The sequence below is a fragment of the Triturus cristatus genome, chromosome 3_2 (genome assembly GCF_964204655.1).
Source record: "Triturus cristatus chromosome 3_2, aTriCri1.1, whole genome shotgun sequence".
NCBI lineage: Eukaryota > Metazoa > Chordata > Amphibia > Caudata > Salamandridae > Triturus > Triturus cristatus.
Window position 1 is genome coordinate 137,288,865 of NC_140584.1, and position 72,089 is coordinate 137,360,953.

The following is a 72,089-nucleotide window of genomic DNA, read 5'->3' on the forward strand; positions in this document are numbered from 1 at the left end:
TACATACAGCATGACTAAAGTATTTCACTTAGTATAGCTTTAAAAAATATGGTCTTATTTTGTTTGAGTATTTACCTTTTTTCCACATGACTGATATCCACACTAGGTCACTTCAACTATGCCATGGATGAATAAAAGTCGTGTGATATCCATTCCAGTGATGTCACTTCTTGTGATGTCACATTACATGCAAATAGGAGGGGCCTCACATCTTCCCATTTCTCAGTGCCCCCAAAGCCCAAGGAGTGGCCCTGCTCCAGAGTCCATCCCAAGAACCTCCTGACAGCGAGATTAGCACCAGGGCTCATCACATCACTGATTCTGAACACAAAGAGAAACCCATTGGCAAAATTAAAGCATTGAGAACAATATTGTAAGAATGCAGAACAATTAACTTGGAGATTGTGAACCACCTGGGAATTTTCCATTTTTAGCGGCACCATTATGAGCAAAAGAAAGATATGTCAGGTGACAGTCTGTGCTAAACGCCAATGCAACATTTGGGTGCAACTAACCTGAACTCTAGTGGCCCACAAAGAAGGCATTGTGTCCTGGACCCTTTGGGGCATCATTCTACTCAGTTCATTTTTTAGATGAATTTATTTTTGTGCATTTAACAATAATAAATTCTGTTCACAAAAGTGAATCAATGTCCTGTACTGCAATCCTGCAAAGCAAGTTGTCTGTATAATTGAGAACCAAGCATTAACTATTCAACGCCATGTGATGGCTCTTTGTCCCAAAACCACTAAAATGAAATGCCTGTATGTTGGGTGCAGCATGGTATCCACTATTAAGGCCTTTGAATTCTTGGGCATTACTTCCGGCATGTGGTTTAAGCTGGGATATTTTACTTTCTACTAAAAGACAACAATGTGTTCGATCATAGGGAACCGTGTTTGGTCTGACTTGCAAAGCAATCTGTGGTACAGGAATTTGCGGATATGCACAACCTGAATATGCCCAGTGTCACTTTGCCTTGTGCAGCATGCACATCACGTACACAAGTATATCATAAACAGGTTCTGCTTCATCATCAGTATGTATCACATGCCTTGCAATTTACATGTGGCCATACTCAACAGAGCTACCCTCATGCCCATCTGCTTCCTAACTCTTTCTGCTTTCCAATGCCTCTTTCCGGCCCCTTTGGTCACTATTCCTCCTGTCCCTTGGTCTCTCATTTTCCGTGACATACGATCCAACTGGTGTGGTAATTGTCCCGTTCCCCAGGCCTTACTGTCTTTATCTTTCTGTTCCTATTAGACAACCCCCTTCCATTTATTGAAAGTACTTGTTCATCCCCACCACCCTTTTCTTCGCTTTTACATTCAGTCGCATTTCCTCAATGAGTCGGCATAACTCGTGAAAACACTTGTTTCTTGGCTCCCCTCTTGTTGTCCTCTTGTAACTTCGTCTCTTCCTTCTGCACTTTGTCTCTGAGGTGAAGTTGCTAATCTTCCAAAGAAGGGATCCCTATAAGAATCCTAATTTGGAACTTTCGTCTGAACACTAAACCTACTAGGCACTCCCTGGTTGTGCTATGAGGAGTGGTACGGTATCTCCTCAATACCTGAGATGTGAAGACATCCACTGCTGCTTTTTGTGCTGACACCAGCCATATGTGGCCTTGTTTAATGGGCCGATGAATCGCTACACCATGCCGTTGGACTGAGGTTGGAGCAGGGCTGTCGTCCGGTTAAATGGTGAAATTTGGCACAAATTTAGCAAAATCATGGCTGCTGAATAGAGACCCATCCTTTGGTTTGAAAATGGAGGGGAGAAGATGTTTTCCAACATTGGGATTACCTTGTCTGTGCTTGTGAAGGTGACTTTCTCAAGCAAGGAGTGGAAACCAACATTACTTGTGGATGATTACTAGGAGATATTTCCTTGGTGATAATTGTGCAAAGAAGCTAAATGCAACCAGTCCCCTAAAATACTTTGGGATTTCAGGCATATGCAGTAGAGCAGGGTTGTCCTCTTTTCTCGTGCACCGGAAGAGCAAGTATTCCTTCAGAGTTTCTTCAACCACCATGCCTATATATCAGAGAACATCACTCTTTATTGTGGGGCCTTTTCTGTTGCTACCTCAACTCTGTGACCTTTATTTGCCAGGTTCATCAGTTGTTGCCTTACCATCTTTGCAATGACTACATTGTTGCCTCTCAGTATGACAACATTCATGGTGAGTTCATCCTGTTTATGTTGAAATGCAGTGATCTTTTCAAGATTAGCTTCACCCTTTAGTCAACTAAGATCTGTGACGTGCCTCCAGCGGTGGCATCGCCTTTGGGGCATTGGGGGATGGCACCCCACCTGTAAATATCATACCCCCTTGTGCCCCACCACCAGTGAAAGCCGCAGTCAGCTAAAACAAACACTGCCTTGTCAGCCGGTGATAAACAATGTTGTTCCTGTTCATATTTCACATTTTACCTAATCTTGCATCCCTAATAGCAGTTGCTTCTTACAGGCTAATGTTTTTCTGTAGTTTTTCATAAATGTGTTTCTGTAGTTTTTCAGGCAACATGTTCTACTCATTTATAGGGCTTCTATATAGCTGTACGAGTTTGGATTTTGGGTGAGACACGACTTAAAGCTGTGGAGTTCCAGCCATTGCTAATTTCTTACAGTGTCGGTTAGAGAGTAAGAAAGGGGTTTGGAATACCCGTCCACACAATCCTTAGCCTCTCTGTAGAGCACATAGAGCAAGCATCAGCTCTGCCAATTGTAATTGTGATTATTTATGAAAGTCTGTGAAGGAGGTATGCAGCTGCCATAATATTGGCAGGGTGAAAGTTATAGAAAATGTATTGCGTACATGTGTGTGGGTGTGCTGTGTGTAGGAGTGTCATTGAAGGGAAGGAGATGTAATGAAATACATGTAAGAGAAAGTGAAAAGAGTGTTCTGAAAAGTAAAGCGGAGACGAGACATGTCCAGTTTCAGAGAGATATAATGAGACAAAGAAGACAGTGCTGTGAAGAGGAGAGCTGGAGTGATTGAGAAACTCTGAGGTATATATAAATATATAACCAATTGGAGAAATCAAAACTAATTACTGAACATAGATCCAATGCCATTTTAAAGTTTTATAATCAAACAAACTCGAGTGATATTTCCCCTGCTGTGGAAGTTTACCAAGCAACGGCTCAGGATGGCGCTCTTTATGGGGCAGAGATATGGGGTTATGGTAATTTACAGTTGTTAACCATTGCAGAGAACAGCTTTTTTAGAAGGCTATTAGGATTACCATCTAGTACCCCATTAATCCCTATGTATCTTGATGTTGGAATAAAACGAGTTGCTCACCGGGCCATTTTGAAAACTTTAATATATTGGATCCGACTATGGCCTACACCAGAACTTATAGTCTTTAAAGACTCTCTGGTAGAGGTAATGAACCTTCAAGGAGCCAGGGAAATTCCTGGGGTTAAATCTGTTTCTGGATGGTTTTCCAAACTCGGTATGCAGAACTTGTGGGATGAGCCCAACTCTATTTTAAAATCTGATATTAAACTACTTAAATATAGGTATTGGGCTTATATAAATTACCAATCTGTTCTGAATACCCACAATGGCCAAGCAAATATTATGTTCTTGGCTCATAAGCACTCTCCACTATTTGAAGAATTTTTAGATTTAATTTCCCATCTCAAACCAGAAACTTGTATATAAGATTTGGAATTTTACCACTGAACATCCTTACAAGCAAATGGTCGGCATACCAAGAAACTGAAATCTGCCCTATTTGTGACCTGGCTCCTGAAGACGAAAAGCATGTACTGTTTTTTTGCAAGGAGTACTTTTACATACGCCGTAAATGGCTAGTTCCCATTTGTCGTAGCATGGCCACAGGCAGTCATCTAGAAGCCTTTAGGATCCTAAAAAGTTATACATCACAAAAAAAGTATTTGCTGTAAGTACATTTTTAGAAGCAAAATGGTATAGGAGAGCAAACATCCTAAAGGCTCTGGAATAATGAGTTTCGTTGGTTCATTATTTCCATTAAGTATTGCAGTTAATTACATGCATTTTACGCACTATGCACAGTCACTTTTTTATATTTGCACAGCCCTTATATGATATATGAAGATAGATTTGTATATGCACAGGAGAGAAATTGTTGTTGGTTCAAACAAAAGACTGTAAAGTGAACCTGATGGTCAGAGTGGTCGATACTTGAAGTAATATATATATTTTAGTTTGTTGTACTTTTTATGGGATGTTTTATTGTGTTTTTATAATGTATTTAAACTGCCTAGAGGGAAATGTTAAAATTATGTACATTATTGCTATTATGAATATTTTAATGAACTGATTGAAATGTTTTTGATAATTGTAGTGAGGCTGTATTGGTGTATATAGGACCCAGTATTTTTTTACCCGTGAATTGATTGTCTGTTTGAGATGGTTTTAATTTGTTGTGTGTACTTTGATGGTTATTTAACCAAATAAAGTTATTCACTCACTATCTATATATATATATATTTAAAAATGCTTTATATTCAATTAGGCATTGTCAAGAATAATGGTGCAATCCTGTACAGGGATTAAGCTTGTGATGATTTGAATGTATTATTTGCAATGTTAAGATGGCCGCCGCCATAACATTGTCACTGTGTACTCACTGTCCGTTTTTTATGCTGTCAGTGCATTTAAAAATATGTGTAAAAACGCCTGTCACTGAGCGTGATCAAGGCATAAACTGAAACGCGTTGCTGTGCAGCCTGAATAAACTTATTGCTGCAACTACCGATGTGTCCGTGGTACTTCTGGAAATTAGAAGTTGTTTGATTCACATATGACAGGGGTTCCGGTACCCTGAACGCGGACGCCCAAGTGACAGCCTCCACCCCGACCGGATTCTTTTTTGGTATATATATATATATATATATATATATATATATATATATATATATATATATGTATTCACTGAAAAAAACATAGGTTTCAGGCACGTTATAGCTAGGAATTAGCATTTTTAGAAACCTTAGAAATTCACTGAAAAACCATAGGTTTCAGGGGCGTTATAGTTAGCTGGACTTTTCACTCGTACAAAACCATTGAAATTCCCCCGTTATAGTTAGTTCAGCTAACTATAACTCGCGCGCCTGCAATGCACTGCTGATGACGTCACATATTACATCACTCATGACATGGTCAGTGACATCACTGATGACATCACTGATGACATCTCAAATGACATCACCGATGACATCACTGATGACATCATCCAGTGAATGTGTGTTTTTCTGAAAATTAAATATGTTTTATATATGTATATCTCAAGGTCGATGGAAGAATAAATGGGTATATATGTGTCTAAATGGATGATTTGTTTTTGAAAATTTGATTGTATAACTGACTGATTAAGTGTATCTTAGTGAATACATGGCTTAGAGAGTAATGTTTAAATATGTAAATATCTGTATCAGTCTCTCACTTTGTGTATAAGTGGCTGCATGGGTTGGTGAGTAGCTACATGAGTGTCGATATATACTTTATTAGTTGGTTTTTTGATTATCAGTATGAGTGTCTGAGTGTCTGTATGGTTCGGTGGGGGTATTACGTAGTGCATAGTTGCATGAATGAGTGACTCACTCCTTGTATTTGTTCTAGACAGCATGTGTGCAGGACTTTATGGGTGGATGAGTGTGTGCATGGGTGTGTTAGTGAGTGAATGACTGTCTCAATAGTGTCTATGAGTAACTACATATGTTTTAAACTAGTATATATGACTATTGGTGTATATAAGTGAGTATATGTGAGAGTGAGAGATTGGAAGAGTTCCTGTATGAATAACTATGTGTTTCTCTAAGTGATTGTGTAAAAGGCTGAGTATGTGTAAGTTTCTGTAGAAGTAAGTGTGGTGGTGTGTGTATAACTGTATATGCAAGTAAATGGATGATTGTTTCTTTATTAGCATGAGTGACTATGTGTGTGAGTAACTCTATGGATGAGTGTCATTGTGTAACAGGATGTATAGGTGTATGAGTACATATGATTATTGAGTACATATATGAGTGACTGTATAGGACTGTTGGTGAATGAGTGGATGTGTATGTGGATCTTAGAATTACTGAATAGGTTGTTGTAACTGGTATTGGTCCATTGTTTTGAAATTTTTAGTTTCTATTTTTGAATGTGTGTATCAAAGTATATAATAGGGTGAGAGAAGGTCTGCCACTCTATCACAAGGATGATGTCATCAGTGATGTCATTTGAGATGTCATCAGTGATGTCATGAGTGATGTCACTGCCCATGTCACCATGTCATGAGTGATGTAATATGTGATGTCATCAGCAGTGCATTGCTGGCGCGCGAGTTATAATTAGCTGAACTAACTATAACGGGAGAATTTCAATGGTTTTGTACGAGTGAAAAATCCAGCTAACTATAACGCCCCTGAAACCTATGGTTTTTTCAGTGAATTTCTAAGGTTTTTTAAATGCTAATTCCTAACTATAACATGCCTGAAACCTATGGTTTTTTCAGTGAATTTCAAAGGTTTTTTAAATGCTAATTTCTAACTATGCCTACAGAGATAGGACATGTGAAGAAAGAAGAAAAAACTCACAGAAAGAAAAAAAAGAAATGCAGAAAGAAGCAACAGAAGTCCTCAAAGATGAAGAAAAGTGCAGGAAGAAGGATAACCTGCAGAAAGAACAAACAGAAGAGCAGAAAGAAGCCTTGTTGCAAAATCATCCTGTACCCTCAACTTTTTCAGACGGATACTGGTGGTAACGGAATCTGACTAACCAGTCCTAGAGCCAGTGCTATGTTAAAAGACATTCAGAATACAGTGAAAACACCTCTATACACTAGGGAACTATGCTTTGGGGTCCCCCTGTGATTAGCATGACCTCCTCTGTAAGCCCCTAGTATACAATAGGGCAGGGGGATTAAAACTACCTCTTAAAACACGCCACAGGGCGTGTATGCACACGTCACATCAGGTCCCGTCCCCTCCCATCCCCACTGTGTAAACACGCCCTGTGGGCGTTTTAAGTTGGGAGATTAAGTCCCCTTGAATCCTGAGGGTCCCTAGGGTCCAACTAGACCACTAGGTACCTCCAGTAAGCGCCACAGAGCTGCATTGCAGAGAGGTGTAAAAAGTGGCACGGCCTGGACCACCTCTCTGCAACGCAGCTCAGTGGCGCTTATTGGAAGCACCTGGTGGGCTAGTGTGCCCCCAGGGGCCCTCAGGATTGAAGGGGAATTATTTCCCCAACTTAAAACGCGCCATAAGGCGTGTTTGCACACGTCACCTCAGGCCCCGTCCCCTCCATTCACCACTGTGTTGACACGCCCTGTGGCCGTTTTTAGTTGGTAGATTAAGTTCATTTGAAGCCTTAGGGTCCCTAGGGTCTAACTAGCCCACTAGGTACCTCCAGTAAGCGCCACAGAGCTGCGTTGCAGAGAGGTGTAAAAAGTGGCACGGCCTGGACCACCTCTCTGCAACGCAGCTCAGTGGCGCTTATTGGAAGCACCTGGTGGGCTAGTTTGCCCCCAGGGGCCCTCAGGATTGAAGGGGAATTATTTCCCCAACTTAAAACGCGCCATAAGGCGTGTTTGCACACGTCACCTCAGGCCCCGTCCCCTCCCTTCCCCAATGTGTAAACACGCCCTATGGCCGTTTTAAGTTGGGAGATTAAGTCCCCGTGAATCCTGAGGGTCCCTAGGGTCAAAATAGCCCACTAGGTATGTCCAGTAAGCGCCATTGCAGAGAGGTGTAAAAAGGGGCACGGCCTGCATCACCTCTCTGCAACGCAGAGCAGTGGCTCTTACTGGAAGCACCTGGTGGGCTAGTTGGCCCCCAGGGTCCCTCAGGATTGAAAGGGAATTATTCCCCCAAATTAAAACACGCCACAGGACGTGTTTGCACACGTCACCTCAGGCCCCGTCCCCTCCCTTAACCACTGTGTAAACGCGCCCTGTGGGCGTTTTAAGTTGGGAGATTAAGTCCCCTTGAATCCTGAGGGTCCCTAGGGTCCAACTAGACCACTAGGTACCTCCAGCAAGCGCCACAGATCTGCGTTGCAGAGAGATGTAAAAAGGGGCACGGCCTAGACCACCTCTCTGCAACGCAGCGCAGTGGCACTCACTGGAAGCACCTGGTGGGCTAGATGGCCCACAGGGTCCCCCAGGGTCCCTCTGGATTGAAGGTGAATTATTTCCCCAACTTAAAACACTCCACAAAGCATGTTTGCACACGTTAACTCAGGCCCCGTCCCCTCCATTCACCACTGTGTTGACACGCCCTGTGGCCGTTTTTAGTTGGTAGATTAAGTTCATTTGAAGCCTTAGGGTCCCTAGGGTCCAACTAGCCCACTAGGTACCTCCAGTAAGCGCCACAGAGCTGCGTTGCAGAGAGGTGTAAAAAGTGGCACGGCCTGGACCACCTCTCTGCAACGCAGCTCAGTGGCGCTTATTGGAAGCACCTGGTGGGCTAGTTTGCCCCCAGGAGCCCTCAGGATTGAAGGGGAATTATTTCCCCAACTTAAAACGCGCCATAAGGCGTGTTTGCACACGTCACCTCAGGCCCCGTCCCCTCCCTTCCCCAATGTGTAAACACGCCCTATGGCCGTTTTAAGTTGGGAGATTAAGTCCCCTTGAATCCTGAGGGTCCCTAGGGTCAAAATAGCCCACTAGGTATGTCCAGTAAGCGCCATTGCAGAGAGGTGTAAAAAGGAGCACGGCCTGCACCACCTCTCTGCAACGCAGAGCAGTGGCTCTTACTGGAAGCACCTGGTGGGCTAGTTGGCCCCCAGGGTCCCTCAGGATTGAAAGGGAATTATTCCCCCAAATTAAAACACGCCACAGGACGTGTTTGCACACGTCACCTCAGGCCCCGTCCCCTCTCTTAACCACTGTGTAAACGCGCCCTCTGGCCGTTCTAAGTTGAGAGATTAAGTGCCCTTGAATCCTATGGGTCACTAGGGTCAAACTAACCCTCTAGGTACCTCCAGTAAGCGCCACAGAGCTGCATTGCAGAGAGGTGTAAAAAGGGGCATGCCTCAGAGCACCTGTCTGCAATGCAGCTCCCTGGCGCATACTGGAGATACCTGTTGGGCTAGCTGGCCCTCAGGGACCCTCAGTATTGAAGGGGAATTAATTCCCCAACTTACAACTGGCCAGGGGGCGTGTTTGCAGAGTGCTGCAAGGAGGGGGCGTGGCCTCCGGTGCGATGCCGGTCTTTTATTTATTTTATTTTTTTAAGAAGGAGGGCTGTGTGGCCCCCTTCTTTTTCTAATTGATTGGCCCTGGGAACCCCATCCCCGCGTGGCCCCCCTCCCAAGGCCTTAATCGGTCCCGGGGACCCTAAACCCCGGGGCATGGCCTTTGTTTTTTATTATTATTTTTTAAAATATATTTATAGAAACACCTAGGACATGCTGGACAAACCGTATGTACCCATCACCATGACGATTTGTGTGATATTCATTAAAAGGCAACTATGCATATAATGAATCCACTTAGAATGTATTTACACCGCTAGTGAAGCTCTGACGTGTCTGAAGCCCTACCGTGCCTAATCCCGGCGCCCCTCTCCAAGTAGACACCCTTGTCATTTATTTATACAAACATGGGTAGCTATTGACGGGCACATTTAATACACACGCACACCAAGCCATTCAAAGGGGATTCGACAAAAATTCGACCAAAACTATACAAGAAACCCCCCTCACGGTTAATAAAACACACATCCACCGACGGATGTGTAATAATTCGTATTTTACTCTCTGGAAAGGAGACGAACCTCACTTGAGAGTCACAGCGCGCTCCTGGCTAAGCCCAATGCTGAGTTACACCCACCAGTGCCCGCCGAGTGCCACACACCTCTGTGTTGTATTCCACCAGCTAGTGCGAATGCTATGACACTCTCTAGCCCATGTGCACTGTAACACCACCCCGTGAATATGTCATGTCACACTTGCCTTCGTACGGGTTATATTGCCCCATCGAACGTGCTTTCCTCGATGCCTATGTTATAACGCACAGCGCTATGCCATACATATTACAATCTGGGATCCAGATCTTTGTCACAGTGCATATGCAATGTTACACTCCCTAGCACATATTTTACATTACAACTTTAGAGACTAGTTAGGTTACACAACACTGCCCTGTGCATATTACACTCCAAGGCGCATATCGCATAGCACGCGCTAGTGCCTGAGCTATCTCGCGCTCTCCAATGAATCTGTCATTGCGCACAATGTATTGCATATTAAATTTCACGCCCGGTTCTTATATCACACTTTTTGGTGCATAGTTTATACTATACACTATATCTAGTTTTCATTTTCAATCGTGCTCTCAGGACTATGATCTATATAACACTGCGTTCACCTACCCTTTTCACGGGCATTACATTTTGCGATGGGGGTGGAGGGTCAGGGGGTGTTTCTGCCAAGTGAGCCCGGAGTCACAGTCACAAACGTCCTCTTCTTCCTGAATAAATGTGAGATTATGCTGCATACTTGTTCATATTTTAAGTAGTTCGCACAGACACACATTTTAAAAACAATAAAGTTCCTAATACCCACCTTCTCTGAACAGTTAGCTTGCTGCCCCATCCACCTCCTCCCTATACTCTTTTGTCTGATTCCATGGACTAGCCTCCTCCCTGCTGCCATGCATGGTCTGATGTGCTACCACTGCCCTCCATTTAGCATGATGTACCAGTCAACTCCTCCTTCCCTCCATTGCCCAATTCTATGCCCCATCATTGACCTCCTGCTTAGCCTCTGTGCTTAGCTTGCTGCCCCTATTCTCCTCCCCCCTGCCCTCCGATGTCTTTGTGCATGCCCCTACTCCATCCTTTTTGCCCACCATATTCCATGGACCTGCCACTCCTATCTACTCTGGGTGTTCTGTTGAGCTGCCACTCCCCTTCCACCTGCCTAGCATTGTCAGATGACTGTAACCTGTCCCTGCCACCTCCACCCTGCCTGTCCACATGCCATACCACTATCCCCTTCCTCCTGTTCTCCATGTTCCATTTTACTGCCACACCCTTCTGCCCTCCCTGGTCTGTTGTGCTGCAACTGCTTCTCCTGCCTGCCCAGCGCGGTCTGTTGTGAGGCCCCTTACCCTGAACTCTCTTGTCTGTGCCCAGGTCCTGACCCTCCCTTCTATCCTCCATGGTCCTTTGTGCATGCCCCTGCACCCTCCTTCTTGCCCATCATAGCCATTGTGCTGTCACTAACCCTCCCGCTTGCCATGCATGGTCTTCTGTGCTGCCACAGCCCCTCCCACCTTCCCTGTGCGGTCAGCTAGCTGCCCCAGACCCCCTCCCACCTTCCCTCCATGGTCTGTGTGTATGCCATCATAGTTTTACTGTTGCTTTCCATGGTGTGTCTTGTTTCTAGTGCCCATCCTGCCTGACCTCCATGGTCATCTTGCTGCTCCTGCCCTGCCCCCTTGCCCCCAACCCTCTGTTTCCATCTGCAGACCCCTATATCCTCCCTCCTGGCTTGTCTGTTCCATTGTAATGCCCCTGATCCATCCCTCCTGCCCTTTATGGTCTGTTATGCTGCAGCTTTCTCTCCTGTCTGTCCATTATGGTCAGCTAGCTAACATTGCCTCTTTCCCCTCTGTTCTCTGTTGTCCATGTGCATGGTCCTGTCCCCTCCCTATTGCTTTCTATGGATTGTTGTGCTGCACTCCCGTCCCGCATGCCCTGTGTGGTGTATTGTGTTCTGCTGCAAACCCTGATGCCTGCCCTGTAGGGTCAGTTTGGTGCACCTCTCCATGTCCCTCCTGTCTTCTGTTATCCGAGTCCATGTCCCTACCCCAATTCCTCCTGCCTTCCATGATCCAATGTACCATACTTGCGAACATTTTGAACTTGGTAAGAGGACGATTTTGAAAAAAAACTGGGGTACTGATTTTCCCCTTTGAGTTACATTGAAAAAGAGCAGATTGTAGACAGGAGACAGATCAAATAAAGCCCATTTGAGCTTAAAACATTGAACGTTTCCTGGCTGAATCGGGTCTGTTTGCATGTATGGTTGTACTACAACTGCCTCTTCCTTCTGCCCACAATGGTCTATTATATTGCCACAGCCTCTCTTGCCAGTCCTGTATTGTTGGTTTGTTGCCCCTGCCCCCCTTTCCACTGCCCTCCATAGTCTGTTGTACTGCCACTGCCCTTCCTGCCTGCCCAGTGTGGTCAAATTGTTGCCTCTGTACCCTCCTACCTGCCTTTAATTTTCAGAGTCCGTGCCCCTGGCCTCTGCCTCTCAACAGTATCCTAATGAACAACTAGATTGCTAACATTCTATATTTATTACAAAAGTGTGGAACGCCTGACATCATCTTGATGCAATCAAAACTGTAATACCTAGAGCATTTACTTTAGAAATTACATATATGAGAGGGTCTTATTTGCATACAAATTATAGTTAGTGCTCTAAAAAACTAAAATGAGGACATATTTACTGAGTTTTCAAATAGCGACAAAGCACTTTATAATTATTTGTTATCTTTATGTTTTTTTATCCAGGTGACCACTTGATTAAATGTTGCACTTAGAGGAGAGGATGTGGTGTTACTTCCAGAGCTGCAGACTTTGCAACTGGGGAACCAGGTTGGAGTTTCTGCATCAGCTCAACATTCTGCGATTCTGGTCAAATCACTTACTCTCCCCATGTCTACAACCAAAATGAATTTGTTTTGTGTGATGTAACCAATGCTCATGTAAAGCACTCCAATACCTGACAAGTCTGCACTATATAAAACTGCAAAAACACAAAAAATAAGTGTTTTGCACACTTTTGTCATTGAGCTACATGTGGGCTACATCTGGGTGATATTTGTGCTGCATTTGGGCTCTTTTGTCTCTGATGCCATCTTGGGAAATTTATTTGTTATGGAGTTTCCTAATTTCCTCATTTACTGCAGTCTCCTCAGTAGGAAATGCTTTCAGTTTTTTACTTTGATTACATCAAGAAGGTATTCAGATATGTCACACATATGCCATAAATTCTGAATGTTAGCACTCTAGTTGCTCAGTAGATCACTGTAGTAAAGCTACTGCTCACCACGGAAGTCTGCTGCTGGTATTAAAAGTGCATGTTTCAGTCTGCATGTCAGAATGTTTAAATGAAATGGAAGAGGATTTGAGAAGTCACTCAAAATGTGCCCTACATTTTCTTTCTTCAGCACTAATCATAATTTCTATGGCAAAATGAACCCTTTCATTGTGCTGCTTTTTAAATTAAATGTTTTAAATGTTATCAGTTTATTCCAATCAAGATGGCTTCAGGTGTGCCATACTTTTGTCATAAGTAAGACAGTAAGCGCTCTAGTTGTTCTTAAGAACACTCTGGGACATTCTGTCATTGGGCTATACTTGGGCTACATCTGGGTGATATTTGTGCTACATTTGGGCTCTTTTGTCTCTGGTAGCCATCTTGGGAGACTTATTTGTTATGAAGTTTCCTAATTTCCTCATTTACTACAGTCTCCTCAGTAGGAAATACTTTCAGTTTTTTACTTTGGTTCGATCAAGAAGGCATTCAGATGCGTCACACATTTGCCATAAATTCTGAATGTTAGCACTCTAGTTGCTCATTAGATCACTGTAGCAAAGCTACTGCTCACCACGGAAGTTTGCTGCTGGTATTAAAAGTGCATGTTTCAGTCTGCATGTCAGAATGTTTTAATGAAATAGAAGAGGATTTGAGAAGTCAAAATGTGCCCTCATTTTTCTTTCTGCAGCACTAATCATACTTTCTATGGCAAAATGAACCCCTCATTGTGTTCCTTTTTAAATTAAATGTTTTAAGAGTTACCACTTTATTCCAATCAAGATGGCTTCAGGTGTGCCATACGTTTGTCATAAGTAGGACTGTTAGCGCTCTAGTTGTTCTTTAGAACACTCTGGGAAGCTGCAGTAGAACACAAAGGAATCAACTGACAGTTTCTTCCCTTGTTGGATGTACATGTTTCACTGAGAATGTCAGACTTCATTCTCACATGACTGAGAAAGATAATGTGAATTTACAGAAAATATGCTCTCAGTTTAGCTTATAGATTACCTTCCAAACCTCTGTGGAAAAAGCATGAGTAAATAGTTTTCTCTCAAACATTATTCATGATATCACAGCAGAGGGCTTTTTCACATAGTAAAATCACCTTAGAACATACCACAATTCCTAAAATGAGTAGGGTACCATCAACAAATGATTTATAATGTAACTAAAGTCTTAAAACCTTCTATTAACTGCAATGCTTTTTAACGAGGTGCTATCATGTATATTGGTCCCAAGATGGCTGCCAATACTTCTTGGATGAAGTACTGACAGTCAATCAGATCTCACGATGAGATGTGTGGTTAGGCTCCGCCCAGATATATATGTCATTTTGATTTTGATTTTCTCAGGAACTACTGAACAGATTTACACCATTTAAGCAAAAGGCCCAACTCTGAACCAAGGTCTACCTTTCTGCCAAATTTGGTGTAATTCCGTCCAGCAGTTCGGGCTGTAGCTGCGGCTAAATGTCCTATGAGAAATTGCATGGGGAAAACACGTTTTTTGACTCCCATTTTTTCTCAGCCCCCGCTACATGAATCATCCTGAGACTTTCATGATATGAGCGGACCAGAGCTGGCCAAAAGTTTTGAAAATTTCGCGAAGATTTGTCAAAGGGCGCCAAAGTTATTCCAAATAAAATGTTGCGGATTTCCTATCGAAAATAGGTCCTAACTATAACTACCTACTGGCGACCGCCAGTAGGTAATATATATATATATATATATTCACTAAAAAAAACATAGGTTTCAGGGGCATTATAGTTAGATGTACATTTCCCTCATACAAAACCCTAGAAATTCCCCCGTTATACTTAGTTCAGCTAACTATAACTCGCGCCCCTGCAATGCACTGCTGATGACGTCACATATTACATCACTCATGACATGGTCAGTGACATCACTGATGACATCACTGATGACATCTCAAATGACATCACTGATGACATCACTGATGACGTCATCTAGTGTTTTTTTGGGGTTTTTTGCAGAAAAAACCCCCAAAAATTAAAATTGTTCAGAAAACCCCAAAAAAATTATAAAAGAAGAAAAAAAAAACGTTTTTGTAAGAACTAACATTCCTGGTTTAAAAAAAGAGCTAAATTTCTTTGTTAGTGTTAGTTTAGATGAATGTATGTGTAGTATGTAATTGACTGAATGAATGCATTAGTAGCAAATGGTGAATGTTTAAGTGCAGAACTATGAGGAAGTGCTGCAGCATCACACAGTAACCTCTTTAACTGCAGTGTGCTGTAGTACTTCCGAAGCACAGGGATGCAACATATGTACATAAATATGTTGCAAATCTATGCTTCTCTCTGCACGGCTGCTTAAACTGCAGCCATGTGGTGACACAGGCACCCTTGCACCATAGTGCAAGGATATCTGTGTCATGTGCTGTTTGTTTTTCTGCAGGAAGACACACCTTCCTGCACAAAAACAATGAGAAAATGCATTTTTCTTCTTCAATGTATGCTGAACATTTCAGCATGCATTAAAGATATAAAAATGTGGAGAAATTAAAAAAATTTAGAATGGTGCAGCATTCACACACATATCGAGATTTATGAATCTAGACATGTGTCTTGTTCGATGAGTATTAAGTGCAATCATGCACAACAACACTTATAGATCACCCTTTCAACACAAAGTGGTGTGCATGATGAGGTTATATTTACATGGAGTATAAAAAGTGCACAGAGTGCCTTTTCCTCTCTTTGTAAATATAAAAGAGCATCTTGCACAATAACTATGTTACAAAAAGTGACATATTTCCGTTTTGAAATTTAATTGCGAATGATAGAAGGTAAGCACAGAGTTTTGTCTGCAAAGATGTTCAAAGAAGAATGATTGAAATTATTGCGGTCCTTCAACAGCTAAAAAGGTGAAATATTATGAACCCTTCATATCTCTTTTTTTGCAGGTCACATGATATCTGATTATGGTCTGATTTCAAAACTACATAAACAGAGTGTTTTTAGAAACGTGTTTCAACTTTGTAGCTTCTTGCAGGCCTCTTCATTCTACATATTGAGACTTAGTTAAACTTACCTTCACAGTAATAGGAATAAAAAATGGTATACATTTTTTTCTGTTTTTCATTCAAATATAAATTCATATAAATTGCTTATTTAAAAATTTGGATCTGTGAAAGAAAAGGAAAAAAAAATTATAACATGTAATAATACATTTTATACAACACAGCATAATTTCCACAATGTAATTTTTTTGCCTTTTTTGCTGTTCTCAGAATATATTAAATTTCACTAAAAATAGTGATTTCAATCGTACTCATCACTTAACAGCGGGCAAAAAAAACACAATCTCAAAGATTGTTAAAAAAAAACCACTACATGCCATTCTCAAAATACAAATCACAGAAATATAAAATGCACACAGCTAACAAAACTTTTTAACTTTAACCTTACAAAAACTGTAAATGATGTCGCTATAAAATATTCACCAAATCTAAAGTTGAATTTTTGGAGGATGCACCATGCCCACAACGTTTTCCTTCAGTGATGTGGAAATTTTCTACTTTTCTCGAGGGGCAAACAAAGACCAATACCACCTTTCTCATGCACAAGATTTTCAAAAGAGTTCAGTTACGAGGGGATCCTAACAAAAAATACTCATGCGGCACAGCAAGTATGATAAAACACCTAAGGACCCTTCATCCAAACAATCTTGCACGAGAAGAGTGCAAACAGATGATAAACACTCCTGTTCTGCATCTGTAAAAAAGAATCACAAATAAATGTATATTAATAACTTTCAAAATTATACTATTCCATTACTGTACAAACACATTTTATATAAATACTGACTAAGAAACTATGTTCCTGAACCACAAGGGTGACGATGGTTAAAACACTACATGCATAGTGCATACTACTTTGAAGCAGTTCATGCCCTAAAGCCTACCTCACTAAAACTCTACATGCTAACTGACTAAATGATTACAGTACTATATGGAGACACACTGGGTGAGTGACAGGGTGTTTGCTAGAAGAGTATGAATACTAACTAGGGAATTGAAGGTGTGAAACACAACTGTGTAGGTGATTAGAGGACTGCATCCATACTGCATAGGCATTTAAAGCAGTCCATGTGCTAAGGCCTGGCTCACTGCATGACTACTTGGGTACTGACTGAATGATTAGAGTACAGCAAGGAGAGTGCCTAGGTGAATTTATAAGTGCTGGGCTTTTCGCACAGGGAATGAATTAGTACTTGGTACTGAATGGGTCACTAGAGGAGTGCAAAGGCAGTGACAAGATGTTTGCTGGATGTTTGCTGGACTGTATGGATACTGACTAGGAAATTGAAAGGGTTTCAAGCAGTCCATGTGCTAAGGCCTGGCTCAGTGCATGAATACTTAGGCACTGACTGAATGATTACAGTACTGCAAAGATAATATCTTGGTGAATTTATAAGTGTTTGAGTTTTCGCACAGTGAATGGATTAGTACATGATGCTGAATGGGTCACTAGAAGACTGCAAAGGGAGTGACTGGGTGTTTCCTGGAAGTGTATGGATACTGACTAGGGAATTGAAGGTGTGAAAGACAATTGTGTAGGTGGTTAGAGGACTGCATGCATAGTGGATAGGGGTTTGAAGCAGTCCATATACTAAGGCCTGGGTCACTGGATGAGTACTTGGGTACTGACTGAATGATTAGAGTACTGCAAGGAGAGTGCCTGGGTGAATTTATTAGGGTTTGGCGCAGTGAATGGATTAGTACATGATGCTGAATGGGTCACTAGAGGAGTGCACCCGGAGTGACAGGGTGTTTGCTGGAAGTGAATGGATACTGACTGGGGAATTGAAGGTGTGAAAGACAAGTGTGTAGGTGGTTAGAGGACTGCATGCATAGTGGATAGGGGTTTGAAGAAGTCCATGTGCTAAGACCTGGCTCAGTACATGAATACTTAGGCAGTGACTGAATCATTAGAGTACTGGAAAGAGAGTGTCTCGGTGAATTTATACGTGTTTGGGTTTTGGCACAGTGAATGGATTAGTACATGCTGTTGAATGGGTCTCTAGAGGACTGCAAAGGGAGTGACAGGGTGTTTCCTGGAGGTGTATGGATACTGACTAGGGAATTGAATGTGTAAAAGACAAGTGTATAGTATGTTAGAACACTACATGCACACTGCATAGACATTTGAAGCAATCTATTTGGTACTTAGAAACTAACTAAATAATCAGACTACTTCTAGGACAGTGCATAGGTAAAACTTTTACATTTTCAGTTCTGCCACAGTGAACAGAATAGTACATCGTACTGCACCTTAGTGTCAAACCCTGACTCATTTTATCAATGCATAAGCAAAGACTAGCTTCTAATGCTACTAAAACTTGACAACATGACAGGTTTTAAAAGAGTTATCTGCTAAAAAATACACAATGTTACCAAATACTTCTCTCACAGTGGTTCCCAAATGCACACAGACTGAAGTGTGATTCTAGACAACAACCACTATACCTAGGAGTTTACCAAAAATCATTCACTACTGTGGAAGTGGTAAGGGAACTGCACACAATCTTCATATTTCAGGACTGCACTTTTGTGTCAAAGCCTGACTCATTTAATCAAAGCATAAGCAAAGACTGGCTTCTAATGCTACTAAAACTTGACAACATGACCGGTTTCAAAACAGTTATCTGTCAGCAAATACACGATGTTACCAAATGCTTCTCTCACAATCCTTACCCAAATGCACACAGACTCACAGTGTGATTTTAGACAATCAACACTATCCTAGGAGTCTACCAAAACTCATTCACTAGTCTAGAAGAATTAATGGTACTGAACACAATCTACATATTTAAGTACAGCACATCAGTGTCAAAGCATGACTCATTTAATCAATGCATAAGCAAAGACTGGATTCTAATGCTACTAAAACTTCACAACAGGTTTAAAAAAAGTTATCTGTCAGCAAATACATGATGTCACCAAATGCTTCTCTCACACTGATCCCAAATACACACTAACTCACACTGTGATTCTAGACAAGCACCACTATCCCTAGGAGTTTACCAAAACCCATTCACTACAGTGCAAGTGGTAAGGGAACTGCACACAATCTACATATTTCAGGACTGCACTTTTCTGTCAAAGCCTGACCCATTTAATCAAATCATAAGCCATAACTGTCTTCTAATGCTACTAAAACTTCACAACATGACAGGTTAAAACAGTTATCTGTCAGCAAATACACAGTGGTTCCCAAATGCACACAGACTCACTGTGTGATGCTAGACAAACAACACTATCCCTTGCACTATACCAAAACACATTTCTTCATCTAGAAGTAGTACTACATTTTAGTATAGAAACATAACATAACTCATTTCACAAATTCATAAACAATGACTGGTTTCTAATTCTACCAAAATATAAAAACAGCACCGTTATCTGTCTGCAAACACATGAAAAACACAAATGCTTATCACAGAATGGTTTCTACATGCACACACACTGTCAATAAGATTGTAGAGAAAATAAGTACTCCCTACACTTTAGCAGGAGAAATACATTAGTCTGATAAAAATCAAAATAGTCTACATACATCCCCTCACAATTAAATAACTCATCTTTCAAGTTCTTTTGTAGATTAAGAAGTACATCAGTCACTCACCATATTTTCTTTTACAGAATCTCTGCACTGTGCAACTCTCAGCAAAAACAAAGAATGGAAAGGTTTCCCTTTCATTTTCCACACATATACATGTAAACATCAAATCACAATCCTTCACACATAAACTCAAAAGCAAACACACATTTCTATTGGTTAAACAATTCAACCCTTTCCAACTGAAAGACATTTCAACCCTTCCCCCAATCTGCGTTCTGCCTGTTACCATAGAAACAGGTCATGCAACACTGCACTAAGCACACAGGTCAGAAGTTCAGCACACAATGTTCCTACACAAGAGAGGAAGTGTGCTTCACTTTTCAACATATCAGCTAATCATATATAATGTTCCTTACAATCTGTTTTTGTTAACCAATAAGAATCATACCTTTAAAAAACAGAAATATACACCCTACCTTTCAGTGTACAAAGTAGTCATACAACCAATGATTTCTTGTCTTTTTTTTAAAAAAAAATCCATGGTTCCGCGCGCCCAACGCGATACGATGCGCGCACTGTGCGCGCATTTCGCCGTTTAAAAAAAAAAAAGGGGGGCCCCAGGGGGTCCTTTTGGGACCCCCTAAGCACCTCTAGAGGATCAGAGTATTTCCACTCTGCCCCCTTTATATGTTTTACACACTTATTCCCCTTGCTTCTTCAGCCTCGCTTCTACCGAGGCAGAAAATGGCCGCCAACAGTTCCTGGTTTTGAATGTAGAGAGACACTCGACAGCCAATTAGCATTCAGCGTGCGGTCGGGAGGGTGCGCGCTCGGTTCGGGGAGGGTGCGCGTACAGTGCGTGTACGGTCCGCGGATCCTCCGCGGCCATAGATATTTTTGTACTTTTAACTCTAATTTTTCAGGAACTACTGAACGGATTCACACCATTTATGCAAAAGGCACGAGTCTGAACTGAGGACTACCTCTTTGCCAAATTTGGTGTCATTCCGTTCAGCGGTTCGGGCTGTAGCTGCGACAACAGATCCTATGGGAAATTGCATGGGGAAAATGCGTTTTGGGACCCCCTTATTTCTCGGCCCCCGCTTGACGACTCACCACAAAACTTTCAGGGTAGGAGCGGAGCGGAGCTGGCCAAAAGTTTGGAAAATTTCGTGAGGGTTCATCAACCGGCGCCAGACTTATTGGGAATAGAATGTTGCGGAGTTCCTATGGAAAATAGGTCCTAACTATAACTACCTACTGGCGACTGCCAGTAGACAATGTATATATATATATATATATATATATATATATATATATATATATATATATATATATATAATGTTTCTCCTGCAGCGCCAACCATGAAGGGAAGCTTCCCCTCAATTGGACCCTTCTGATGTTTTTGGGTGCTGCGTTTTTATATATATATATATATATATATATTCACTTAAAAAACCATAGGTTTCACACATGTTATAGTTAGGTGGATATTTCACTCGTAAAAAACCAATGAAATTCCCCCGTTATAGTTAGTTCAGATAACTATAACTCGCGCGCCCGCAATCCACTGCTCATGACGTCACATATTACATCACTCATGACATGGTCAGTGGCATCACTCATGACATCACTGATGACATCATCATTGTGATAGAGTGGCGGTCGCGAGAGTTATAGTTATCTGAACTAACTATAACGGGGGAATTTCATTGTTTTTTTACGAGTGAAATATCCACCTAACTATAACATGTGTGAAACCTATGGTTTTTTAAGTGAATTTGCAAGGTTTTTTAAATGCTAATTCCTAACTATAACGTGTGTGAAACCTATGGTTTTTTCAGTGAATTTGTACGTTTTTTTAAATGCTAATTTATTTATGTGTTATTATTTTTTTTATATGTTTATTTTACAATAAACTACGTATTAAAATGTTTTTTTTTTTTGGTTTTCACCGTGCACGCACGGTGCGCGCACCTCCGCGAATTAAAAAAAAAAAAAAAAAAATTCTGCCTTCGGGTTTCTTCAGGGACCCCCTGACAAAGGCTAGGGGGTCAGGAACTCTCTACCCTGCCCCCTTTTCACGTTCGCCACCTTCCTTTTTCACTCTCGCACTGAAAACAAACAAAATGGCGGCCGACACTTCCTGATTTCGACCGATTCGAACGTTGACTAACATGTAACCACCAATCAGAATTACGCTCGCGCGGTCGCCAGTAGATAGTTATAGTTAGGACCGTGTTTCCATAGAAAATCCGCAACATTCTATTTGAGATAACTTTGCCGCCGGTTGACGAATCCTCGCAAAATTTTCAAAATAGGTGGGGCGCTCCGCTCCGCTCCTACCCTGAAAGTCTCGGGGGGATTCGTCAAGCGGGGGCTGAGAAAAAAGGGGGGTCCCAAAACATGTTTTCCCCATGCAATTTTCCATAGGGACCTTTAGTCCAAGGTACAGCCCGAACGGCAGAACAGAATTACTTGAAATTTTCCAGAGAGGTAGTCCTCAGGTCAGGGATGTGCCTTTTGCAGGTCTGGTGTCAATCTGTTCAGTAATTCCTGAGAAAATCAAAAGTAAAATCATATATATATGTGGGCGGACCCTAACCACACATCTCATCCTGAGATCTGATTGGCTGTCAGCACTTCATCCAAGAAGTGTTGGCAGCCATCTTGGGACCAATATACATGATAGCACCTCATTAAAAAGCATTGCAGTTAATAGAAGGTTTTAAGACTTTAGTTACATTATAAATCATTTGTTGATGGTGCCATACTCATTTTAGGAATTGTGGTATGTTCTAAGGTGATTTCACCATGTGAAAAAGCCTTCTGCTGGGATATCATGATTGAGAGAAAAATATTTTCTCATGCTTTTCCCACAGAGGTTTGGAAGGTGATCTATAAGCTAAACTGAGAGCTTATTTTCTGTAAATTCACATTATCTTTCTCAGTCATGTGAGAATGAAGTCTGACATTCTCAGTAAAACATGTACATCCAACAAGGGCAGAGACTGTTAGTTGATTCCTTTGTGATCTACTGCAGCTTCCCAGAGTGTTCCAAAGAACAACTAGAGCGCTAACAGTCCTACTTATGATAAACGTATGGCACACCTGAAGCCATCTTGCTTGGATTAAAGTGGTAACTCTTAAAACATTTAATTTAAAAAGGAACAAAATGAGGGGGTTCATTTTTCCATAAAAAGTATGATTAGTGCTGCAGAAAGAAAAATTAGGGCACATTTTGAGTGACTTCTCAAATCCTCTTCTATTTCATTAAAACATTCTGACATGCAGACTGAAACATGCACTTTCAATACCAGCAGCAGTTTTCCCTGGTGAGCAGTAGCTTTACTACAGTGATCTAATGAGCAAAAAGAGTGCTAACATTCTGAATTTATGGCAAATGTGTGACACATCTGAATGCCTTTGGAATCAAAGTAAAAAACTGAAAGTATTTCCTACTGAGGAGACTGCAGTAAATGAGGAAATTAGGAAACTTCATAACAAATAAGTCTGCCAAGATGGCCACAAGAGACAAAAGAGCCCAAATGTAGCCCAAATATCACCCAGATGTAGCCCAAGTATAGCCCAATGACAGAATGTCCCAGAATGTTCTTAAAAACAACTAGAGCGCTTACTGTCTTCATTATGACAAAAGTATGGCACACCTGAAGCCATCTTGATTGGAATAAACTGGTAACACTTAAAACATTTAATTTAAAAAGGAACACAATGAGGGTGTTCATTTTGCCATAGAAATTATGATTAATGCTGAAGAAAGAAAATGAGGGCACATTTTGAGTGACTTCTCAAATCCTCTTCTATTTCATTAAAAAATTCTGACATGCAGACTGAAACATGCACTTTTAATACCAGGAGCAGACTTCCATGGTGAACAGTAGTTTTACTACAGTGATCTAATGAGCAACTAGAGTGCTAACATTCAGAATTCATGGCAAATGTGTGACATATCTGAATGCCTTCTTGATCGAACCAAAGTAAAAAACTGAAAGTATTTCCTACTGAGGAGACTGTAGTAAATGAGGAAATTAGGAAACTTCATAACAAATAAGTCTCCCAAGATGGCTACCAGAGACAAAAGAGCCCAAATGTAGCACAAATATCACCCAGATGTAGCCCAAATATAGCCCAATGACAGAAGTGTGCAAAACACTTATTATTTTGTGTTTTTGCAGTGTTATATAGTGCAGACTTGTCAGGTATTGGAGTGCTTTACATGAGCATTGGTTACATCACACAAGAACAAATTCATTTTGGTTGTAGACATGGGGAGACTAAGTGATTTGACCAGAATCACAGAATGTCGAGCTGAAGCAGAAACTCCAACCTGGTTCCCCAGTTGAAAAGTATGCAGTTCTGGAAGTAACACCATATCCTCACCCCTAAGTGCAACGTTTAATCAAGTGGTCAACTGGTTAAAAAAACATAAAGGTAACAAATAATTTAAAAGTGCTTTCTCGCTATTTGAAAACTCAGAAAATATGTCCTTATTTTAGTCTTTTAGAGCACTAACCATAATTTTGATGCCAATAAGACCCTCTCATATATGTAATTTCTAAAGGAAATGCTCTAGGTATTACAGTTTTGATTACATCAAGATGACGTCAGGCGTTCCACACTTTTATAATAAATATAGAATGTTAGCAATCTAGTTGTTCATTAGGATACTGTTGAGAGGCAGAGGCCAGGGGCACGGACTCTGAAAATTGAAGGCAGGTATGAGGGTGCAAAGGCAACAATTTAACCACACTGAGCAGGCAGGAAGGGCCGTGGCAGCACAACAGACTATGGAGGGCAGTGGAAAGGGGGGCAGGGGCAACAAACCAACAATACAGGACTTGCAAGAGAGGCTGTGGCAATGTAATAGACCATTGTGGGCAGAAGGAAGAGGCAATGGTAGTACAACCATACATGCCAACAGACCCGATTCAGCCAGGAAACGTCCAATGTTTTTAAGCTCAAATGGGCTTTATGTTATCTGTCTCCTGTCTACAATCTCCTCTTTTTCAATGTAACTCAAAGGGGAAAATCAATACCCCAGTTTTTTTCAATGTCTCCCTCTTACCAAGTTCAAAATGTTCGCAAGTATGGTACATTGGATCATGGAAGGAAATGGGGTAGGGACATGGACTTGGATAACAGAGGACAGGAGGGACATGGAGAGGTGCACCAAACTGACCCTGCAGGGCAGGCATCAGGGTTTGCAGCAGCACAATACACCACACAGGGCATGCGGGACGGGAGTGCAGCACAACAATCCATAGAAAGCAAGAGGGAGGGGACAGGACCATGCACATGGACAACAGAGAACAGAGGGGCAAAAGGCAGGACCATAATGGACAGACAGGAGAGAAAGCTGCAGCATAACAGACCATAAAGGGCAGGAGGGATGGATCAGGGGCATAACTGACCACACAGGGAAGGTGGGAGGGGCCATGGCAGCACAGAAGACCATGCATGGCAAGTGGGAGGGTTAGTGGTAGCACAATGGCTATGATGGGCAAGAAGGAGGGTGCAGGGGCATGCACAAAGGACGATGGAGGATAGAAGGGAGGGTCAGGACCTGTGCACAGACAAGAAAGTTCAGGGGAAGGGGCCTCACAACAGACCGCACGGGGCAGGCAGGAGGAGCAGTTGCAGCACAACAGACCAGGGAGGGCAGAAGGGTGTGGCAGTACAATGGACCATGTAGGACAGGAGGAAGAGGATAGGGGCATGGCATGTGGACAGGCAGGGTGGAGGTGGCAGGGACAGGTTACAGTCATCTGACAATGCTAGGCAGGTGGGAGGGGAGTGGCAGCTCAACAGAACACTCAGAGTAGATAGGAGTGGCAGGTCCATGGAACATGGTGGGCAAAAAGGATGGAGCAGGGGCATACACAAAGACATCGGAGGGCAGGGGGAAGGAGAATAGGGGCAGCAAGCTAAGCACAGAGTTTAAGCAGGAGGTCAATGATGGGGCATAGAATTGGGCAATGGAGGGCAGGAAGAGTGGACTGGTACATCATACTAAATTGAGGGCAGTGGCAGCACATCAGACCATGCATGGCAGGAGGGAGGAGGCCAGTCCATGGATTCACACAACAGAGGATAGGGAGGAGGGGGATGGGGCAGCAAGCTAACTGTTCAGAGAAGGCGGGTATTACGAACTTTATTGTTTTTAAAACGTGTGTCTGTGCGAACTACTTAAACTATGAACAAGTATGCAGCATAATCTCACTTTTATTCAGGAAGAAGAGGACGTTTGTGACTGTGACTCCGGGCTCACTTGGCAGAAACACCCCCTGACACTCCACCCCCTATCGCAAAATGTAATGCCCGTGAAAAGGGTAGGTGAACACAGTGTTATATAGAACATAGTCCTGAGAGCACGATTGAAAATGAAAACTAGATATAGTGTATGGTATAAACTATGCACCAAAAAGTGTGATAAAAGATGAACCGGGCGTGAAATATAATATGCAATACATTGTGCGCAATGACAGATTCATTGGAGAGCGCGAGATAGCACAGGCACTAGCGCGTGCTATGCGATATGCGCCTTGGAGTGTAATATGCACAGGGCAGTGTTGTGTAACCTAACTAGTCTCTAAAGTTGTAATATAAAATATGTGCTGGGGAGTGTAACGTTGCATATGCACTGTGACAAAGATATGGATCCCAGATTGTAATATGTATGGCATAGCACTGTGCGTTATAACTAGGGGTGGGCGGAATTTGCGGAATTAACCTTCGCAAATTATCGCGAGAATGTTTAAAATTATCGCAAACAAGCAGAAATATCGCGAAGATGCGGAAGTTTTTTTCCGGCATGTTCGCGAGATTTTCTGCATGGTTGCGGGTCGCCAACTTACCCATGTGGTTGCTTGCGGGCGCGGCCATCTTGTTTTGAGTTGTTCTCGCGGTGCATGATCGCGAGAAGAAAGACGTGATCGCGCGACGCATGACGTCACTGCGGGCGCGAACTGTCGCGAGACAGCGCAAATGGCTAAAAACAATACAACATCTCATGGAGAACGCGACCGGATCAAGAAAACTTGTCGGCGAACGCAGGGATTCAGGTAAGGCGATCGCGCGCGCGCGAGAATGTATCATTTTACAGCGCGAGCAAGAAATAAATTATCGCCAAGCTGCGGAAACCGGAATTTTTGACATTTTCGCGCTCTCCGCGGAACGCAAAAATGTCAAATTATCGCAATTTCCGCGAACGGAACGAAATTTTTGCCCAGGCCTAGTTATAACATAGGCATCGAGGAAGGCACGTTAGATGGGGCAATATAACCCGTGCGAAGACAAGTGTGGCATGACATATTCACGGGGTGGTGTTACAGTGCACATGGGCTAGAGAGTGTCATAGCATATGCACTAGCTAGTGGAATACAACACAGAGGTGTGTGGCACTCAGCATGCAATGGTGGGTGTAACACAGCAGTGGGCTCTGCCAGGAGCGCGCTGTGACTCTCAAGTGATGTTCGTCCCCTTTCCAGAGAGTAAAATAAAAAGTCTTACACATCCGGCAGTGGATGTGTGTTTTATTAACCGTGAGGGGGGTTTCTTGCATAGTTTTGGTCGAATTTTTGTCGAATCCCCTTTGAATGGCTTGGTGTGCATGTGTATTAAATGTGCCCGTCAATAGCTACCCATGTTTGTATAAATAAACGACAAGGGTGTCTACCGGGATTAGGCACGGTAGGGCATCAGACATGTCAGAGCTTCACTAGTGGTGTAAATACATTCCACGTGGATTCATTGTATGCATAGTCGCCTTTTAATGAATATCACGCAAATCGTCATGGTGATAGGTACGTACGGTTTGTCCAGCATGTTCTAGGTGTGTCTATAAATATATATTTTTTAAAAATAATATAAAACAGTGGCCGGCCCTGGGGATTGGGGTCAAAAAAATATAATTAGGAGACAGGCCCTGGGGGATGGGGTCATCAGGGCCAATAAATTAGAATAAGAAGGGAAACCACACAGCCCCCCTTCTTAAAAAATTAAATAAATAAAAGACTGGCATCGTGCCGGAGGCCACGTCCCCTCCTTGCAGCACTCTTCAAACGCGCCCCCTGGTGAGTTGTAAGTTGGGGAATTAATTCCTCTTCAATACTGAGGGTCCCCGAGGGCCAACTAGCCCAACAGGCATCTCCAGTATGCACCAGGGAGCTGCACTGCAGACAGGTGTTCCGAGGCCAAGCCCCTTTTTACACCTCTCTGCAACGCAGCTCTGTGGCGCTTACTGGAGGTACCTAGTGGTCTAGTTTGACCCTAGGGACCCTTAGGATTCAAGGGGACTTAATCTCTCAACTTAGAACAGCCACAGGGCGCGTTTACACAGTGGTGAAGGGAGGGGACGGAGCCTGAGGTGATGTGTGCAAACACGCACTATGGCACGTTTTAAATTGGGGATATAATTTTCCTTCAATACTGAGGGCCCCTGGGGGCTAACTAGCCCACCAAGTGCTTCCAGTAAGCGCCACTGAGCTGCATTGCAGAGAGGTGGTCCAGGCCGTGCCACTTTTTACATCTCTCTGCAACGCAGCTCTGTGGCACTTACTGGAGGTACCTAGTGGGCTAGTTGGACCCTAGGGACCCTCAGGATTCAAATGAACTTAATCTCCCAACTAAAAACGGACACAGGGCGTGTTTACACAGTGGTGAAGGGAGGGGACGGGGCCTGAGTTAACGTGTGCAAAAACGCCCTGTGGCCTATTTTAAGAGGTAGTTTTAATCCCCCTGCCCTATTATATACTAGGGGCTTACAGAGGAGGTCATGCTAATCACAGGGGGACCCCAATGCATAATGTTCCCTAGTGTATGTAGGTGTTTTCACTGTATTCTAAGTGTCTTTTAACATAGCACTGGCTCTAGGACTGGTTAGTCAGACTCAGTTACCACCAGTATCTGTCTGAAAAAGTTGAGGGTACAGGATGATTTTGCAACAAGGCTTCTTTCTGCTCTTCTTTTTGTTCTTTCTGCACGTTATCCTTCTTCCTGCACTTTTCTTCATCTTTGAGGACTTCTGTTGCTTCTTTCTGCACTTCTTTTTTTTTCTTTTTGTGCATTTTTTCTTCTTTCTTCACATGTCCTATCTCTGTAGGCATAGTTAGAAATTAGCATTTAAAAAACCTTTGAAATTCACAGAAAAAACCATAGGTTTCAGGCACGTTATAGTTAGGAATTACCATTTAAAAAACCTCAGAAATTCACTGAAAAAACCATAGGTTTCAGGGGTGTTATAGTTAGCTGGACTTTTCACTTGTACAAAACCATTGAAATTCCCCCGTTATAGTTAGTTCAGCTAACTATAACTCGCGCGCCCGCAATGCACTGCTGATGACGTCACATATTACATCACTCATGACATGGTCAGTGACATCACTCATGACATCACTGATGACATCTCAAATGACATCACTGATGACATCACTGATGACATCATCCTTGTGATAGAGTGGCAGACCTCCTCTCACCCTAATATAACCTTTGATACACACATTCAAAAATAGAGACTAAACTTTTCAAAACAATGGACATACCAATACCAGTTACAACAACCTCTTCAGTAATTCTAAGATCCACATACACATCCACTCATTCACCAACAGTCCTATACAGTCACTCATACATGTATTCACTCATCATATGTACTCATACACCTATACATCCTGTTACACAATGCCACTCATCCATAGAGTTACTCACACACATAGTCACTCATGCTAATAAAGAATCAAACATACATTTATTTGCATATACAGTTATACACACACCACCACACTTAATTCTACGGAAACTTACACATACTTAGTCTTTTAAACAATCACTTATAGAAACACATACTTATTCATACAGGAACTCTTTCAATCTCTCACTCTCACATATACTCATTTATATACACCAATAGTCACATATACTAGTTTAAAACATATGTAGTTACTCATAAAGACACTATTGAGACAGTCATTCACTCACTAACGCACCCATGCACACACTCATCCACCCATACAGTCCTGCACACATGCTGTCTTCAACACATACAAAGAGTGAGTCACTCATTCATGCACCTATGCACTACGTAATACCCCCCACCGAACCATGCAGACACTCAGACTGATACTCAAAAAACCAACTAATAACCTATATAGACACCCATGTAGCTACTCACCAACCCATGCAGCCACTTATACACAAAGTGAGAGACTGATACAGATATTTACATATTTAAACATTACTCACTAAGCCATGTATTCACTATGATACACTTAATCCGTCAGTTACACAATCAATTTTTCAAAAACAAATCATCCATTTAGGCACTTATATATCCATTTATTCTTCCATCGACCTTGAGATATACATATATAAAACATATTTAATTTTCAGAAAAACACACATTCACTGGATGATGTCATCAGTGATGTAATATGTGACGTCATCAGCAGTGCATTGCGGCACGCGAGTTATAGTTAGCTGAACTAACTATAACGGGGGAATTTCAATGGTTTTGTACAAGTGAAAAGTCCAGCTAACTATAACACCCCTGAAACCTATGTTTTTTTCAGTGAATTTATATATATATATATATATATTGCTCCTCCTCACTCGAGTAACTGCCGCCGCACGCCAAACCAGAGGGTGCGTCGTCTTAAGCGAACTACTCCAGCAAAGTCCGCAAACTATCCACCAGTCCTCTGCCAACAGCCAAGGATGACGACGTCAGATATTTCATCACTGATGACATATGTGTCTTTGTGAAAAAAAAATATTTGTAATATATGTATAGCTAAAAATTAATGGAAGAAGACATGGGTAAATAAGTGTCTAAATACAGTGATGTAATATCTGACGTCATCAGCAGAGGATTGCGGTCGCGTGAGTTATAGTTGCCTGCACTAACTATAACGGGGGAATTTCAATGGTTTTTCACGAGTGAAATGTCCAGCTAACTATAACATGTGTGAAACCTATGGTTTTTTAAGTGAATTTGCAAGGTTTTTTAAATGCTAATTCCTAACTATAACGTGTGTGAAACCTATGGTTTTTTCAGTGAATATATATATATATATAACTCGCGCCCCCTCAATGCACTGCTGATGACATCCTGATGTCACATATTACATCACTCATGACATGGTCAGTGACATCACTGATGACATCTCAAATGACATCACTGATGACATCACTCATGACATCATCCATGGACTGATTGTTTATAAACAGTTTAGGAATGTTATATATATGCCAAGGTGTATTGAAGGATGAGTGGGTGTATGAGTGTGTGAATGGATGACTTAGTGGGTGCGTGACTGACTGTATAAGTGAGTGATTAAACATGTCTTAGTGAATGCATGGGTGAATGATTTATCTGTGTGAATGTCTGTATCAGTCTGTCAGTTGGTGTGTAAGTTGGTGTGTAAGTGGCTGCATTGGTTAGTGAGTACCTACATCAGTGTCTATATGGATTAATGATTGGTTGTCTGAATACCTGTGTGGGTGCCTGAGTGTCTGTGTGGGTGTATGGGTTTAGGAGTGTGTTTGTTAAGGGCTGCATGAGTGAGTGAGTGTATGTATAGCTGTGTTGGTGAGTGAATGGATGTCTTAGTGTTATATGTGTAAGTAACTACATATGTGAAAGGCAATATATGTTGGAGTATACAAGTGAGTATATGTGACAGTGAGTGATTGTTACAGTGGCTGCATGGATAAGTGTGTGCTTATGTCAGTAATTGTTGAAGAGAGTACATATATGGTACTGTCTGTATGAATAAGTGAGGTGGTATGTGTGTATAACTGTAGAGGTGAGTAAATGGCAGTGTAATTAATTCTTTGGGTGACTGACTAGGTGTTTGAGTAACTCTTTGGGTGAGTGGCAGTGTGTGAGTGTCTACATGGGTGTATGAGTGGATATATCAGTGGCTGTATTGATGAATGACTGCGTGTATGAGTGACTGTATAGGGCAGTGAGTGGATGTGTGTGTAGACATATGAATCACTGAGCGGGTATGTACTAACTGCTATTAGTCTGTCTATGGTTTCGATATTGGTAGTCTGTATTTTAGAGTGGGTGTATCAATGGTTTTATTAGGGTGTGAGAAGGTGCATCAGATGATCACATGGATGATGTCATCAGTGATGTAATCAGTAATGTAATTTGAGATATCATCAGTTATGTCACTGACCATGTCATGAGTGATGTAATATGCGACGTCATCAGCAGTGCATTGCAGGAGCCCGAGAATTAGCTCTACTAACTGTAACGGCCAAATTTCTCTGGTTTTATACACATGAAATGTCCAATTAACTATAACGCCCCTGAAACCTGTGATTTTTTCAGTGAATTTCTAAGTTTTTTTAAATACTAATCCTAACTAAAACATCCCTGAAACCTGTGTTTTTTTCAGTGAAATTCTAAGGTTTTTTAAATGCTAATTTCTAACTATGCCTACATAGGTAGGACATGTGCAGAAAGAGGAAGAAAGATGCAGAAAGAAGCAAGAGAAGTGCAGAAAGAGGCCAGAGAGGTGAGGAAAGAGGAAGAAATGTGTAGAAAGAAGAAAGAGAAATACAGAAAGAGGCAAGAGAAGTCCAGAAAGAAGAAGAAAGGTGCAGAAAAAATCAAGAGATGTGCAGAAAAACCAACAGAGGAGCAGAAAGAGGCCTACTTTGACTGTACCTTACAACAGACTCATACAAAGTACCCTAATCACTAATCCTTCTCCAAAGATCTCTTAAACCACACTTTTCTCTTGAAAGTTCACTATTAATCGACTGCTCAGAATGTTAGGCCTACCAAATATAAAACAGCAATCCTAAACATATCACTGTTGTAAGTCTGACCAATTGTGTGAAGGTATGCATGCATGTCTATGCTTTTACCTAGTGACATGTTAAATGAAAATAAACATACAAACACTTGAATACCTGTGTTTCAAACAGCAAACGCTATAAATGTGTGTTAAAAAAAAAGGTGTATGCATTTCTTTCTGCGCACAATACAGGGCACATGGGTATTCAATAATATATTTGAGGGGCTCTATAACACATATATATATATAAGACATGTATGCCTGTGCAACCGAATGAAAATTTGACCACCTATAGGAGAATTTACCCGCTTTTTAAGCTACCATCTTCAGAAGCATAACACATGTAAGAATACATCTACAAGTAGATATATATATCAGTCACAAGAGCACGCAGGCCTTTAAACTTGACAGCTTGCTCTTCCCATTTGAGTACAGAAAGAGGCAAGAGAAGTTCAGAAAGAAGCAAAAGAGTTGCAGGAACAGGCAAAAGAGGTGCAGAAAGAGGAAACTGGTGCAGACAGTGGCAAGAGAGGTGTAGAAAGAGAGAGGAAGGGTGTTTAAAGAGGCAAGAGCGGTACAGAAATTTGCAACAGAGGTGCAGAAAGAAGCAAGAGCAGTGCAGAAAGAACCAACAGATGTGCAAAAGGTGGCAAGAGGGGTGCAGAAAGAGGCAAGAGAAGTGCAGAAAGAAGCTGAAGAGGTACAGAAGGAGATAAGAGAACTGCAGAATGAGGCAAGAGAGTTGCAGAAACAGGCAAGAGAGGTACATAAAAGGGGAAAAGGATGCAGAAAGAGGCAAGAGGAGTGCAGAAAGAAGCAAGAGAAGTGTGGAAAGAAGCAACAGAGGGACAGAAAGAGGCAAGAAGAGTGCAGAAAGATGCCGGAGAAGAGCGGAAATAAGCAACAGGGGTTCAGAGGCAAGAGAGGTGCTAAAAGAGGGGTACAGAAAGAGGCAAGAGTGGTACAGAAAGAAGCAAGAGCGGTGCAGAAAGAAGCAAGAGAAATATAGAAAGAAGCAACAGAGGTGCAGAAAAAGGGAAGAGAAGTGCATAAAAAAGCAATAGAGGTGCAGAAGGAGCAAGATAAGTGCAGAAAGAGTCAACAGAGGTTCAGAAAGAGGCAAGAGGGGTGCAGCAAGAGAAGTGCAGAAAGAATGAACACAGGTGCAGAAGGAGGCAACAGAGGTGCAGAAGGAGACAAGAGAACTACAGAAAGAGGCAAGAGAGTTGCAGAAACATGCAAAGGGGTGCAGAAAGAGGGAACAGGTGGGATGTCTGAGGCAAGAGAGGTACAGAAAGAGGGAATAGAGGTACAGAAAGAAGCAAGAGCAGTGCAGAAAGATCCAACAAAGGTGCAGAAACAGGCAAGAGGGGTACAGAAGGTGGCAAGTGAAGTACAGAACGAAGCAAAAGAGGTGCAGAAAGAGGCAAGAGAACTGCAGAAAAAGACAAGAGAGGTGCGGAATAAGGCAGGAGAGGTGCACAAAGAGGCAAGAGGGGTACAGAAAGAGGCAAGAGGAGTGCAAAGAGAAGCAAGAGACGTGTAGTAAAAAGCAACAGAGATGTTGAAAGAGGCAAGAGTGGTGCAGAAAGAAGCAAGAGAAGTGCAGAAAGAAGCAACAGAGGTGCAGAAAGAGGCAGAGGTACAGATGCAGGCAAGAAAGGTGCAGAAAGAGGGAACAGGGGTGCAGAAAGGGGCAAGAGGGATACAGACAGTTGCAAGAGAGGTGCAGAAAGAAGCAAAAGCAGCGCAGAAAGAAGCAATAGAAGAGCAGAAAAAAGCAAGAGAGGAGGCCAAAGAGGGAGAGGGATGCAGAAGAAATTTGCAAAAGAGGTGCAGAAAGACCCAAGAGCTACGCAGAAAGAACCAACAGAGGTACAAAAAGAGGCAAGTGGGGTGCAGAAGGAGGCAAGAGAACTGCAGAAAGAGGAAAGAGGGTTCTAGAAACAGGCAAAAGGGATCCAAAATTAGAGAACAGGTGGGTAGACTTAGGCAAGAGAGGTGCAGAAAGAGCAAGAGAGGTACAGAAAGAAGCAACAGAAGTGCAGAAAGAAGCAAGAGAAGTGCAGTAGGAAGCAACAGAGGTGCAGAAAGAGGCAAGAGGGGTGCAGAAAGAGGCAAGAGAAGTGCAGAAAGAAGCAGTAGAGGTGCAGAAAGAGGCAAGATAAGTGTGGAAAGAGGCAAGAGAGGTGCAGAAACAGGCGCAGAAAGAAGCACAAGTTGTTTGCACACCATTAGTACCAGTTTGAAACCCACATTTAGCAATAATTAACAGATGACTATTCTAGGTTTGCAACCTAGCCCCAATGCCCTCGCAGTCTCTGCTAGCTCCCGCGGAAGTCGGCATTGCTTTTGGACAAGGGGAGCTGCTGACATGAAGCTCCCGTTCTCCAAAAGCAATACTGCTTTGCGTCATGGAAGCAAGAGCAGGTTTCCTGCTCTCGCTTCCATGAAGCAAAGCAGATTGTGCACTCGCCCTGTCATTGCAAACTGCAATGTACTGTGGGGGGGCACCCCGGGGCATTGCCGGAGCTGGCCCTGGGGGATGGTGGTCCTCAGGGCCAAGGAGGGCTCCAAGAGGGGGCCCCTTGCCCCCCTCCCAACATTATTTAAGCCCCAGGGAGGTGGTGGTCCCCAGGGGTCTGCAACAGACGCCCTCCCATAATTAAGGTTTGCCCCGGGGAGGTAGTGGTCCCCAGAGCAGTATGGGGAGGGCAGGAGCCCCCCACACTTTCTTTTACTTTATTGAAGCCCTGGGGAGGTGACTGTCCCCGGGGCTTGGGGGGCCCGCGATGCCGCTCAGCTCATTATTATTGAATGCTCAGGGGAGGTGGCAGTCCCCAGTGCAGCATGGGGGGCAGGATCCCCCATGCATAATTTACACAAAGGGAAGTGGCGGTCCCCGGAGCTGCAGGGCACATGACCCCCACATAATATTAATCATACCCCATGGAGGTGGCAGTCACTGGGGCAGCGGGGGCCCCCGTGGGCCCCCGCATAGACTTTCCTTATTGCCCCTGGGACCTGGCCTACTCAGGGGTTTATTTAAACAAAGCGCGGGAGACCACGCTTCGTTTTTTTGGGGGGCGGCGGGATTCGCACACTCAGCGCGAATTCTGTCATTTCAAAAAAATGATCATGCTTTTTTAGGCCCTGGTGGTCCCTGTGGGACCCCCTGACCAGGCCTAGGGTGTCAGGGTGTTTCCACCCTGCCCCCTTTTCTTTTTTGAAATAATTTTATTCCCTTTTTTCTTGTGACTTGGTTTTACAGAGTGACAAGCTGACTGCCAACACTTCTTGGTTTGGAGTCCGATTTAACCAGCCTCGTTTGATAGCTGTCGAGGGACTGACTCCCCCAACATAAAATCATATATTATATCTTCACAATTCTTAGAGAACACGCCCAGGCTGGAAAATTCCGTCCCAGGCTACGGTGAACAAAGAGAGCAAAGAAAGATGAGCCATTACGCAAGACTGGGTACATGCTATCTCGACCCCAAGGCCGTTCGGCCAGTGCCTACCATTCTAAGATGTGGGGACAGGTCTATCTGACAGCAAAGGTATGCAAAAATAGATAATACATTCATTAGTACAGCGAAGCTTCTACCTTGGGAAATACAAACTAGAGGCACAGGGGCAGCCTTTCTGCTGAGGCAACCATTATGAGACAGAAGCTCGATCTCAGTTACAGAACAAGATGGCGCCAATAAAGAAGGTGCCATGGATGCTAACTTAACACGAAATAGAGTTTGAGCATAGCAAAGGGGACATTTCAAGTCTGTGCATTATGGAAATAACATTTCAAATCTAACAGACTATCCTTTTAGCATTCACGCTAAGCTTTATCTGTGAACTGCTGCAGGGTGGTGTCTGTCTGATCTATGTCATCAGTTCTAATCATTCTCTTAAACTGGAGCTGTAGATGATGGTCCTTATGGTAATTGTGAGGGGCTACATACACAGGTGGCAAGAGGTAAGAAAGTTAACATCTTCCTCACCACCCTTCAGGAAACCAAACATAACCATGAGCTCCACAAACAAAATGGACATTAGGGTGGCGGAATCAGGGATGGACTTTTTGTTGCTCTCAAGATATAAGTAGTGTTGCATCTGCTATCCCCCACCTCTATTTCTCCAGCTCCCTGGATACAGAAAGGAGCCATGACATCCACTACTGACAAGGGTATCAGCTTATCTTCAGTAATATTGCGGGTCTAAAATGACTGGTAGTATTCTGATGGGTTGAACTGTAGAAAATTGTCCCTTTCCAGCTGAGACCAATTTCCCTTCCTCACCCCCTTGGACGCATGCATAAAAGAGCTCAAGAACAACCTTTCAAATGGCTATCAGCCTGTGGGAGCACCGGGGGGTACTCTATGCTGGAAACATACATTCTGTGTCAGAGTACGAGAACTAGTCCTTTTTGTTTCCAATGTGTCAGCCTGGTGAAATGAACGAGTCATGCTAAGCATTGTAAACAACCCCTCACATCTACTAACATATGACAATGTCATGGATAGCAAGTTCTCACTTCTATGAGTTACCGAGGGCAATAACCCACATACCCAACATTTTGTCGTATTATAAGCAGTGTGCTTTTGATGCAAGGTCTGAATGAACACATTATCTTTATAAGAATTCCTGTGCTCCACCTTGTGAGGCGCCAGACTAACAAAGATATGCTTGGGAGGAGCAGGCAAAGTACCAATCAAAGTATGCACAGGATATTACTCCTCCAGAAAATACGTTACCCCAAGCACCAATATTAAGGAAATTAGAATAATTGCTACGAACACAACTTTACTTTTCACAGACCAGGAGGACCAGACAGGGCCATCCCGCTCAGGACTTGGAGCTGCAAAAGGCTGTTCTTCCTCCTGAATGGGTCGACCAAAGGGATACATTTTCATAAAGCAGCAGAAAAGACTTACACTTGGAGCCAAGCTGGAATAAAAGCAAAACACTAAGACAATATATTGTTCGTTAGGCGTAGGCACTGTTGAACACCAGCGGTGGAGCTGTTTGTCTAGCTCGGATCCAGATCCCACGTTGCAGGGCAAAATATCTTCTTCTCGGAAACACAGTTTGCTTGCCCTGTTCAGTGACTGTCAGAAAAATGCACCAATCTCCCTTTCCCGAAGCTATCATTGGTACTACGGGCAGGGTACATTCACCCTAGTCTTCAGCAATGTAGTCCATCCCTACTAATTTGACTTTCCCTTTGATGCACTGCTCCTCTTATGGGGGCGCAGATTGTACCTCAACACCCCAGGCAGAGCGGGATCAGAGAACAAGGGGTCAGGCTCAAGGGGACCAAGGGGCAAAGGGTCAGACTCAGACAGGTCAGTGGATTGGGGCTCAACTGGACGTGACTCAATAACAGGTGGGTCAACAGAGTGGGGCTCCTGAATTGCCTTAATTTCAGGCAGCACCACCTCATTCAGCACTGCATGACTCTCCTCCTCTATGGGTGCCCACGTGAGCCGGGTGTCTGAGAAGGGAATGAACTGTGGCACTTGCTCCGTCTCACAATCCCCAATCCCGTCCGTGACCCCCTGTCATAGGGCAGCGGGAGGGGTAACCTATTGCAATGGGTACTGTGTATCCAGTTCTTCCGACCATCGACCTTCACCCCTGTCCTGGTGGCCAGAAGGAACTGCAGGGGTCCCTTCCAGCGTGACTCCAAACCGCTCTTCCGCTGATAATTCCGGACCAGTATCCAATCACCTGGCTGTATCTCGTGGCCCAGACCATCTGGATTTTGCTGCAATTTTTCAGCAATCTGTTGGTGAATAGAAAGCAAATTTTGGGTCAACTCATAAATGTAGTCTATAAGCAGGGGGTACTCTATGTCAGAGAACCTGCGAGGTCGCAGAACACCCCAACATTTGCCAGGCGTCCAAACACAACCTCATACGGGGACAATCCTGTTCTAGAGTGAGCTGTGACTCTCGTAGACATTAGTGCTAGGGGCAAAGCATCTGGCCACTGCAATCCTGTGCTCTCTTTGATCTTGGCCATTTTCAGCTTGAGAGTACCATTATACTTCTCAACCAAGCCTGCTGATTGGGCGTGGTTCGCCGCTAGAAACATTTGCCTAATATGCAGCCCGTCGCACACCAACTAGATGACCTTGGCACTGAAGTGGCTGCCATTGTCACTCTAAATCAAACGGGGCAAACCAAAATGCGGGAAGAACTCTTTCAAGAGTACCTTCGCCATTCCCATGGTGGTGTTCTCTTTAGTGGGGTAGGCCTCAATCCATTTACTGAATGCACTAACAACCACCAACACATATTTCAAGTTATTGACTCATTCCATTTTGATGTAATCCATCCGGAGAACCTCGAAAGGGAAGGAAGGCGGTGCAAAACTGCCAACAGGAGTGGGGGTACCCTTCCCAGGATTGTGCATCAGGTAGGTCATGCAGTACTTCACCAGGTGGGCTGCAACTTTGGGAATATTGTCATTCTGCCATATGGGGTGTAGCAGCCTGCAAATCCCTTTTCACTAATGTGGGCTGGCCTGTGCGCCATGGTAACCACAGGGAGGACATATGCATCTGGTAACATCCATCTCTGCTTTCCGGACTTGTCAGTCTAGCACCCTTCCTCATCCAGATTAGCCGTGCTCTCCTGCCATATTGCTAACTCCTCAATTGTCACCTCACTCTGAATCTCCTTGACATTTTCCAGTGTGCCCTCAAACATCCCATTTTCAGGCACCCATCTAGCTGGTCCTGCCACAAACATCCTCTTCATTTTAGTCTGTGCTGTCTCCTTTGCTATCTGATATGCAAATGCATTCCCCCTCCCAACATCATCAGTTATTGCCTTGTGAGCACTGCACTTCACTATTGCTAATTTCTTAGGGAGTGCCAGGGCTGACAAAAGTCTGTGTATTAGTGGGCCATTCTGTATTCTCATTTCATGGGATGTTAGGAAACCCCTCTCCGCCCTGAGCCGCCCACAATTGTGAGTCACGCCAAATGCGTACTGGCTGTTAGTATATAAATTGACAGACAGTCCCTCACTCAACTCGCAGGCACAAAGAAGGGCCACCAAGTCTGCAGCTTGTGCTAATTGATAGGAAACTTGTGATGTCTCAACTACAGGGAATAGGGTGGTGATGGCATAGGCCGCAGTTGTTGTGCCATCTGGTAATTTAAAACAAGAGCCATCGACATATAGTTCCCCTTGGTTTTCAGATAGGGGAACATCAGTCAAGTCTACCCGTCTCTTCGTCTCTTCTTCAGTACAGAAGATGCAATCATGCACGTCAATCTCCTCACTCTCAGAAGGGAGGGTAGTAACGTGGCTGGGTTCAGGGTGGCACATCTTTTAATGGTGATATGTGGTGCAAACAGGGTCAGCGCATTGCCAGTCAGACGTGCACTGGTAAGATGCTGCGTCTTTGTTCTGTTCAAAAGTGTGTCCACAGCATGTGGGACCTTGACTGTGAGATCAGTATCAAGGACGAGCCCTGCTGATTGTCAGATAGAAATGGCCACAGACGCGACCACTCTCAGACAGCTCAGGAGGGCTCTGGTGATATTGTCAAGTAGAGCAGAGACATAAGCACACGGCCTTTGCTTACCTCCAAAGGCCTGTGTTAAGACAGAGAGTGCGCAGCCAGTTGTTTTGTGTACGTTGAACACAAACGGCTTCTGATAGTCTGGAGGGCCAAGCACAGGTGCAGAGCAAAGCGCTATTTTAAGTTGCTCAAAAGCATGCTGACAGTCATGCGTCTAAGGCAGAGTTCATGCACATCTTTATTAGTTAGGCGCGTCAAGGGCTTCATTAGTAAAGCGAAATTATGGATGCAGTGGCGGCAATACAAAGTAATACCTATAAAGGTTCACACATCCCGTTGCGTCTTAGGGATGGGCATCTTAGTTATAGCAGCAATGCTCTCAGGTGTTAGTCTCCTTCCCTCCTTCGACAGTAGGTGACCTAAGTAGGTTACCTCCTGTCAACAATATTGAAATTTAGAAAGGGACACTTTATGTCCATGATGGGTCAAATGTTACAATAGTTTAACTGTTGCATCCTTGCAACCGTGTTTGGTATCCAAAGCTATTAAGAGGTTGTCTACGACTCACGTACTTCAATAGGACATTACCTGAGGGAAGGACGAGGGAGTCCAATTGACTTTTTTAAACTTGGCTAAAGATACTGGGGCTTTCAGTATAGCCATGAAGAGCCAGACAGAATCTAAAGCTCCTGCCGGCCAGGGAGACCCCAAACAGATACCTACTATCTAGATGTATGGGGATGCTAAAGAACGCATTCTTCAAATCAATGACAGAAAAGTATGTGGCAGAGGGAGGAATCATGGTCAGGAGAGCAGTGATGTCTGTAACAACAGGGAACTGAGGGACCACAATCTTATTCACCTCACGCAGATCAATCACAAAGCGGTAGACATCCGGGTAATCATCAGGGGAACCCGATGGTGCCCTTTTTAGGATGGGAAGAATGGGGCTATTGCACATATTTGCAGTCGTCTCTTCAACCACCCCAGACACAATAAAATCCTGTATAATCTGCAATAGCGCCCGTTCTCCTGCCTTTGGTATCTTGTACTGAAGAAGACAAAGCAGAATAGTATTGTCCCTAACTCTGATGAAGACCGGAGGTATCTACAACAGCCCCACATCCGTGTCACCTGTAGCCCATAATGTCGTCGGCACCTCTTTAAACTCAGCAGGAAGGGGCTCATCCTTTGACAAACATTGCTTGAAATTCACTACATTCGGTCCTATGGTCATATAGACACCATCCAGAGAGCACAAAATAGTTGCATGTAACTTCTTCAACAAGTCCAAACCCAATAAATTCTCTCCACAGTTATTCTCCACTGCCGACTCTTCGGACCAAAAGGCCAATTCCAAGGGCTTCGCTTCTCACGACCCCAACCAGGATGAACACTTGATGAGGCGCCGCCCAATCAGACAGGTGGAGTAGCTGCGATGACTAAGCTCGGTCGTGTGGGGATCCCTGATCCACCCGTCTGACCTGACGCGGCCCCGTCGTCCACACCCAGTAACGGGCAAGGATGGGACACCTGATGGAGTCCCTGTTTGGGCGCTAAATGAAGGAAGTGACCCACAATGGGCCACCTGGGTCACTAGCGACCACTTCTTTGCCTTCCAAGAAATAAAGAGTTGAGAAGACAGCAGAGAATACAAACCAAGCAATTTTATTAATAGTGCGCTGCAGCAGAGTCCGGTCTGACCAGCCTCATGGGATAGCTGTCGAGGGACTCACTCCCCCCAACATAAAATCAGATATTATACATTCCCAATTCTAAGAGAACAAGCCCAGGCTGGAAAATTCTGGCTCAGGCTATGGTGAACGAAGGGAGCAAAGAAGGATGAGCCATGGCGCAGGACTGGGTACATGCTATCTCGAACCCAAGGCCTTTCGGCCGGTGCCTACCATTCTAAGATGTGGAACGGGTCTATCTATCAGCAAAGGTATGCAACAATAGATAATACATCCATTAATGCAGCGAAGCTTCAACCTTGGGAAATACAAACTAGAGGCACAGGGGCAGCCTTTCTGTTGAGGCAATCACTATGAGACAGACGCTCGATCTCAGTTACAGAACAAGATGACGCCAATAAAGATGGCATCATGGATGCGAACTTAACAGGAAATAGAGTTTGAGCATAGCAAAGGGGACATTTTTAAGTCTGTGCATTATGGAAATAACATTTCAAATCTAACAAGTGTTGACAGCCAATCAAAATGAAGCTTGTGATGGCGAGGGTTTGCGAATCCTCCCCGGTCACCAGATATCAATATTGTTTATTTTTTAATTTCTCAGGAACTACTGAACAGATTTACACCATTTAAGAAAAAGGTTGCTTTCTGAAACAAGACCTACCTTTTTGCCAAAATTGGTGTAATTCCGTTCAGCAGTTCGGGCTGTAGCTTTGTCTAAAGTTTCCTATGCAAATTAACATCTCGAGCCCAGCTTGATGAATCACCCCGAATCTTTAAAGACAAGAGCTGACCTGAGCGAACCATTAGGTTTGAAAATGATGCGAAGATTCGTCAAATGGCGCCAAAGACATTGGCAAATCAAAAAACGCTTTTCCTATGGAAATAAGGTCCTAAATATAAGTACCTACTGGCGACCACCAGTATATATATATATATATATATATATATATATAGTTATACCTAGGATTGTGTTTCCATAAGAAATGTTTTGTTAATAAATTTAGTACTGTTCGATAAATCTCCACAAAACATTTCAAAAAGGAGGAGTCCCAAAACTAAAAATCCCCATGCATTTTATCAGACATTTTTAGGCAGCGCTACCGCAAAAAATCATGAACGAAAATACAGCAAATTTGGCAGAAAGCTAGATCTTGGTCCACAGATTGTGCTTTTTGTAATTTAGTTTAAATCTGTTCAATAGTTTTTCAGAAATTAGGGTTAAAAAATATTTATATATTTTGATTGTTGGGTTCAAGTGTCTCTCAAACCTAATTTGAGAAATAAAGTTTTCTGATTGGTCCAGTGATCTGGGCCACTTTGCTCCTGCAGGAGTCAGATTCCCACAGGAGTGAGTGCTCTGATTGGCTGCCAGCAGCATGAGAAAAATGTTGCTGGCAACCATTACAGGACACGGGGACTTAGTCCTTTGTCCTGGAATGATTTTATAAAAAAGGAATCACAGGGGATAAGGTAAGGACACCTTGCTCCCCTGGAATTTGCGGGAGGGGACCATAGGGACACCCAATGGGGCAAAATGTTAAAAAACTAATTGGGCATTTTTTCTGTGATCCCATGGGACTCGTGCATGATCACAGCAAAAAAGAAAAAGTAATATATGTCAGTCTGCCTTTATTATTGTAAATATTTAAGAAGGGGGTTGTGAGTAGGATCTACCTCCTCAAGTTCATTTAGGGCCCCAGAGACCTCATCCCATGGGGCAGGATATCTTAAATAAGGAGGGTGGCGTGCAGCCCACCTCCCTGAACCGATGGCGGCCCTGGGGATTCCATCCCCCGGAGTCAAAATGAGGAAATGAGGGGAGGAGGATTGTGAGTCCCCCCTCCCCGAGGGGCCCTGAAGACCTGATCCCCCAGCAGATTGTTGAATACAAGGAGTTTGGGGCTGCATAGTCACTCCCCTTTTGTAGGCTAAGGGAGCCCCATCCCTGAAGGTCAACATTAACTTTAAATGTATGAGGCCATGTGGCTTCCCTCTCTGAGCCCTAAAAGGCACCTGGGACCCCATCCCCTGCTGCTGAATTCCATACTTAAGAGGAGGGGGCATTCTGTCACCCTCCCAGAGGCTTTTTGGGCCCCAAGGATCATACCCATACGCCCCCTCCTCTATAATTAAAATATGGGCCCAGAAGATGAGTCCTTGTGGCCTTTTAAGGCTCTTTGTCAGGGAGACCATGCTTTCACCTCCTCTAATAATACATTTTTTGACCCCGGGGAATGAGGTCCCAAGGACCAATAGAGGCTTGCCGAGAGGGACTGTTTGCACTCCCTCCCCTTTTTAAAAACACAGGTCCTCGGGTGGATACTCACACAAACAGAGTATTAAAAAGTATCTTCCTAGAACATTGTTCACTCTATGCAAAACTTGACCAAAGAGACACTATTCAATTAAAATACCTTTACTGACCGTCCATCTTCTGAAGCTAAACAGACACATATACATATACATAGGTTAGCACCTGATGCATACAGTCTTGTATTTTATGTAGAAATTTTCATGGTGAGACGATTCTGTCTAAATACTAAAGGATGCTTATAATACTTTAAGGCCTGATTATGCGTTTAGGTGCTATTTATCACACAGGATAAATAACAATACCATGGGGTCTGTTATTTATTGTGTGAGTTTTTGAGGAATAACATGCAGATTTTGGTATTTAACACACCAAAATCCACATGGTACTGTAAATAACATACAATTTCCTCTGTTACATTCGAAAGTTAAGGGCAGATGGGTTATTGAACTCATCCATTTTAGATCTAGTGGATTCCAGCTGGCTGGGTTGCATCAAAGACAGTCAGAATCCACTGCCCTTTATAGGATGAGTACTATTCATGTGTCCGATAACCTGTGCTCACCCATGGGTAGCTTGGCACCGAGCAGTCAGGCTTATCCTCAGGGCCCAAGTGTAAAGTATTAGCACAACACCACCCTCGCAACACACTGCATATGCCACAAAAAGGCTCCACACCATATGTATAAAAAAACACATGTCTGTATATTGCATACACACTGAAATCATAATGAAATACACATTGTATATACACTTAACAGTTATATGCAATTGTTGATCTTTCCAGTTAGCAGAAAGGTCAAGCAGTCACAGATCTTTGAGTACACCTCATGACCTAGCCCTTCAATCACTCAACTACACCACCCATTGATACACTCTGCCCCTGCTGATGCCCCATTGACTAGACAGTCGGAATCACCTAACACAGAAAGAAACAGTTACTTAGATTGATCCATCTGGTTTAGAGTTTCGGGAGTCCGGCGGCACTTGCACAAGGGCAGGATCTCTACACCCCCCATGAACAAATGTTGTGATCCAGGAAGCTGGTGAGCTTCCAAGCCTGGAGAAATGCTTTCCCCTCAAGTGGGGGTGTGAACTGGCATAGGCTCCAACAGTCAGCTGTACGTGCCCACAAGGCAAATGAAACCCCTCATGTTGCATAATAATGTTTTCCACACCAAAGCACCTTGTGGCTTGGGTCCAGGGAGAGGGAGCCAGTGACCTCGGACAGAGGCCGCAATGTCAGGCACTGCCGTCCTCCCAATCAGGAGGTTAAAGGCAGTCTCAGCTCACATTCCCCCAACATCCCTTGGATACCACATGCTCTGGAGAGCAAGCTACCACAGGTCGCCTTGGTTGCAAGCCCGGGGCTTCACAGATTTGGCAAGCTTCTCCTGCACTCCTCGCGATTCTCATGGTCCAGCATGTCACGTGGCTACTGATCTTTACGAGCACACTCCTCTGCACAGTGTGATGACAGTGTACATCAGGACTGTCCTTGTCACAGCCAACTATCACTTTACCTGTTTCCATAGCACCCTGTGCAGTCCTTACAATCTCGTGGAAACTGTGAGATCCTTTGTGTCCCTTGGATCACACGGACATGAGGCCAGCCAACTGGCCCTTGGAAAGTACGTAGGGACCAAAGCCACAACAGTTTGCACATAGATGCAGGCTAGCAACATTCAGGCAAAATTCACCAAGAGATTCTCCCCTTCCTGGTGCATGTCTGCAGATAATCCAGTTGCAGTCCCTTCTGCCCCAATGATTGCTAGTGTTGATGTCCCAGCGTCAAATCAGCGTAGTATGGTTCCAAAGCCCTACATCCCCCCATGCAAATCCAACGCAAGAGGCAGACCCTGTCATACTGAACAGATGATCTAGTGCCATTCACTACACTTACATGTAATGCACACACACACACATACCCTACCTCTTTCCAACACCACATTCTGTCACCTGGGAGAACTCCAATTTAGCAAGACACATGCAGAACCTTGGCACACAGCTTTTTAAATGCCAAGCTGAGTAATAGTTACCTGCACACACTGGCCCCACCAGGGCAAACCTGTAGCACAATCGATGAGCTACCTCTGTTGATGGCACAACCAGTGCTGCAGGCCCACGGAAGAGCATTTGAGATACATGCCTTGGGTAGAGGTGTTAACCCTAGACAAGAGACTTATGACTAACTTTAATCAGCAAATCATGTATATTACGAGCATAGTCCTAAACCACCAAAACAATGTCAAAACATGAAGTTGCCATCCAAAACGTTCTGGGGAAACCATGCCAAAAGGTGCCTAGTGTAACACTCACCCCCCCACCCCCAGTAGAAAGTAGGGGAGAACTACCCCACCTCAGGGGAGTCCTCATCACTAAGGTGGAAGAGTCTGGAAAAATCATCCGCATTGGCGTGCTCAGTTTCAGGCCGATTCTTCACCATGAAATTCATTCCTTGTCAGGAGATCGACCACCTCAATAGTTTAGGATTTTTACCACTCACCTGCATTAACCATCGGAGGGGCCTGTGGTCTCTCTGAAGCCAGAAGTGAGTCCCAAACAAATTGGGCCTCAGCTTCTTAAGTTCCCAGACCACAGCAAACGCTTCCCTTTCAATTGCACTCCACCTCTCTTACCTGGGTAGTAGCCTCCAACTTAGGAATGCTACTGGTTGATCCAGACTTCTTCATTCTGTGAAAGTACAGCCCCCATGCCATGATCAGAGGCATCAGTTTGCACCACAAACTCCTTGGAGAAGTCAGGTGCCTTGAGCCGTGCACATGGCCTCCTTCAGGGTGTCAAACGCCACCTAGCATGCCTCTGTCCAGATCAACCGATGCGGCTGCTTCTTCTAAATCTGTTCCGTCAAGGGTATGACAATGGTGCCGTACCCCTTGACAAACTATGAGCAGTTTCTGGTGAGACCTAAACAAGGCTCTCACTTCCAGCTGGGTCTTGGGGAGGTGCCCAACCCAGAATGGTCTTAATCTTTGCTTGTAGCAGCGCCACCTTGTAGCTCCCAATTTGCTGTCCCTGGTAAACCACAGACCACTGCCCTATCTGGCACTTACTGGCCATTATAGAGAGTCCGGCACACTGCACCACATTCAGTAGCTCCTGGTTGTGGCCCAAGTGATCCAATTTTGGGCACCAATCCCACAGGACTAGACTAAGGGCTGTCGGAGGGCTTAATCACCCCAAGAGATAGCATCTTGGAAACCCCATCCCAGACGCTAAGACTTACCTTATCTGACAACATATAAGCTTTATGCTTAACAGGTATGCACCAATGGGTGACCCTGAGCATGAGCGAGGACATGGTAGCAACCTGCCCAAGCAACCGGCGGCAGTCTTCCAGTTGCTCCTGGATCAGACTAGGGGAGAGACTCACCCCCTCTATTGACCCATCCTGATCTAAGGAGGACAGGAGGTCGGGGAGAGGTTCAGTCTCCATTTTTACCCCCTCATCCGTGACCAACAGCATGGTCATCTCAGTCCACTCAAAATGTGGCTTGAGGTGATTCACATGCAGGGTCCGCAAAGGATTCCTAGGAGTCTGCAAGTCCACCAGATAAGTGGAATCAATCTTGCACTCCTTTACCTCAAATGATACGGACCACTTGTCCCATAGAGCACAAGGCTCTATGGGGGCACACTTTCTGTCCAGGCTGACACTCAACCAGAGTGGCGTTCTGGCCATACCATAATTTCATAACCTTCTGGCTAGCTTCCAGGTTTGCCTGGGCAAGCTTCCTGGAGTGGGCTGTTTGGTTACAGAAGGGCAGAACATTACTGAATACATCCTGGCGTGGCTTCGTGGGAGCTTGCTCCCAGCCCTCCCTCACCATACTGAGAGGACCTCTCACAGAGAAGCTCAAATAGGCTGAAGCCAACTCTCTTCTGCTGAACTTCCCTGTAGGCAAACAAAACAAAGGACAGTATGAAATCCCCCATACACCTCATGGAGTCTGAAAGATCCATAATTCTGCCCTTCAGGGTATGGTTGAATCTCTCAACCAACCCTTTGGTTTGGGGGTGGTAGGAGGTGGAGAACTTGTAGATTAGCCCACACTCCTTCCACGTGACCTTCATGTACAAAGACAGGAAATCAGTCCCCCAGTTGAAGATCACCGCCTTTGGGAAACCCTTGCAGATAAAGTTCCCGAACAGTGCCTGGGCCACAGCGGGTGCCATCACCATTCTCAAAGGGATCCCTTCCAGATATCAGATGTAATCGTCCACCAAGAACAGAATAAACCTGTTGCCAATGATAGTCTTGGAATCCAGAGGCCCCGCAATGTTGATGCCCACCCACCCAAAAGGGGTGCCACAACAAGAAACAATTACAGGGGGCCTTGCACCTGCCTCTCTTCATGCCGCTCACCTGGCAGGTCTGACACGGCCAACAGAATGCATATGAGGCCTTCCTCATCTGGGGCCAATAGAAGTAGGGAGCAAGCCTGTCAAAGGTCTTGCCCTGCTCCAAATGACCTGTCAGCCGCACATCATGAGCCAAACCCAAGAGGAGGGCTTTGAAACACTGGGGTACCACCAACACACAGGCGGACCCCAGTTCATCAACCTTAGACCCCAGTTCAGCAAACCTAGGCTCACTTTACAGGAGACCTTTCTCCCAATAAATCCAGTGAGTTCCAGAGGTGTCACCAGCTGCCTGGGCCTCAGCCTGCACGGAGGACACACAAGAGTAGGGCACTCTTTCAGCACCACGTAGAACTCCTTCCTGGAGGAAACTCCATCCTGCTGCCAATTGGTCAGCTCAGGCAGGTTCCCCAGTTCGGCCACATCTATCTCTGTAGATACCAGATCTTACTCCTCAGGATCTGCCTTTTCCCGGACTGCAGGAATTTAGGGGTGGGTTTCCTACACCCTTTGCCCTTTTTCTTCCTGGCAGGGACCAGGGCCAATATTTAAGGCTCAGGGTCCTTCTGACCATCCTCCTGTGCCACCTTAGACCATGTGGTCAGGCACGCCCACTCAGGCATCACAAGTGTGACCATAGCTCCACCTCCCTCCAGAAGGTATGCTTGAGGTCATTGCCTACTAGACTGTCCACAGGCATAGAAGGGCTCACAGCTTCCTTCCAGGAACTGTAGACCCTACTACTCAAAGGGAACCTGTGCCACTAGACAGTGGCTCTCACTGTTGTCAACTGCAACCTCTTGGTGAACCACATTAGGAACTGCTCTGCAGACACCAGATGACACCTGGCGGTCGTCATACCAGCCTAGGTGTCTTGCAGAGCTTGCACCCTATGCCCATTAATAGTCACCTAATGCCTGTATTTCCTACTATTATCAGGCACAAGGGTTCTCTGGACCCCTTCACTGTCACCCTGCGACACTAGGGTTATCCCAGATGGCTCCCCACCATCAACCAGGATCAATTTCTCCCCAAGTGCAGCCCTCACCATCCCCAGTGTATGCCCACCAATGAAGGGCTGAGCCCGCAAAGGACACTTTGGATTCCCCTGATAGTGCTCTCCTTGTTGACAAGCATAGCATCGGAGGGATCCCTTCTCTGCAGACTTACCTGTAGGGAACTGCTTCTTCATAGCACCAGGGATTTGGGAATCGTTTCCGAGGGACTTAGTCTGGGGTCCTTACTTTTATTCCTGTCCTCCCCTCCTTTTTTTGCGGCAGACCTGGTACATTCTTGGTGGGATCCTCCCAGACACATTTTTGTAGATCCTCGTTTTAACCCAGCGGTCCGCCTCCTCAGCAGTCTGTCTAGGATCAGAAAGCTGATTTTCAATCAAGTGCTGGCACAGCTCAGTAGAACAAAGGCTAAAATTGTGCTCAGTGTGTTTAACTACTTGTGCTGTTCGACCACTTTTTTTTATGACAGTGACAGCCACATTTGGTGAATATATTGTTTAAATAAATAAAAAATTGTAACATATGAGAAAGTGCATTAGAGAGATTAGCTATTTTAACCGGGTTGAAGCATGACTGCAGTTTATTTGAATTGTGGTTGCGCTTAATAGGAGACACACTTAAAGATTCATAGCATTCCAGTTTATTGAACTTCCTTTATTCGTTGTTACTACTTAACAGTGTTTTTACTTGTGTGTATCTTACTTGTGTGGACCAACTGCTAGTTTTTTCACTATAGTAGCGGCCTTCTTTAGGAAATATTTATTTGAATGGTCTGGTATTTTTTTCTACGATGTGAGGATGAGCAGTGGAGCGATTCGCTATATTAACCAGTGCAATTATGCTGGCGGCTCGCCAAAGGCAAGTCTGTCTGGGCCCAATAATAGCTGTTCAGCACCCAGGCAAAAACCACGCTACAAATTTCTACTGAGGCACTATGTGTTATTAATCCTAGCCAACAACTTACTCAAAGCAAGTCAACCCTAATCTCCACCAGGCAATAACACAATCAGGTCTAAAAGGAGTAGGAGTCACATATAATCCATACTAGTAGGCAATGTATCTTAATAGTGCTTGATCTAGAGAAACTCAAAGTCAGGATTTAGAATCTAGTGCAGTGCTTGGGACTGTCTGCACTAATCTGATAAAAATGTATTACTTGGCAGAGGAATCCTTTTTGGCAACCTTATAATAGCAAAATATTGAGATTCTGAATTTATGCCAGCAGTCTACACACAGTACATTGATGCCAGTATGTAGCTCACTGTGCTATATTAGAGGGACTGTAAACTACCACCTGTAAATATGTCTGTGGCAAAAGCAGTAGCCTGCTGGGCTACCTATATAGAATACAACTCCCCCCCCCCCGATTATGATGCATTAAAACTGCTAATTCTTTTGACAATTTAATCATTGCCTTAAATTTGTTGGTGACACAAAGAACTCTACAGAAGGTCTGTTGGATTTTTGCCTTCTGTTGCTGAACATATTTTTGTTACCATTATCTGACATGAGCAGAATCTGTGCTCTTTATCCCTGCTAACGAGTGGTAAGTGCTTGTGTCCTCTACCTAAAACATAGTACAATTGTCAAACACCTGATTGATACATTTAATGCACTGTAAAATCAATTCTACAAGCAGGCAGCAGCAGCACACACTATGTGACCCACTAAAGTATCCTTGTAAACCATTCATTTTTAATACTAATAAGTCACTGCTAAGTTTGACCCTAAAGGCTCATACGGCAAGGTAATTTGTATTTAAAAAGTAGAACATGTGTGTTTGCGCTTTACACGTCCTAGCAGTGAAAAACTCCTAAAGTCGTTTTTCACTGTTTAAAGGTACACCTCTCCCACTGACAAACACTGGGTTACCTTATTACAGCTAATAAGTGTTAATTTTAAATTAGGAGAGACAGAAATATACTGTTTATACTCAAATTAATTGTAATTTAAAATCCTCTTGAATGCTATAATTGTATTTGAATTCACAATTATGAAAATGCCACTTGAAGAAATTTTAAAGTATGCAAAGAATTGATGGATGGGATGCTTGAATTTATGTCAGCCACTGGTAATTACTTGAAGCCACATCCCAGTCCATCATTATTTTGTACACTATGCCACCTCCGTTTGGGCCCAGCTATATGCAAATCAGTCTTGACCTTGCTCCAATGGGAACAGTCCAGCACAAACTGCCAATCCAGGTCCTATCTGAACCAGAACACAAGCAACCTAGAGGCGGTTTTGCCCTGGTTATGGGTTCATCAGCCCGGTATAGCTTGGATCCAGTGACACAGTGTGCACAGGACCCACTCTGGGCATACCTGTCCAGCTTAGGGCAACACACTAAAGTATACAAAAAAGTGATGGATGGAATACTTGAATTACTCTGAGCGAAAGGTTGGGGCATTTTCTTGTCCCAACCAACTGTGCCTTCTGCCAGTGTTCTGGGTTACATGACTGTGAATGGCTCTTCTGTTAGTGTTGGTGGATTACTTCGAGACAGTAACACAAAAGGGACTTAGGTGTGCCCAGGAAGAACCATCCTAGAAGGCTTGCTGGAGGAGGAGCTGTCCCCAGTCCCAGTTCCATTTCAAAAGTCTTTGGCTTGTGAACACACATTGGACTCTGATACCAGGCCTACCCTGCCTTTTGTCACCCCAGACAGTTTGAAGCCTTGACACTAAAAATGAAAAACTTTCCAAGCAATGCAAGTACTAGCAACATCTGAGTTGGGGTGGTAATTGATCTGATTTGCAAAGAGGACAAGAATCTCCCTGAAGTTTTCTACATTGAAAAACTTAGAAAAAACAAAAGCAACCCGTGTATGTTTAAGTCAGTGAATAAGTTGTGCCACTTTTTGTGAATAGAATAATAGTACATGGAGGTCTTTAAGTCTAAAGGGATCATTGGTGGGTTAGAGGTCTTTTGATAAAAACGGTGCTAAACCCCCAATCTCCTGCTGGGTGATACATCTTGTTCCATCTGCAATCCAGTGTAGATATTCAAGATAGAGTTGTGTTGACACTGTGTCCATATGAACAGGAATTGATGGGATAATCTTTATGTAGGTTGGTGATGGTCATTGTTAGGAGGGCAGGCTTGTCTAACCGTCGAAGATGGCAGTCGCGTAGACACTGTGCTCCCAGGCCCAACAGTCATGCCACATTGCCACTATTTTGCAGCCATTGGCCCCATTAAATATGTATATAAAGACATTGAGGAGCCCAGAGAGAAGGAACAGCAAGACCATGGGCTCTGGCAACGTGATAGAGGGAGTAGCTGAGCCGCAGCCTGTATGGGCCACTGAATGTATGGTGTATGCCCACAGCGAGAATACCCAAAGAGCGCCTGGCAGCTTGGAAGAAGCGCAGCTGGGTACCTGTCCAAGTGGTGGTCTTCGAAGCGCAGTGTACTCACACTCCGCGAGACTGGCCAGTGGAGAAAGTGGTGATCAGTGGGAGTGGTGGCACTGGAACTGCGGAACGGATCTTACTGAAGAATGTAATGATCAAATAAGGAATGTTCCTTTATGGTATTAGTTCTACTATATGTCTGCCGGCAGTAGGGGGGAGGGAGTTAAAATGTTCTCATACTTATGGGATAAACATGAGAGTTATCATTGTTTCATGCAGCAGGTGAAATCATGCCTTCCACAATGTATATACTGTCGTTATTGATACCACATGTATATACAGTGCATGGGTCTGTGTTTGCACAAAATAATGGATAACCTGGCACATTATGCCAACGATGTTGTACCCAGCTGTACTGTGTTACTTACCAAAACCCAATAAAGACTGTTTGAAAAAAACGTAATTGTCAAGTTGGCCTTCTAGAACTTAAAGACTTCTGTGTGGGACTGCTGAGAAAACAGCGTTATTGCAAATAATATTTAATGTAGAAATGTATCTCTGACAACAGAGCTGCTTGTTAGGAGAGGCAAGAAATATTGTTGTGGCAAGAAACTGAATTTATGAGTTTATATAACCTGGGGAGTAACGAATTCCAGTTGTGAAAGAACAGATGCATTTGTGTAAAGATTAATCATTTTCACTAACCATTAATATAACACATGAGAGTCTGCGTCTGTGCATAAAATTCCATCCTTAGCTTCCTTATTACAGGAGACTTCTGAGGTCTCTAATCATATGTAAAAAATGAAATGACATAGCTTTTCAACTGTAATATCTTATTGCAGTTGAATTTCGACTTCACAGTGCCTTCTGCCAGCTGCCGGGTTGAAAGCTAGGTGCAGCTGCAGTTTAAACAATGCACAAAACTGACTTTTCATTCTCCTTTCTATTTTTCTAAAGCAAACAGTGATGAGTAGATTGAAGATATATGAGAACATGACTATTTTTGGCACACTCTTGGCAGGCCTAAAGCCAGATGTTTAAATGATGTAGGCGCACGTGAAGCTCAGTGTATATCTCATCTGCTAATATGAGGACAGTTTACTTAATGATCTGTGTATGCAGTTTGTAGATAGAAACGCGATTGAAGCCTTACAGTTCAAACAAAATGAAAAGAGTTCCGAGTGAGACTCATTGTCTCACGTGGGCGTGTATAAAGCGCCTCTGAATTGTAACAATTCACCTAGTATTGGTTCCTACTTATTAATGCAATGCAACATTGTCTCTCTTGGTTCCTTGTTATCAAATCCTTAGTGGGCCCGGCGTTGCTCTCTCACCTCTGAGATAAAATGTCTGGAGGAAAAATTAGCCCTGAAAATCCTTTGTAGAATTTGGAACATACAAAAGAATTTTGTGCATATAATAAATGCCACTCACAATTAATGCCTAATTACACTTCTTTCAAACACGAGTTTCGCATAATTGGGGTTTTCATCTCGCTCACTCCTGAGCGAGATATTGGCTATTTTTGTAGTCACTACTTTCACATAATTGCAGTGATTAAAAACCTCTTCAGCAGCATGACCTCCTCCCAGCACCTTGGTAAGCAGGAACAGAATGTCTGCTCTTTTCATAAAATGCTCTACATTGAAATTGCTGAACTTTGTGGTGGATGAAATCTGTTGCCATTTTTTTATCAAATAAAAGTCCACATTAATATTGGAAGACACAGAAATTATTTTATGCTCAGCATGTGAATAATTGAAGCAACAAGTTTACTTAGATGGCTACATAGGCAGAAATATGTGAACTTTTGCAGAGAAAGTTCTTGAGGAAATCATTTGTCGAGAATACCCCACAGAAATACCATGAATAGTAACAGTAACTTGCAAAGGCTCACAGGTCATGGTGGTAAAACATAGGAACAATTTCTAAACAAAATAATAAATGTGGATAATCTCGTCCATACAGTATGATGCAAAATAACATAAAATGTATTCCTAAAGTGCACGTTCACGGGTGGGTATCTTGGCACTGAATAACAGATGTTTATTGTTACTCATCGGTACTGATTTTATCGACCTCAGATGGATGAAAGGCTGAGTGGAGGCACTGGGATTTAAACCTGGACGCATTAGTCCACTGAATCTCCAGAGCGGCTGGTGTAGCAGATGTAGCTTGCAATGTCAAGATGACTCTAGACTTGGACTGCCTCGAGTGAGGGTGGCTGGTGCTCCAGCAGCAGCTGGTCATTGGGGGCTCGAACCATGCTAGCCTTCATGATAAAGACAGGCAACTGAATGATAACAATTTAGATTAATCTATGTAAATTTAATCCACATGGATGTCCATAAATTTCTGCACCGGTCAGCCTTCAAGCAGGGCCGGCTGAATCCAGAATTTGTTGTGCAGAAAAGCAATGTGAGAGACCCCTGGAATTTCCATATGATCTGACATCACAATAAATTAATCACAATAACTTTCGTCACTTGCCCTTTAATTCTTTGACATACCTTGTTGTGACATTGATGTAACATTTCAAGAAGCACCTAACCTGTCTGCATATCAGTAAAACAATAAAAACATTAATATTAACCCAAATAAAATAAGCACATACATTAAAAATCCATTTTATGTAGAAATACATATAATAGTCTGTGGTATTCTCATTGTCATGGTAATGTCTTGTCTATGTCATCTAGATTCTACATCTTGTGATCAGGGCTTAGGAATGTTCTAATTGTTACCTTGGTGAGAGAATATGGTTCTTTGAAGGAGGTTCTATGACCAGGGACTGTTGGGACAGTGACATGTTGAGCTGGCTGAAGATTGGATGGGTCTTATTAACCTTTGGAATAAACCTGCAAGTTCCTGATGAATTCCCTGAGTCACTTGTCTTTATTTTGTGATAAGGGAATTCCCACATTGGCGTAGTCGGCAGCTGGACCAAAGGAAGGACCCAACATCTACAACGCTCTGGTTGGATTGGTTTATGAGGTACTGTGAAATCTGAATTGCGGGCTGGGAGCTTTCGCCATGAATGTGGAATGGGTTTAAGTTATTGAATCGTCACCGGCTCGCCCTTTTGAGAAAAATTGGATCGTCACAGACTTGTTCTTTTCATGTTTGTTTTTAAAACCCCTCTACGTTCAGTGGAGCTATCAACAGCGCTTGAGGGAGTCTGGATGTTATGCTGGAGCGTTTATTTTCTTAAAGTGTGGCACATGTTAGACTTTTGGCAAGGAAAACGTGTAATTTGAAACGGAGACCATTGCCTACCTTAACGCGGTGTTTGAAAGTGCCCGCGAGGGATTCTTCATGTGAGCGTGCTGCCCGTGCCGATAATCTTTCATTGTTGCGTGTGGAGAAAACGCAGGGGGCGTTGCCAAGCAGCTACGTCTTTGGAAACCTGAGTTGCCAGGCAGCCGGAGCACAGGAAGTGCGTGCGCTTCATCTCCGTGATACGCACACGCCCCTTTGTGATGCTTTGGATAAAGGAAGTGGAGGCGTTGCCCGGCAACAGGAAGTTTATGTGCGTTTCACCTCCGTGATACGCACACGACTCTGGGTGATGCATTTGAGGCAGGAAGTTGATGCGTTGCCCGGCAACTCTAGCAGGGAACATTGCTAGTCTGTTTTGTTGCGTACATCGTTGCTTGTTTCAGCTCCGTGATGCGCACACGTTAAGGAGGACACAGCGCTTCAATTTTTTTTTGAGGATATCCATATTTCTGGTGTAAAACATTAGGTTTTTTTTTGGATACGTGCACTTTGGAAATATTGTGGGAGGTTTCAAGGAGGGTAAATGGTTCTCTCATTTACTCAGCTGGTTGCATGTAATTTTTGTCGATGCTTTGGGAAGTGAACAATGAGGCAGAAATGTCTTGTTTAAGGCCATGTAACAAGAGGGAAATGTAAACAGCATTCATTCTGTCACTCTGTTGGGGAAATTATTTTCTTTTAAGACACTGTCTTCTGTTGTTTGGTTTCTGTATTGTTGGAAGTTTATTTCTATGTCATTTATTAATAAGTTAGTAATTCGGCAAACACGTTGTGTAGAACGGTGTTAAAGGAGTATTTGATATTTAATAAGTGCTAGTTAAAGTTTTTTTTTTTTTTGCAATTTATTTATTGCAACCATGCAGAATGTGACTGCTCCTCCCTTCTTTTTATCGGAACCGGGTGAGCCCTCTATCAAGTGGAAGAAGTGGAAAAAAGTATTTGAGAGATACGCTAACGTCTGTGGTGCGAATCTTGGTGCAGAAAGGAAAACTGCTCTTCTCTTACATTGTCTTGGTTCAGAGGGCCAAGATGCTTTTGACCATTTACCTGATCTCTCTGTTGTTGAAAGCAGGGGTTTAAATGAGTATGAAGAGTGTATTAAGAAGCTGGATGTTCATTATCTACCAAAAGTTAGCACGATACTTGAGAGGTATCAATTCACAAAGAGGCTTCAAAATGATGGTGAGTCGGTGGAGATGTATGTAACTCAATTAAGGAAGCTAGCGTCTTCCTGTAGGTTTGAACAACTTTTGGAAGAGAGAATAAGGGATCAGTTTATGTTAGGGTGCAATTTAGAGAAGGTGCGTGAAGAACTTTGGCTAAGGGATGAACCCTCTTTAGAGGAGGTATTGCAAGTAGCAAAAAGGATTGAACATTCATTGAAATGTGTAGATACCTTAAAGAATGATGTGAAAGTTTCTGTTGCAACAGTGAACGAGGGTATGGTTAGCAAGAACATTCCTAGAAGTAATGATGCGGTTAAAGGTAATTCATCAAAGCCTTTTGTTCCGAAATGTTTCAGGTGCGATAAACTAGGGCATTTTGCGAATGATAAAAAATGTCCAGCACAGAAAGCAATTTGTGCTAAATGCAAACGCAAGGGTCATCTTGCTGTTGTTTGTAAAACTAAAAATTCTACAGGCAATGTCAAAATAGTTGATGTGTGGTCTCAAGAAGAAGACTTTGTATGTGGTCAGATTGTAGTACAGGTTCAATCTGATGCACGACAAAATACGTCTGGGGAGGCTAGGTCTTGTCCTTTGGATGTAATACGAGTTGAGGGTGAAACTACGAGAGTACTGTTCGATTCTGGGGCAAAAATTACTATTGTTTCTGAATCATTTTATCAGACAAAGCTTGCTGGAAGGGTCAATTTATTGAAACCAGATATACGCCCTTTGGCTTATGGGGGTGAACCTATACCATTATGTGGGTATTTTATAGGTTTAATCGAGTATTGTGGGAGATATGTATCGGGCAAGGTGTATGTCTCCAAGAAGGGTGATAGTATCATCAGTTGGTTCCATCAGGCAGATTTAGGTGTTATGTTAGATCCCGGGAGCTCCTCACCTATTGTTCTCAAGCAGAATGTTCAAACTGTTCTTTTAGAACCAGAAAGGGGGGTTCTGAGTGACATTAAAAGTACATTTCCAAGAGTGTTTAGAGAGGAATTAGGTTGTTTAAAGGATTTTAAATTGAATATACCTCTACGCCCTAACTCTCAACCTTCTACGTGTAAGGTTAGGAATGTTCCTTTAGCGGTTAGGGAGGAGATGAAGAGGGAGTTGGACAAACTTAAAGAAGGTGGAATAATTGAAGAAGTCTGCAACACAGAATGGCTTGCTCTTGCGCTTGTGTGTGGACTTGAGACAACTAAACAAGTGTGTAGTTGTTGATAAGTATCCACTACCTAATATATCGGAATTGCTCACTTTGCTAGGTGGGGCTAAGGTCTTCAGCACAATCGATCTAGCTTCCGCATATCACCAAATCGAACTTGATATGTCTTCAAGGGATTTGACCTCATTCATTACACCTTTCGGAACTTTTAGGTTTGTTAGGATGCTGTTTGGCTTAGTGTCGGCGGCATCTGTGTTTCAACGAGCTATGGAAAAAGTTTTTGAGGGGTGTGATGGGGTTTGTGTATATCAAGACGACATTTTGATATTTGCAAAGGATCACGAGGGGCATAGGAAGGTGCTTTTGAGGTGTTAAGAAGACTTGAAGATGCCAACTTAACTGTGAAGTTAGAGAAGTGCTGTTTTGAAACCTCTTCTATTCATTACTTAGGGCACACGATTTCTGGTGGAGGTATTTCTCCAAAACCTGATTTGGTCAACACAATTTCTCGCATGCCTCCTCCGTCCTCGAGAGAAGAACTGATGAAGTTTTTTGGAATGGCAGAATATTATAATAAATTTGTTGAGGGATTTGCGGAACATTGTTCAAGCATGAGAGCACTCTTGAAGAGAGGTGTGGAGTTTGAATGGTCTCAGGAGTGTGATGAGGAATTTGTTGGTGTTAAGGAAAAACTCTGCAATGCACCTAATCTTAAGGGTTTCGATCCTTCAAGAATTTCAGTTGGGACCACTGATGCAAGTGTAAAAGGATTGGGTGCGGTGTTGCAACAGGAGAGTGAGAATGGTTTGGAAACCATTACTTTCATTTCTAGAGGGCGAAAGGATACGGAATCACGCTATTCGGTGATTGAGCGTGAGGCACTTGCTGTTTTCTGGGCTATCAGGAAATTAAAGAAATTTTTATGGGGAACTAAATTTGTGGTTAAATCGGATCATAAACCTTTGTGTGAGATTTTTGAAAAGAAGGGCATAGATCAAGTTTCTGGTAGAATTAGTAAGTGGGTCATAGCTCTTCAAGAGTATGATTTTGCAATACAATACATTCCTGGTGTTGAGAACACGGTGGCTGATGCTCTTTCTAGGTTGGTGGAGAGTTCAGGTGAAGAGATGGATGATTGGGCTGAAAGTGATTTGCATGTGTGTTTGGTCAATACTAGTATTATTGATGAGGATCAATGGAGGGTGAAGTTATCTCAGGATTCGGTATTGTCTGAAGTGATGAGTTTAATTCAGAATGGATGGAGGAAAAAAAATGCTGCGTCAATTGAGTGCTTTTGGATTTGTTTTCAAGATGGCCTGAGATACAGTTTACTTCTGGGATAGAGACTATTCATGTAATAAGATTTCTAGAAGGTCTCATGTCTAGAGAGGGTTATCCAGAATCTATCTTGACGGATATTGGAGTACAATTAGTCTCAAAAGAGATGGAGAAATTCCTCAAGGATAGGGGCATAAAACATAAAAGGTGTTCCCTGTATCATCCAGAAACCAATGGGATGGTTGAAAGGTTCAACAGGGTAATCAAGGAGACAATTTCCTTGGCAAAAGGCTCTGGGAAGAATTGGAAGGAACAAGTGTTGAGGAAAATTGAGGACTATAGGATGACTCCACACAGTTCAACGGGTCAGTCTCCTTTTATTCTTTTTAAAGGGAGGGCTCCTTGTACTCTGGTGGAACCTTCATGGGTTCGACGTTTGGGGGACACTGTGGTTGGTACTTCTTTCAAAAAGGACACTGAAGGGTGGAGGAGAAGAGAAGAGAAGAGAAAAAGTGTCTAGCTAGAAAGGAAAATTTTGATGTGAGAAAATCCACCAAACGAACAGAGGTCAAAATTGGAGATAAGGTGGTTGTAAGGCTTCCGGGCTCTAAAGTGAAATTCTCTAAACCTATGTATGTGGTCAAAATGTTTGACAATGCTGTAAGAACTAATGACCATAAGATTTGGAACTTAGGAAGGATTTGTGTATGTTCTGATTTCGGTGAAGGTTCTGAGAATAATGAAACAGCGTTGTCAGAACCGTCACGTAAATCTTCTAGGGTTCAAAGGAAGCCGGAATATTTTAAAGACTATATTACGTGATTCATTTGTTATTTGTTTATTTTGTTTTTAGGGGGGTTTTGTTTTGTTGTTGTTCACGGAGGGAGGTGTGTGGTATTCTCATTGTCATGGTAATGTCTTGTCTATGTCATCTAGATTCTACACCTTGTGATCAGGGCTTAGGAATGTTCTAATTGTTACCTTGGTGAGAGAATGTGGTTCTTTGAAGGAGGTTCTATGACCAGGGACTGTTGGGACAGTGACATGTTGAGCTGGCTGAAGATTGGATGGGTCTTATTAACCTTTGGAATAAACCTGCAAGTTCCTGATGAATTCCCTGAGTCACTTGTCTTTATTTTGTGATAAGGGAATTCCCACATAGTCACACTAGGTGAAAAAGCTAGGTCGAGGTCTTGCCTAAACTGAGATTTGTAAACAAATTCTAACTAAATGTTTCCAGGTGCAGAATTCAAATAAAAAGACATATTGTCCCAAAAAATACTGGAATAAGATGACTTCCCACATACCCATTGCAAGAAAATGTATACAGCAAAGGTGATTTTTGAGCCGGAAAGATATGACATCTCTCAAGTCACTGTAAAATTAAGCATTGGACTATAGTAGGATAATTCTGAGTTCTTATACATTTACATTTTTATTTGAAAAGTATTATAAAGCACATTCCAGGCCTAGAAAAAGGAGAGTTGAATGATGTACTAATATAGCATTATTATTTAGGGTTTTTCTAATAGCCATGAGCTTTTTAGGAGTTTTAGCCCAGATTTACATTATTAAATGTCAAACTACTACTCCCAACATTTAGTGCAGGCTACAAGGGTTCAATGGGGCTGTGACCTAAGACATTGGTGCAAGCCACTCAAAGCCCCCTAAATACCTCATTAACTCTCTTTGCAGTCTCTAAAAAGCTCTAATACTAAATTATTATTATACATTTAGGTGGTCCAGTGGCATTTTTTATGGTATATTTTGTAAATGTCTCAGATTCAATTATTCGTTTCGAGATATATCTTGCTTTAGCTGCATGCAATGATTTCTCCTAGTTTAGCAGAACACCTTTAAAGTGCACATCCAGGAGCAATTAGACAATTCAGAGAGGCTTGCTCGTTAACCTGTCCCTCACATCATTGGACCCAGGCTATGAGGACCATGAGAGGGAGTATGGGGTTGCCCCATGTAGGCCTGGACGGAGTTCCCGAAGTTCTGCTACACAGTACTCTACGGAGTGGTTAAAAAACTCCACCATGCTACACGGAGTTCTGTGGGTGGTTGTAGTTTCCCAGCACTCGTTTGTGTTGCATTTTGCATCAAACACAATGCAGAGTACATCTTCAAGTTCCAAATCTTTTGCGAATTGCACCACTCGGTTTGCATGGGCGCGTCCATCTGGTTTTCGTGCTCTGTTTATTCGTGTTGGGCATGTTTTTTAATCCCTCTTTAATATTTGTAATCCTCCACGCTCCTAATTAATCTACCCCTCATTTTTGTTTATTGCATTAGTGTATGTTTTTGTGTCTGTGTTTTTTACTTTTTTTTGGGACTATTTTCCTCTTTGCTTCCTTATTTCTTCTTTCCTTCCTTGCTTTTACTGTTTTAATTTTCTTAACCCAACCAGCACCATGGCAGAGCAGGCTGACCAAGGGAGCAGCGACGTCAGGCTCCCCATAACTGCCAGCAGTAGCTGCCTACCTTGCGGGCGGTGCTACCGCCCAGGTGTACGGCCCCGGGCTATTTTCAGTGAGGAGGAGGTGGCAGCACTTTTTTTTTGTGAAGCACCACCTCCCCTCCATGCTGACAGCCGACGGCAGGCTTTCGGGAGCATTGGCTGTGCTGGGAGTGAGTGCGACAATGCGTGCAGTGCACCAGCCAGGTACAGCGCACCTTCCAGCAACTGACGCACCACTGGGCAGATATTCTTGTCTGGGAGCAGGACCTACTTGACCTGCTCGGTGTCGAGATACTGGGGCTCGCTGAGTATTATTAATTATTTGTTGTGTTTGTGTTCTGCAATGCTACCATTTTTTCCAAATGGCATGTTTCTCACACTCAGAGGTAAGTTATGTTTATTTTACATTAAGAATATTATTATTATATGATCCAGTTTCAGCTAGGCAGGTGCTCAGCACTTTCTAATTGTACTTGTTATCAGCGTTCGCTTTGGCTGATTAATTAAGAAGTCATTGCAGATTCTTTTGTCCTCAGGTAATCATAGTGAATTAGTGATATCATTGAGTTAGCGTTTTGCGTGACTTTCTTTATGTAGCTCATACTGTTCCAAGCTATTTCACAGTGATGTGTATTATGCATCTATGCATTGCAAAAAAGGGAGACTGAGGTGGTCCGTGAAGGAGGTTGAGAAATGAGAATAGATTCAAAGACAATTCATTGCCATGAATTAGTTTCAAATGTGTTTTTTGTTAAGGAAATTTGGAATAGGGATTTAAGGATTATTATTTCCAATTCAATGATAGTCAATAGACTCAAAACTAGTACTATTGGTGATCTGTTTCAGATAAGTACAAAGTGACTGCATTTGTAATAATAACTTTGTTGAGATTAACTGAATCACTAATCTATTATTTTTTTATTTTCTTAATTTCTTATATCAGCATTAGGGGCAAGAAGAGGGACATTGTGGAGGCAGGTCCTGGAATAGCTGGTCAGGAGGTGCCGACCACCAGCACCGCTGCCAAGGGCTCTGCTAACCACAGTATGTCCTATTATTCAATATTATCATTTCCCTATTGTTGGGTTATACGATTGTTGTGGGCTTAGGGTAGTATCTTGAGGCATTGGAATGTTGGTGCTGGATTCCAGGATGGGAGTTGCTGCCTGGATTCTGGTGTTGCTGGCGAGAAATAAAATTGCTCTGACACCCTTACCTGCTGTCTTGCTTTCCTGTGGTGACAAGAATGGGAAACAAACCTACACATGCAAAGCAAAATGGAGTAGCTCTTTTTTCTCTGCCCACTATGCTACTTTTAAATTTTGCCCTGTTTACTTTTTTAACATTGTCTCTATTTTTACCAACTCCCCTATCCAATTTTAGAATCATTGTTAGTATAGAGACAGAAAATCGAGTTGTATATGTTGACTTGCACTCATTTCGAGTGCAAAATATTGTGATACAAAAATATCAACTTTCAGAATATCGTGGTCAAAGAATATTGAGTCTAAGGTAAGTAATATTGTTTCAAAAAATATCGAAGTCATTAATATCGTTTGCAAAAATATTGTTGTTAAAAATATTGTTGTTTTAGTTAGTTATGATTTTAGTATGAATTTTAAATGTATGTGTTTTATTTTTTTGTCTAAGTATTGCATTTGTTTTTTAATATATTTGTTACATTTTTAACAGTTATTATTTTATTTTGTTTAAGTAAATTTTGCGCTTTAGTTCTGTAGTGGGTTGTGGGTTTATAGGGGAATATGGTGGCAAGTAATTTAATTATAATAAATGTATTAATCATTTTCAGAAGTTATTACTTTTTAAAAAAAATTAAATTTTGTGTTTTAGTTCCGTAGCAGGCTGTGGGTTTATAGGGGAATAGGGTGGGAAGTAATGTAATTTATTAATATTTTGTATTAATTAATATTTCTGTACTTAATATTTTATATTGTTAATTGTGGTAATTAAATTAATACTAATTTATTATTAATTGTTTCTTAATTATTAATAATTGTTAATTAAGTTAATTGTGTCATTTGTTTAGGAGCAGGTTGTAGGTTTATAGGGGAGTAGGGTAGGAAGTAATTTAATTATAATTAATTTTTGAATATTTTTTATTAATTAATATTTATATATTTAATATTGTATATTGTTAATTGTGGGAATTCATTAATTATTAATTATTTATTAATTTCTTATAAATAATCATTAATAAGTTGTTAATTGTGTTGATTTTGTCATTTGTTTAGGAGCAGGTTGTGAGTTGATAGGGGAGTAGGGTGGGAAGTAATTTGATTTTAATATTATTTTATATAATATTTATTTAATGTTATTTATAGTGTTAATTTTGTGAATATATTTATTAATAATTGTTTTTATTTTGCTTGTTAATTGTTATTAAATAGGTAGTTAATTGTTAATCAAATATGTGAATTGTGTCATGTTTTACTGCATTAGTGGTGTCATTTATAGGGTAATATGGTCGGAGGTAAATAATTAATCATTTGTTAATTAATTTGCTGGAGTGGGTATAGTAAATGATTTCCCTCCACTATCCAACACTTTCCCTACTGTTGCACTTGCTGGGGTGGGAATAGTAAAATATTCCCCTCCGCTATCCAACACTTTCCCTACTGTTGCACTTGCTGGAATGGGAATAGTAATTTTTACCCCTGCGCTATCTAACACTTTCCCTACTGATGCACTCCCTGGAGTGGGAATAGTAATTGTATCCCCTCCGCTCTCCAACACTTTCCCTACTGTTGCACTCTCTGAAGTGGTAATAGTAATTTTTATCTCCTCCACTATCCAACATATTCTCTACTGTTGCACTTGCTGGATTGGGAATAGTAAATTATTCCCCTCCGCTATCCAACACTTTCCCTACTGTTGCACTTGCTGGAGTGGGAATAATTATTTTTACCCCTCCGCTATCCAACACTTTCCCTACTATTTCACTCCCTGAAGTGGGAATAGTAATTTTATCCCCTACTCTATCCAACAATTTCCCTACTGTTGCACGCATTGGAGTAGTAAATTATTCCCCTCCGCTATCCAACACTTTCCCTACTGTTGCACTCATTGGAGTGGGAATAGTAAATTATTCCCCTCCGCTATCCAACACTTTCCCTACTGTTGCATTTCCTGGAGTGGGAATAGTAATTTAATCCCCTACGTTATCCAAGATTTTCCCTACTGTTGCACTTAATGTAGTGTAAAATGTAGTTTAAAAAAATATATATATATTTTAATTTATATATATTTTTTAATTATTTGTATTATTTAATTTATTTGACATTATTTTTTATACATTTAAAAAAATATATCTTTAACAACAATATTTTTAACAACGATATTTTTTTCTCGACATTTTAGTACTTACCGTTATAAAGATAGAATGTCAAATTTTTAACGATATTTACGTCCCGATATTTTGGTAACACGATATTTGTGTAGTCGATATTCTGTCAGTGATCCATTCCTGTTATCCCTGCATATTTTGTTTCCAAATGTCATGTTTTTTATTTTGTAGCTGACTTTTTTACGGTCTCTAGTTCACTTATCTTCTGCTTTGTTGGTAATCTTTCCCTCTCCCTTCTATATTTTGTGGTACTGAAAGATTAAGAACACATTTTTGGTACTCTACTGTCTACCGTGAAGACTGCAGGTCTCCCCAAGTAAGCTAGTATTATAAATAATATCACCATGGGTGTTTGTTGAGAAGGCCTTCTTTTTCTTGCTCATGCTCCAACAGTTGAAGGGAGAGTGGCCACGGTCATGGTCCTCAACCACAATGTTGTGCTGTGTAATTAATTTCTACATTATGCCAGCAGTTTCCATGACAGTGCAGCATGACTAGAAAGTATGATGTCCCAGTTAATTTGTCAACCAACACCATATGTCGTTCATTGAAAATTATTCCACATCTTCATTGTGCTTCAATGACTCTGAGTCATCATGATCATCATAGGCAAACAATCTGCCCCCCTATTATGAAACATTTTTGGTTGGCTTCACAACTTGCTTGTCTAACATTGTCAACCAACAAAATGCAAAGAGTCGAACCCCCACCCGTGTATGAACACCCGTGTACGTACGAGTCGTACCCCCACCCATGTACGTACGAGTCGTACCCCCACCCATGTATGGACACCCGTGTACGTACGAGTCGAACCCCCACCCGTATATGGACACCCGTGTACGTACGAGTCGAACCCCCACCCGTGTATGGACACCCGTGTACGTACGAGTCGAACCCCCACCCGTGTATGGACACCCGTGTACGTACGAGTCGTACCCCCACCCGTGTATGTACGGTGCGTACCCCCAGCGCTACGTGCTAGGGGTACGCACCGTACATACACGGGTGGGGGTACGACTCGTACGTACATGGGTGTCCATACACGGGTGGAGATACGACTCGTACGTACACGGGTGGGGGTACGACTCGTACGTACACGGGTGTCCATACACGGGTGGAGGTTCGACTCGTACGTACACGGGTGTCCATACACGGGTGGGGGTACGACTCGTACGTACACAGGTGGGGGTACGACTCGTACGTACACGGGTGTACATACACGGGGGGTTCGGCGCGTACTCACGGGGGCTGGGGGGGGTACGGCGCGTACTCACGGGGGCTGGGGGGGGTACGGCGCGTACTCACGGGGGCTTGGGGGGGTACGGCGCGTACCGGGCCCCCTAATCTGCTCGTTTCGCGGCGTACTTCGCTTTTCCGGCACTTTTTGGGTGCCGTAAAAATATTGCCGTCCGGACTGCTGTCGGTTCGATTCGTACTTCCTGGGTCGTGAAACCCTGCCTGAAGGCGTCCCGACGTCACGTCGGAGCATTCCCGGATCACATTCGTATGTATATTTTCATCGGTCGGTGTTTTGTACGACTCGTACGGAAATGGTGTTTCCGTGCAAATCGTACTTGCATGTTTGTGAAGTTTTACAACCGGGTACGAGTCGGACGGAGAAAAGCCTCCGTCTGACGGTTCGTACCTGGTTTTTCCAGGATCGTAATCGGCACCAGAGTGTCAGTTGGAGGGGGTGAAGCGGTGGCAAGCACAGGCACTGGTAAGTCACATCGCTTGCTTATTGACAAAAACATTTATACTCACTAGCTACCAGAGCATCGTCAATTTGTGTCTTAAGCGTGAAACCCACCCCCCTTTACCAGCTGTAGTGGGTGTTGAGTTATGGCCTCTTCTATCTGAAACTCAGCAAAAGCTCACATATTGAAGGTTGATGGCTTGTGGGAAATGGGAAAGAACGTAAGGTTAAAAGAAAGATGGATGAAATAGTATATGAGTGAAAGGGTGGGTAGGTGAAACGTATTTCTTTGCACGCACTGCATCACATTTGGCAATGGGGTGCGCACAATGAAATTCGTTTTATTTATTTATTTTTGTACTTACCTCCATTTGGCCGTATTCCGTAGTTTACTACCCCCCACCCTAGTCCTCCCCTGCCCTGCCTCACCGCCCCGTAGCATTCCCTCCACGGGCCACTACTGTAGTCATGTGAAGTGATTCAAAATATATTTAATGGTTTCTCATAACAGATTTATTTTACTCCTGTTCAGATTTGCCCCTTTCAACTCGGGTGACTAAACAAGCCAAAGCTTAATAGTCACATGACTAATCGATGATCAGTGTCTTGACAGTGACCCCTCTATTTTATATAACATTAGCTCTACCCTACCTGCCTAATCCCGCTACCCTACACTGCAGTAGAGTAAGTAAAGTTTCTTTTCTTTACTGCACAGCAAATTAATTTGTTGGAAATAATTTGTGGTGGTGGGCGAGGCCAGTGAGTAAAGTGGGACTAAGTGCATGATTTGATTTCAAGTTTGGTGTATTGGGTACGCTGTAACGGACATATCAAATACAATCTATGTAGTCCGGTCCTTTTCCCTGTAAAGCAGTGTGTTGCTTTCCCAATATCTACTAACCGCAAATAGGATAATATCCGCATTTTGTATGTGAGGTGTGTGACGTAGTATCTTAATTACTTTTCAATTGCCTCATTTGTAGTCAGGGTAGAAAGAGAAAGGCATTTGGAGAAGAGCAGGGCAATTGTATATAAAAATAGATAATTGTCAACTACAGATGCTCTAGCTGCAGACAGTAGCAAAATACCCAAAGCATTGGCTAGCCCTGAGCATGCCTCAATTAATTTAGCACAACATGCAACTTGTACTCCATAGTGCATAATGCCTTACTCATTAATGAGAGGTAATATATTTTACTACTAAAAGTGTCTGTTTAGTTACTGGAAAAGCCTTTAGAAGAAAAGAACAATCAAATCTCCGTTTTTTTTATCCAGTGTTATTCTGTCTTAATACATTTCTTTTACACAGTTAGTGATTTATAATGTGAGGCATGTGTGGGTAAAACATAAAATTGGCCTTGTGACTCCCAGTGCAGTAGGTCAGCCTCCAGCCTCCCGGCCATCCCTTCGCCGGCGCCGCTGCCAGTTAACAGGGGCCCTGACAACAACTGCTGCCACCCTCTCCTGCTCTGACCGGCCATTGCTGCGGTGCATCCTGCTTGACAGGATGGAGCAGAGCCTGGACCAGCTCCAGACCCAAATGGACTGTGCCCTCCTTTAGTCCTTTTTTACATTTTTTGTTTTGGTGGGAGGGTCTTGTTGTGGCAGGAGAGGGTGGGAAAGGAGTTGTGAAAAGGTTTGTTTTTATTTTTCGGACATTTTTGGAGATTGATGGTTGGGTCAAATTGTTTGGGGAAAGGGGTGGGCCTGTTGTGGGTGGAGAAGATGGATTTGTTTCTAAAAAACAATTAAGGGGAAAATTAGTATATTTCATCAAAATTTATGTCTGAAGTAGTTTTTTTATGTTTTACTTTTACTTTGCACTGCTGCCTTTAGTTTTTATGAAGCCTGTTTATCTGCTTGTAGGAGTGTATTATACCGCTTAGTTATGGGTAGGTATACCTTTCTAAATATCTTGACCATTAGAGGGGATGCTGCCATGACCTATATTGTCTACAACAACTTAGATAAAGGATTACTTGCAATAGCAGTTAGTTAGTTACTTACTAACTTAACTGGTTCACTTTACTCCATAGTTGTCTTACCTGAATATAGATGAGACAATAACAGGGATGGCGTCATACCTTCACAAGAAAGGTCCAGCTTCCATCCATGTGAGCTCCAACTGTAGGATTAATCAGAAGGTTTATCCATTTTAGACAACTAAATGGAAATAAAAACACTGAGTTAGTGGGTTATAAATTATATCACAGCTTTACAAAGAATTGAGACAAGACTACTACATGACACAACAAAGAACTCCTGATAGTGATAAAATAGCAAAAAATAGCAAAAGTAATTTATGAGCAATGGAGAGGTACTATATACTTAAAACTAAAGTTACAAAATCCTCTAGTCATGAAAACTGGACTCAAAGTCTGGAGAGGACAAGGTTAAGCGTTTACGGTTACACAACACAAGACCTGATTGATGATGCTGCCTATTGATGTTCTTCATTCTATATTTAAAACATGGATCACTTTTATGCGTGGGTGGGTAAATGGGGCCAGTGTGGACTATTGCTTGGTTAATAAAAGATCCTGCATTGAGCTGGTGTTGCTTTCACCATATCCACCACACCAAGTGTGTGATCCATTGATGGTGTTAATTAGGCCACACCTCAATAAATCAAACAGCTCTGGAAAAGTGGGTTAGGGGTTTGATGAATGGATGGGGAAGGGGATTTGGGGAAAGGTTTGCCAAAGACAACACTACACAAGAAACACATTCATCTGGGCGATGAGCAGCACATCATCATCATCAATCTGTTGTGGAAGGAAACACAGTACAGTTACATGCATTGCTAACAGTCCTTCTGCCCCAGAGTCCCAAGTTATCAGTATCCAAATGTTCTGTCTTCTAAACTGGAAAAAATAAAATTATGGAGGAGTGAACCCACCCACCCAGTTCTTCAAATATGATTGTTAAAAGAAAAATTATATTGTATTTCAAAATTAGATGATGCATCTGCATTCTCCTCTGGAATGTCCATCACTCCTGGGTGCCTGTCTAGACTGGTCCAGCAGGTAAGCAAGAGTATTGTGCTCAGGTTTTGCTCTTCGTTTGTGCATGAGACGAGAATACCTGTGAATTGTAAAACTGTATTTTAGAGTCAAGGAAAAGGATAGAAGAAAGAGAAGCTTCATGAGTGGTCTATGAAGAAGACTCAGAGGCAGAGCAAAAAAAACAGATGACTCAGAGTTTCACTTTTGCCACCAGTGCTACACACACACACTAAGCAGTACTTCAAAAATCAATGCATCTCTCTCCATTCCACAAAGCTTAGTACAAGGCCTCAGAGTCATGGTTTCCTCTTGCTTCTAGCTGTTGATGAGGTAGTCCCGTCCTGAGATTTTCCATCCTCCTACTGACCCTGAGTAACTCTGTCCCAATCATGACATGAGCAAGATAGACATGTAGTGCACTGCTGTTAAAGAACAAGTAGAGAAACAGAATTGCATTATTTTGTAAATCATTTCTTCATGACAAATATTCAAAGCTTATGTTGGTGTCGTCATTGTAATCTCAGTGATCAACAGCTTATGTGTATGCGCGAGTCAAAGCTGTTGCTCACTGAGATTACGATGATGACAGCCAACATAGGGAATCGATATTTGTCATGAAAAACTGATTTTATTGGGATAATGAACATGCTGATGCAACAATAAAGAGCCCTGAAGAAGTCTCTTGTGAAGAGACAAAACGTGTTGGCTACATGAGAAATCTGATTTTAAGAAGATTTGAATAAAGGAATTATTTTTAAACCAAAGAATACAGTAATAGTGTCTGCGCATCCTGTGTCATAAAAAGATGTACTTTACATGTCTATAAATGAAGAAATGTGGAATGCCCATAATAGTAGCCTGGATTTTGTTTTTTTCTGGGGCAACTGACACAGGACACTTTCGAGAAGTAGTCACTGTATGCCATGGTTTTGCTGGAGCGGGTAAAATAAAAATATTTTTGTATACCCAATCCATTTACATAAGTTTTATTAAACCGACTAAGAAACTAATTCTAATGAATAATAATGTATGGTAATTAAACTAATCAACCTTATTAACCAAGAGAATACACGTGGGAATGCATTTGCATGGCTAAAATAATAAGTGAACTAAGTTTGTACGCATATTAAAATTATATGTTTAGTTTAAGCAATGTTAAATGTGTTTTGCGCTTAAATAAACCAGCATTAACGGCTTTAAATGTCGCATATGGCTAGATAAATGCATACACATAAGGGTATTAGCAAGGGAATAACATTGTTTTATTCATTTCCATGTATTAATTACGTTTTGTGTTTCTTTACCTTAAGTTGACTATTTCGGCCTGCTAAAAGATGGCCGCCAACTGAATCCACACTAAAGTACATGACTTCATGCAATTGACAGCAGAGGAAGGCGTCTGCACTGACTACGTATCAACCTCTCCTTGAACCCCTTAACCAGGTCCATGAAGACTACTCTGGGCGAGATGCCAGTGTCCCTGAACACGGAAGAAAATGTTGCGAATTGGGAACCAAAAGCCACCTTTTCACAATAGACTGATACTTTCCTGACCTGGGAACGATTTTCCTATACGCCTAGTTTAATACATCATCCGTATGTGAACTTTTAAATTGTTGATTAAAATCTTGGGACGGGGCTGAATTCAGCCAATGAAAAGCCTAGAAATTATGAAATGTTTCTACTATAAATTTCAGTATAAATATTAGTAGTCCAGAGAGGGAAAATTAGGTTACCACCCAACGAGCTTGAGACGCACCCTGATCTATGCTTTTCACTACGCTGACAACAGAGGACGGGACGCTAGACTCTTTGATGATTTTCTGAGGACCCGATTCTGACTTAGAGAACGACAATTAGCCAGAATAGGTAATTATGACACAAGATTCTATTGCATTTGTTA